This window comes from Camarhynchus parvulus, chromosome 2 (assembly GCF_901933205.1).
Source record: "Camarhynchus parvulus chromosome 2, STF_HiC, whole genome shotgun sequence".
In the NCBI taxonomy this organism is placed as follows: domain Eukaryota; kingdom Metazoa; phylum Chordata; class Aves; order Passeriformes; family Thraupidae; genus Camarhynchus; species Camarhynchus parvulus.
In genome coordinates, this window is record NC_044572.1 from 42,509,004 (window position 1) to 42,569,951 (window position 60,948).

The 60,948-nt window shown below is 44.8% G+C and overlaps 1 protein-coding gene across 5 annotated transcripts; it reads left to right on the forward strand.

The window, feature by feature from the left end:
- Positions 1-14,039: 14,039 nt before the first annotated feature.
- Positions 14,040-46,122, forward strand: POMGNT2 (protein O-linked mannose N-acetylglucosaminyltransferase 2 (beta 1,4-)). Of its 5 annotated transcripts, none has more exons than XM_030944002.1 (3): positions 14,040-14,098; positions 35,325-35,478; positions 43,805-46,122. In XM_030944002.1, the coding sequence occupies exon 3, from the start codon at positions 43,897-43,899 to the stop codon at positions 45,631-45,633; it is 1,737 nt and encodes a 578-aa protein (XP_030799862.1). In that variant the 5' UTR covers positions 14,040-14,098; positions 35,325-35,478; positions 43,805-43,896; the 3' UTR covers positions 45,634-46,122. The 5 variants fall into 5 exon arrangements, with proteins under 5 accessions (XP_030799862.1, XP_030799866.1, XP_030799863.1 ...); XM_030944003.1 differs by lacking the exon at positions 14,040-14,098 and adding an exon at positions 18,112-18,331; XM_030944006.1 differs by lacking the exon at positions 35,325-35,478 and having other exon boundaries at positions 14,081-14,098.
- The last annotated feature ends 14,826 nt before the right edge of the window (positions 46,123-60,948 follow it).

Below are 60,948 nucleotides of genomic sequence, written 5' to 3' on the forward strand. Positions count from 1 at the left end.
CTGTCAGAAATGCAGCAGTACTGGTCTTCAGCTGCTTGTCCTTAATTAACAAGTACTGGGTGTTCTCTCCGTGGCACAGCTTTCGACCATAAATCCCCCTCATCCCATCCGAGCCAGAAGGTGATCCCATGGCCGCCTGCTGCTCAGGTTCCTGTGCTAAACATCTGACGGTGATAAATAATGCACCTCAGCAGCTCAGCTGTTTACAGAGATGGCTCAGCTAAGGATGACTTCATGAAAAGATCTATGACAGCCCAGGTAGAAAAAAGAAATAGTGCAGTAGTGCTTGTGTTTAGTGCAGTTTAAGTGGAAGAATACACGGGTGCTCTGTTAAATGCTGATTAATTTATGGTGTAAGGTGACTTTGCAGTTCATGAAGGCCAAGTTGAAGACAAACTCCCCAGGTACACTGGGAGAAGAACACCCCTGCAGTCTGGCACTGTCCCTCCCCAGCTGCTCAGTCCCATGCTGTGAGGCTGTAAAACCTGTGTATGGTCTGTGTCTGCACCCGGGTGCAGGGCTTGTGCTGCCTGGACCTCTGGACCTCTGCCCAGGAGTGGCTTTAACACACCTGGAGAAGTGACTGCTCAAAAGGGATAAATTACAGCTCTTAGCTATGTACCTTGTCAAATAAAAGGCTAAATCCAGAGTTGTTTGGTCCCAGCATACTGTGCTGTAGCAGAACAATCTAAAAAGATTGTGGTGACAGGGGACACTGTCTGGCTAAGCCCCCTCTCAGCATGGGCTGGTGAGATTTACACAGGGCAGACTTACAGACTGCTGCCTGTAGCTGCATGTGTGCTGGGCGGCCCACAGCTTCCCCCACTGAACACAAGAGAGCTTTTCTATGGCACCATGTCCCACAGGCCCATGAGTCTATCTCCAGAGTGCCTGACAGCCATGGAGGGGACCAAATGGCCAAGGGGGTGATGACAGCCTCCCTTGTCCTTACATCTCCCCATGTGTCACCTTTGCACTTCTGGAGTCACCACCATGCAGTCCTTGCACCTCCCTGAGAAGAGATGTTCCAGTGGAGTCCGCCTTGAGCTCAGCCAGTCTGCAGCCAGAGCAGGGCTGTCCTCAAAGGCCACTTTGGACAGGATGGCCACACTCTCCAGTGTGGTTTGGCAAGGCCAGCAGCTGAGGGAAGGAAATGTGCGCTTGTAAAACATCATGTTTGCTTGGTAGCCACAAGCACAAAGCACCAGGTTGCATTGCTTTTCAGACAAGTGCTGTCCTTGAGAAGGTGCAGAGGCCTGGGATGAATTTTCCTGACTGAAGACAGCAAAGATATCACTTGGTTTCACAATGAGTCACTGAAACTCGAGAAAGGGAATTCACCAGGGAAATCAGAAGGAGTAATTAAGAGAACATGGTAATTAAAAATGTATCCTAAGAGATGCTGTACGTGACATCTGCAGCAGACGGAGAAGCATGCCTTTATCCACCCCAGGTTACACCAAGTCTGGGGAAAGCTGCAGCCACAAAGTCACCATGGTTACAGATGCACAAAACTCAGAGTGATGAGATGTCCTGCTCTGACACAGCCACAGTGTTCATCTTCAAGCTGCAACTATTTAAGTGACCCTGGACTGTGCATTTGAAAAAGAAAGAACCACAGAAAGTCCTGATATATTCACGAATATGAAAGTAGACAGATTAGAGATTTTAATATATGCACACTGCTCAGGGTGTGCAGAGGAATATATAATAAGTTATTGGACTGTAAATTGAGGCACTCATTATGCAGCCCTCATTCTGTGTCCAAAACTTCTGCTTAGATTTGTTTATACCACCTTCTGTCCTAGAGATGCCTGCATTTAACACACTGATGTATTATGTGTCTATTTGCATGCATGCATACTAAGATGTAGTTGTAATACATCATAAGCCCTGCGTACTAATTATCACATGCTAATGTAGCAAATTAACCATGCATTAGTTTCCATCAAAAGCAGATTTCCTTTGCATGCAAGGTGCCAGATACAACTTCATGTGGCCTGATCAGAGTGGTGCATAATAACCACTTGAATACACTTTCCATGCTATTTTGCTGACATAAATCCAGTGATAAAAGCTTAAGAAGCCACCGAGGGTTTTAACTTCACAGTGTTTACTGCACATGATAAGGAAACTGGATTTCACTGTCTGAATGTATTCCCAAGGGCAGACTAATACACAGCGGTTTTTGGGTAGTATAATAGTAAAATCTAACCTCACTTTTCAGATTTCTTAGGGTGTCTTGTGATTTTTGCAAATGCTGACAGGCTGCCACAGCAGACTTAGCAGCAAGTTACCTTGACTCCCTAAGCAAGTCTATGGGCAGCAAGAAGCTGTTTGGAAACACGGGCCGTGTTTACAGTAGGAACTAACTCACCTAAGGGTAGCATCAGAGCCAGCTCCTGTCTCTTGCCCTGAGACTCCCTGTCCAGAGGACTGTATTGACTGATCAGCAGAGAGCAAACAGCTTTTCTGTGGCTGAGGAGGCTGTTCTTCCCCCCTGGACCAGGGTACATGTGTGACAAGTATCAAATGACATGCTCATCCTTGTATTTTTTGCATGGATGTGGCTCCTAGGTTGATTTAAGACTGATGGAAGTACAGCAACTTCTACTGAGCCACAGAGTCGATGGCACCTCACAGGAATTTTACAAGAGTGCTCTTCCGAGCCAAGGCTGGCCCTCAGTGGATGTAACAGAATGGCTGGCTTTGTTCCTGGGAAGGTGAGAAAACTAAGCAGCAGTCTTTTTGCTCAAATATCTGAGCTTTATTTTCATTTTAAAAATACAAGTTTGTAACTCCTTGGTTACGGATACTCAGTATAAAATATAAAATGTTTTTCCTTTGAAGCTCAGGAAACACCTGCTCTATATAAAATAATGGAACATAAAGCAGAGCAACCCAAGTTTCAACACCAAATTTCAGTAAAGCTGTTACAAGTAGTGGTTCATAGGCAATGAAACTGCTGTCAGCACTTGGCTGTAAAGGATTATAACTGCTGGGCTGGTAAGAGGGCTCAGGCATCACAGAAACCCTAATTAGAAAGGGAGTAATTTGCCTACCTGTACATGCTTACGCCTTCAGTGATTCCACTGTCATCTCAGTTTCCCCCCAAGTGAGGTGACCATGGTCTGTATGTAATATCGACCTTTGTGTGGGTCTGCAAATCTCTTGGTGTGAGCTGTGCTCATGGTGCTCCTGCAGCTCCCAAGGAGCCCAAGCCCACAGTTCCCTTGGTCTGGATGAGACAGTTCATGGGCTTCTGTGGCAGCTGAAATGCCAAATTTTAACTTTTAGTGACTGAGGCTCCTTCCCCCTAAAATACAAGATCTTCAAACCAGCCTTTTCTCAAAATATGATTTTTTTCTGAGCAGTTATTTTCCTCTGTGCTATGCATTAATTGTCTGGACCTTCAAGCTGTCTGTCTGCTCTACTCACACACATTCTTGCTGCTTTTATCAGCCTTCCTGCCATTGCCAGCTCTCTGAGACATCTCTTTCCTCTGGAATTGTTCAAATATCAGTAGGGGGCATTATTGTCTGAGGCTGCCTGGTCTCAGAGTGCTGCCTGTGGTTCCTTATTCCATTCCTTATTCCACATGAAGACTGTCCTTGAGCAGATTGTGTGTTACTAGAGAACTAAGACCACTTTGGTGGGTAATCCTACAGGAGTTAATGGTCCTAGAACCAAAGCCAAAGCTGAAAGGCTTGGACTATCACAGTCACACATTACATCTGCTATCTGTTTGAAGAAAAGTTCTGTAGCATAAATTTGTCCATAAGAGTCCCATCAGCAGAATTAGATGTTTACAGCTCAGAGGAGTTTGCATGGACCTTCTTCACGAGGCAGAATATCACTATGTCTTGTAAAAGGAAACAGAAGAGGAATACAGTCTGAAAGTTAGATTCAAAATTGGGAACATGCCTTGAGGTTTCCACACAAAAGAGTGGTATTTTGCAGTTTTGCTTTTAGAACAGTTTATTAAAAGACCCCAGATCCCTTTCACCCCTAAATTTTCAGAATGTGTCAGCACTCCTCTGGTGAGATTTTCTTCTAATCTTTGATTTTGGAACTGGTAATATTGTCTCCAAACATGCCTACAGCAGCGCTCTGACATGAGCTTGTGCTTGTGCTCTGGATCCAATTCACTCACATACAGAGGAACCAGCAGAGGGATCTCTGTGCTGCTAACACCCTGAAAATGGGACTTAGAGAGTCTCTGTGCATACTTTGGCCTCGAGACCACTAAAGGGAGTGAATTTCAGCTCAAAATTGGACTTCATCTTCAAGCTACAATGTGATTTTCATGCCTGGGGTTTTCTTACTAAAGATTTCTATTACAGCCCTAGGACAAAAATGCTAATCCAATAGCTTTCATCTTTCCAGTGTCTCTGACCCGTCTCACTCCCCAGCCACATTCTTGAGTATGCTCTGGATTGAAGAATGTGCTGCAAGGAAGGCTGGACAGATAGCCTGGTGCTTCTTTAAACAGCTGTGTATTTAGTCAGCAGCCACTATGAAAGAGTTGGATTAATTTTTTTGTGTAGCCTTCTCTGTGGAATAGCTCCATCATTTGCCCAAAGAAAAAGCAAAAGCTCCTCCTTTCTTCTATCCCTGCTCCACTACTCAGTTGAGACCCATCAGATCTGCGCTGCACACCGTGAAAAAATGCAGAGGATTATTCTGTCCCCTGAACTGAATGTAACTGGTGATGCAGCTGCATCTGAGCTAGCACAGGAACTGCCATCAGGAGTTCCTAGCATCAGAACTACCATCTGATCCAGTGTTCTTCACAACAGAGTGCCAACACCATCTGACTTGGAAAAAGAAGCAAGAAAACTTAATAGTGCTGCTACAAAGGTTAGCTTTGGTCTGGGACCATGAGGACTGGCAGCTTCTAATTGCTTTGAATGGTGCATTGCTGGTGAATATAACTCTTGGCTGCTCCAGCTATCCATATGGCAGCAGCTTCTTTCAGACCTGTAATAAAGAAAGACAATGGTAAAGACTAGTAACTACCAGAAAGCTGCAAAGAATTCACACATTTAAATCAAGTTTAAGTGAAAGACACAATTTCCAAAGTATTGGTTTGCATATTTACTGTATTGTCTGCATCCCATACCGAGAATTACTCATTCCTGGCAGCATTTTTGCCTGTGAAACAGTATTTGCAGCTACACTTCCTAAAAAAGTCCAGCACTTTACCTTAAACAGCCCAATGCCTTTTGCCAAACTCACCTGCATGGAAATACTTTTGATGAAATGCTTGAGAAGTCACAACAGACATCAGGTCTGACTTCAGTGTAAGCATCCCTCCCCGTGACCCATCATTTTTGTGCGTGGAAAAGAAGACAAAAGCCCTTTCACCACTGGGTGCTACTCTACAAGCTAATCACCTCGCTAATGTGCAGATGTTCTTTTGATACGACCTTTTTCATACTCCACACAGCAGGCTGTTTAGGTTTTCTGTGAAGAAAATGGAAAGAGACCCAGTGGGTAACAGGAGTACTGCATGTTTGTTATTATCCACCTCACTCATCATAACACCATATGAGTCGATGTGCCTGTGATTTCTTTTTTTTTTCCAACATCTAATGCAGTCACTAGGAGCTGCCGCTGCAGTGGCACTGCCTGTGGAAAATTAAAGGATGGAGAAGCGAGGACAGATTTAAAATCTACAATTTAAATCCAAGTGGCACAAGAGTAAGAGCTTAATTTTCTCTATCATTTCAGGCGTGAAGCAGAAGGTGACCCCGTGGAAATCATTTTAATAATATAAATGAGATGGGATGTGTCATCTGTAAGGGAGTGAGCAGGGGGAAGGCAGCAGCAGCTCACAGGGGGCTGTAGCTGCAGGGAGATGGAGCAGCTTCAGATGGAGATGATTTTTCTGTCAACACAAAGCACATGAGGGGAGAGCTGGGGCACGCTCACAGACAGTGGTGCTTTGAAAGAGCAGGGAAATGATCCTGGCTGAGAGATGCTCTCTCTTGCTGTGACATGAATGGAAGGAGCCAAACTCCCTGCTCAAATACACAGGCAAATGCTATATGTTTCCCACTACAAGAAAAAGAAAAAGAAAAAGAAAAAAAAAAAAAAAAAAAAAAAAAAAAAAAAAAGAAAAAAAAAAAGAAAAGAAAAGAAAAGAAAAGAAAAGAAAAGAAAAAGAAAAAGAAAAGAAAAGAAAAGAAAAGAAAAGAAAAGAAAAGAAAAGAAAAGAAAAGAAAAGAAAAGAAAAGAAAAGAAAAAAAAAAGAAAAGAATAAGAGGGAAGGGAAGGGAAGGGAAGGGAAGGGAAGGGAAGGGAAGGGAAGGGAAGGGAAGGGAAGGGAAGGGAAGGGAAGGGGAAGGGAAGGGAAGGGAAGGGGAAGGGGAAGGGGAAGGGGAAGGGGAAAAAGAATACCTGTGTTGCAGTTCCCTGGAGAGTTCTTTTCCATCCTATGTATGAATTCTTCAGCAAACAGACAGATGCTGAATTCATGTTACATTCTTGAGGCCCTGTGTTCCCAGAGAAGTGGAGCATTATTCTTTGCCTTGGTTTCATTTAATTTGCTGTGCTAGGTAAAAATTGAGCTCATAGGAAGATACTTCCTGGGGCAGACAGAATCCAACAAGGGAGCCAGCATTATTACCTGGCCTGGCTTTCCCAATTCACTTCTGTGGTACTTAGGGCTGCTGTCAAGGAGGGCAAGGTTCTAGCTAAGTTGTGGGAAAGTTCACTGAGACCAAACATTCCCACTTCAAAACAATGCTACACAAGTATTGGTAGTTGGCATTGCGTTCTGGCTGGCCTGGAACAGGATCATCCTGAAAAGCAGGAGAACCAGTTTCCATTCTCTGTCACAGTCTGGCCCTCAGAGGAAAACACAAAGAGACCATTTGCTCTCACTGAGAAGAAAGATCTGAACCTTTTTAGGCAGGAGTCAGCTAGTCCAGACTCCTCTGCAAGTGGGAGAAGGGTGGAATGATGACCACTTTCCCAGGTGGTGGGCAGTGGGGTTTCTGGAGCAGAGGAATCACTGTAACTCATCCCCCCTCAGATTTGGAACCACAATGGTTGTGCATGCATGCAAAAACAAATTGCTGAAAATGAAAGTAATTGTCCAGAAGGAAGACTGGGGTCCAAAGCAAGGATTTCTTAGCATTAGGCTTGATGTTTCCCATTGTTTTGCAGGATGGACACAGCTCTCAAGCTGCAGTCTTGGGAGGAGGTATAATGCCTCCTTGTTTCATATCTGTGTGTCATTAAATGAAGGTGACAAAAGTTAGGCTATGCTACACTGGGGCAAAGCTGACATCTTACAAAAAGCAGATGCTTTAGAGAGCAAAAGCCTGGACTGTTCAACCATCAAGTGAAGCAGGGGTAGTTATCTTCTATGTCCAGACCTCACACTTTTCCTATGGAGGTGTAACACATAAAACTGATTCCCTTTCCTGTAAAACAACTTCCTAAAAATGGGATATGCACTGCCAAAACCTTACATGAATGAAGGGCACCATATCTCATTAGAGGTGCAGAAGGGATCCAGGGAGTGAGGATGATCTGTGGCATAAGCCATCTTAAAGCAAAAAAATCAAATTATCTCCTGTGTGACGGCTCAGTACCAATGTCAATAATCTCTCAGGATTTCAGCGGGGTGACCTGGAAGAGATGGCTGAAGAGAGGGTCCCAAAGGCCTGCTCATCTTGGTGAATTTCAGGTGTCAGTTTAAACTTCAGCATCCGAGGTAACCAGTGATAAACTAGGCATCCCAAAATATATTCTAGCCGCAAGCTACCAGATATTTTTCAGAGAGTTACAGATGGATACTTGGGAGCCACAACACACGCTTAAAAAAAAAATGGAAAGTAAATATTCTGCTAACCACAAGTTGGCAGAAAGAACTGTTAAAAATCCTGTCCCTGAAGAGCTCATGAATAAAGGAAAGAAGCTCTTTGAAAAGAGAGACAGAGCGTGTGAAAGTCGAGGTGAACCACATCTTTATTTGTTATCACCAGCCTGAAGAGTTAAACGCTCTTTTATTTTGTTACAAACACTTACATGTAGGAAAAAAGGAAACTACTCCTCTGTGAAGAATTTGTTTTGTTATTTTATTAAAGAACAAATTCTTTTTCATGTTACCCTTTGCTGGTGTTAGTTTTGTTTCTCAAACAGAAGCAGGGAAGCCCTGTGGTACTGAAATGCAGCTGATACTAGGTAGTTTTAGCAGTAACAGGTAGATGGTATTTTATTTCCTTTACAAAATCAGGTGCTTAAGGCTTTGCAAAGGCAGATCTGCAGCTTTAATGCATCCCCTTGTGACAACGGGCTGGAATCAGCCTTTATACATGCATAGTTTACAGGAAGAGGCTGAAGAAATAGATGGGGAATATTAATCAAAAACAAAAAAGGAAATTGATAAATTACACCTCATGATATACAAAAAGGAAGATAAGACCAGATGTATCAAGCCAAGTCAAAGACCAAAATTTATGTAGTCACAGTTTGATGAACACACACAGACACATTGCACATTTTCAGTCATGTCTCTTACCAACAGTAATTCTCATGGAAGCAGGACACAGCTCTCTGTTAGAGGAATTCCTGCCAGGAAGGGTGGGAAGATGAAAGAATTTGTGGTGATAAGAGGTCCTCTTTATGCAGAACAGGAGGCATGAGAGGGTAGGTGAGAGCACAAAGGGCTGGGAAAGAAAGGGGCAAGAACATCATCAAATATGGGAGTCATTCTCAATGAACAGAGATGGCAGGCACTAAAGCTGGAGGACTTGTAATGACAAGACATGGCTAGCAGGTCTCATAAACACCCTGTATGGAAGAAGAGCGATTAAATGGATCACATTCCCTCTGCATCTAGAGCCCTCTCACGCCTTGCCACAGTGGCAACAACCAGCATTGCTCCTACCACTTCCAAAAATCCATCTGGGTGGGACATTGCTCAGCGCAGAAGGGAACTGGTCCCTTACAACCTATGTAATGTTTCTCATGGATTCTGGGCCCATGCTCTCCTACCTTCTGCTGGACAGCTCTTCACATCAGCAGTCAAATACGTGACAGTGCTGTCACCTTAAACAGGCAGACTACAGAGGGAGAACACCACAGATAGCAGAGCACCATCAGTTCAGTCACTGAGTGACACAAAGTACTAAGAGTGATCAATCTTTCCTACATGGACAAGAAATGATTGATTTGAATAATCGCCCGAGAATATTCACACGACACTCAAACAGTTGCTGTCATGATTACCAATGTCTCTCTTCCTCACAGCAAGTCTATAATTGGCAGGAGTGTCTTAGATAATTTATACAGCAACAAGATTTTCACACTTTCCCAGTTTTGGATAGTTGCTAATATTTCATGAGACAGTCATTTTGTCATACAAGGGAGCTTTTGGCGCATCTGTTGATGCTGACTGCTATTGGATTTCTCCATTTTCATGTCTTTTTTATTCATTGTCATTAGTACCCACCTATTCCTTTTTTGAATTGTGGAGATTTACATTCAGTTGAATTTAGATTAGTGCAAGTCCTTTTCTATATTTAACAGAAACATCTACTTCAAGACCATAAATGAATGGATTTCCTGTTATAAGGAAAAATTCCTTATTGCTTAATAGTTTGCCAGTACCATGTTGTTAAATAAGTGAATGGCAAAATAAATCAGGTGTTTGCTTATCTAACTGTCCTGCATTCCAAACCAAGCAGACTACTCCAAAAACCAAGCAGAGGCTGTCACCACTCCAGGAGGAGCTAGGAAAGAGCTACTGTCTCCATTGCTTTGCTGTCATGCTAGTGTGGATTGCCATGTGCTGCTCACCTCTGTGCTCCATGGGATCCCACTGCTAGCAGCAGAAGCAGGGGTTGGTGCCCTGCTTGTGGGACTGGGAAGTCTTCTTGTTCTCTTAGTATCACCATGAAACCAGTGGATAGTTTTAACTGTCATCTTTAGAAGTCCTTTTTTGATCTCTCTTTGTGTAGAATAGTCATGTTTGCTCCCCTGTTTGCACTCATTTCACCTCATTTTACCTGCAACAAGAGAAACAAAACCTTAACCTTCTTTGGCAACAGCAGCAATTACCCAACCCTTGGGCTTAAGGAGAGAAACACTGGGATCAGAGCTGTGCTTTCAGAACACCCAGTGTCCTCACCACCTCACAGGCACAAATCATTTCAGTGGCAGCATTGCTCAGCAACAGATTTATTTCTTTTTTTACTCCTGCATGTGTTCGACATCAGTGTGTGAAAAATTGCTACTAGAGGGCAGATACTGATCATGATACAGCTATTACTGGCTGCCAGTAACTGCAGAGATTGGGGTCACTGCTTGCTTTTTCCAAAAGAGAGACAGTTTAATGAAATCTTGCTCTTTGGAGGCAAGAAAGCATTTATCCCTGCCAAACAAATTCATAGTCCTGAGGTAAAATGATATGAATATGTATAATTTCTTTAGTGAATTACATGAATTTGTAAGAGAGGTTTGAGGCATACAGCACTTTCAAAGTCCCTCGTTCAGCTCTCTCTGCTGCCCGCATTTAGCATATGCTGAGCGGATGTGCAGAGAGTTCCATGGTGCCTTCAGTCCCAAATGGCTTCACTGATGGTTTTGGCTGAAACAGTTTTCCTTGGCAGGATGATTAGGCAGCAGCTACTCCATGGATGTTGCTTATTACCTCTTACTCCATGGATGTTGCTTATTACCTCTTACAAGACTGGAATCACTGGTGCTCATCCAGTTTTACGTACCGGCTGGTTGGCCCACAGGCTCTGCTGGTCTGTGATTATACCACAGGCAGACTGCTACATCCCTTGGGGTTGTGTGTCCCACTAAGCCCACCAAATACATTTCACCATGCTGACATTGAAAAAAATCTAAGTGGCTAAATCCCAGCAAGATCCCAGTAGATCCTTCTCTCCGTCCTGCTGAGGAAAGGATAAGAGCACAAGTGCCCACAATTTGTGCAGCACACAGAGGCAGTGAAAAGCAAGGGAGAGCAGAGGCATTAGGCAAATGGCCAAAGAACTTGAGGTAGCTTCACACAGAGACACAAAACAAAGAAGCCAGCGGATCTAGTTGACTTCAGCTGAGCAAGGCTTGGAGTGCTGCAGTCCCATGTGTTGATGTTCATGAGCAGGCACATCAGTGACTCTGCTGGGTGGAGTCAGCTTCCAGGACCCAACCCTCTGGCATTTTATCATTCAAAGAGAGTGTACATACAGAGAGAACTATAGCACAGGTATAGAAGGTGATGTGAGGAGAGGATGTATGGGTTGGAAACATTCCAATGTTTGCTTCAGGCTGGAGATACAGTTCTGCCTATTGAACTGTAAAAGCTAAATTCTAGCTCCTAGCCGTGAGCCCATCTTCTGCCCGTGTCTGCAAAAGCTGATTTATGCCCTGAATGGTCACATCAGAAGTGATTTGGGCAATATAACTGTGTGACACTATGTTGAAGCTCAAGTTCAGGCCAGGCAGTGTCTTCTTATAAATTCCATGTTGCATCTACCAGCCTTGTGCAGATGTTTTGGGCAACCTAAACTGTCCAAAATTGCACTAGGCACCTGTGCCTGGACACCTGAAGGGGCTGTCTCTGCCATTAGCATGTTCACTGCTTCCAGTAGGTATCCCCTGTAAAACCTTGCATTAAGGAAAACACATCCCTATCCCCGTACAGACAACGTGCTTAAACAGATGTGGGTCCACAAAGTTCTTACTCCAGGAATGACCAATGAACTGTTCTGCATGAAAAGTTTATCAGATTATGCCCTTTTTCCCATTGCAGATTATTCTGAAGCAGACATAACAATAAATCACCACAACCCTATGAATATTTCATAGAAACGCATCTCAGCTTATGGGTATTCTTTTTTTCTTGAACGATTATGTCTGTGTCTTTAGCCATTCATCGTCTGCGATACGTGACTGGCCACTTGATTCAAATTACTGTAGTGTCTGGATTTTGACTGGTTCATTAAATATTTCATACAAGGAGGAAAAGCAGCACTGCAGATGACATTTACGTGAATATACAAGCAGGTATTTGTGAAATCTTAGTCAGGATTTCACAAATACTTTGGGAAGATTAATAGATATCTCTAAACATTGTTGAAATAGTGACTTTTTATTCCAGGGAAAATTCCAATGAAATAATGAAAATTATGATGATAATGATTATTTGGTACTATTGCTCTAGTTAAAGGGATGTGGGTCCAGCATTCTGAAGTATATCCAAGACTGGAGTATAACTAAGGAACTTAATGAGAAGCAGAGTAGATGGTATCTCTTGCAATGGAGCTCATTAGTGTAGTAGTTCTTGAACAAACTGAAAAACAAATCTCAAAAGCCTGACATTTGCCTTGTCAGTCCACGGGAGCTCAACACTAGCATTCACAGACACTGTAACGAAATTAAATTTTAAGTAGCAACAAGCATTCCTGAAAACCCTCAGTTCTTGTGTGTATCTCTTGTAACACAAGTTATTTCTTCAGATTATTAACTACAAAATCTGTAAGGCAGAAAAAAGAGGCTGGAGGAAGGAGCACTAAGCTTTTAGATTTGATTTCCCCCAAATGATTATCAGCTTTTCAGGAGCAAACTTTTCAATGGTTAAACTTTTATATTAAATTCCTGCATGCATGTTTAGCAGTCCTGTCACTCTGGGAGCATTTAGCTATGCATACAAACATCAGCTAATGTGAAAGATGCTACCAGACCTCTATCTGTCCTTCCCATTGAGTGAGAACTCTGTATGGGTTTGGAAATAGGAGCTCCCATGAGCCTCAGTGAAGTGGATGACAAAAGCCCCAGTGACTTTGGGAGAGGCTGGGAGCAGAGGGGCTGTTACACACACGTGCCCACCTGCTCAGGTGATCCAGCCTCCTGTTGCAGGCTCAGCATGCTCTCGGTGGTTTTTTCAAGCTGTCATGGTCTCTGGGTTGCTCTGGTGAAGCCTGACCAGAGCAAACACCACCATGTGAATGTGACCTGCCACCGCTGTCACAATTTCCCTGGTGGGAAGGAGCCTTCCTCCACTAAGGACGCTGGTGCCTGAGATCTGTCAGGTTTTCCTGGTGGATTTGGAGCCGTGTACTCATCGTAAGGATGGCTGCTCTCTGCTTTACCAGCTCTTTCTGAGTGGAAGAGTGCAAGGAGTGCGGGCAGCAAGGAAAAAGCCCGTCAGGCACGGGGCAGAGGGGGAGAAAGGGACCCAGAGGAAAAGGGGGTAGGACAGTGTGGGGAGGTAAGGGGAGGTATAGCAAAAGGGGAGGTACAGCAAAAGAGGGGAGACTTCAGTGCTCTCTACAACCACCTGAAGGGATGTTGCAGTGAGGTGGGGGCAGGTCTCTTCTGCCATGCCTAGCATGAGAGGACTAAAGGAAATGACCAGGGAGAGTCATATAAGCTATTATAAACAATTTTTTCCCTGTTAGGGTGGTCAGGCATTGGAACAGGTTGCCCAGGGGTGTGCTGAAGTCACCATCTCTGGAGGAGTTCAAGAGACACTTGGACCTGGTGCTGGGTGAAGTGGTTTAGGGGTGACAGTGGTAGTGCTCGGTGGACACTTGGACTGAATGATCTGAAAGGTCTCTCCCAGCCTTGATGATTCGATGATTCGGTGGAGGCTGAAGGAGATTTGGGAGAAAGACGAGGAGCTGAAGGTGGGCAACGCAGAGGGCTGGGAAAAGCAGAGTGTTCCAGGAAAACGACCAGCCGAAGATGAAAGGGCTGGGCGGGCCGGGAAGAGAGCCGGGAAGGGAACCCGCCGGGCTGCGGTGGGAGCACGGGGTGGGAGCTGGCACCGGGCGCAGGGTGTGCGCGGAACAGCCCCGAGCAGGGCCGGGACAAGGTGTGCGCTGAACGCGGGGCAGGAGCGGGGGCAGGGTGTGCGCAGATCGCCCAAGCAGGACGCCGGCCCTCAGGGCCCCCGAACTGCAGCCTCCACAATGCCCTTGGCCCGCACCGGGCATGCGCGGCCGCCGCCTGCCAGGCCCGCCCGCCCCGTTCCCGCCCGCCGCCGGGCGGGGACACCGTGAGCGAGGAGGCGGCCGGGGCGGCGGGGCCGGGCCGGGCCGGGCCGAGGGGCGGTCGCTGCCGCGGGCGGCAGGTGAGGCGGTGCGGGCGGGGGCCGGCCCGGGCTCCCGCAGGGGGCGGTTCGTGGGGGGTGGCGGTGGTGGCTATCGCCTTCTTCCCGAAAGGAGAAAGAGGGGGTGATGGGGGAGCGGGGCCATGTCCCTCGTGGTCGGCGGCGACCCCGCGGCGGGGAGGCGGATGAGATGAGCCCTCCCGGAGTGGGGCTGGCGCCGCGGCCGTGGGCAGCGAGAGCGCTCCGGACCGGCAGGGCAGCCCGCGGTGAGGGTGAGCGGAGCAGGCAGCTGTTCCATCCCAACTCTGATAACCTCCCCAGAGGTCAAAGGCGCTGCAGGTTTAAAGCCTACTGGGGCAGGTGAAGATGTAATTATGCTCTCCTGACAGTTTTCCTTGATGGTTGCGTGCCTTGGGACACCACCCCCCTAGCCCCCCGACAGCTGTCTTAGGCTTTGAAAGCTTAGCAATGAATTTGCGAGTTTGGCCCCAGTGGATAGGGATGCCGGGTTTATCACACCCTGCACCTTTTTAATTATTGCATGCTGACTAAGCATGGTGGAAAAGTTTCTCTTGGCTGTGTCAGCTCTGGATGCATTGCACATGCATGTTCCGAGGATGGGCTCACCCGTGTCTGCTGGGTCCCCTCGCTCCCTTCCAGCCCCCCTCAATTAACCCGGTGTTTAAATGGGCTATGAAGATAAAGGCTTCATGTTTGGAAAAATAAATAAATTGAGAGGGACAGTCTCATCTGGTGATGAGAATAAGGGCTGTATCTGAACAACTGCTCAAGCCAAGAGAACGTATCAGTGTTTTCACACCAGTGCCATAGTTGGGTAACTATTGACAAATGCTGACTGTTAAACGGTGACTGCTGACTTTGGTAATAAAACAGAAGCGGCTCCTTTTAAGAGCAATCTCAAAACGCTTGAACTGATTGATTGGCTTGTTAGCTCAAGCCTTGACTTAGCTAGGAACCAGAAGAGCTCTTATTCTCTGCAAGGACGTTCTCCCTGAAACAAATCTGACTTATGCTAAACACATCAGCTGTAAGACAGGGTGTTTATTTTGCAATGTCATTTTTAAAACCGTGGTAGATACCAAATGTGTGAACTAGATACAGGAAAGCTGCCTTGCAGCCTGCTTTTCTGCCAGAGTGCATTTTGAACGGTTTATGATTGCAAGGTGGCAGTTTTACTTGGAGTCTCACTTTTGTGTTTTAATTAGCTGTCATCGAAGCTGGAGTTCAGCTTCCAACACTTGTGAAGTGTGCCATGAACATGCACTCTAGATGCCTGGGTAATGTTTTGGAACTAGTTACTTAGAGCCCACTCTCTATTCAGCAATGTGCAAAATGGATTGACTATATGGAAATCTCTTTCCAGCTAAATTTCCAATCTCCTCAGTTGCATCTCATTGTGAACTTACTGAGGTTTGCTTCAATCATCTGGAAATTGAATATTCTCATTCCCCTTTTTCTCACCCCCTTTTTCTTAAAGGTTGTTGCTTTAAAGTGTTCATAAGTGCTGTGGTTTTAAATGGCTCCCTATGACATTAACTCACATTCAGTTGCTGCTCCTCAGAGTTTTTAATGTGTCTGGCCTGTGCTCTAACATAGCAAGGTCTTTAGGAGGTGTTTTAAAACATAGGGACCTAGAGATCTTCCACAAGTAAAACTGTCAAATGATCAGAGCCATAGATGACTTTTCTCAGCAGAAGAAACTGCTTTCTATTTAAAATGGCTTTTCCAGTCAGGGTGTATCTAGGCTATGAGGGAGTGGATTTTTCTAGGAAGTAGTGGGAGGCAGGAAGAATCATGAAAAAGAAGGTGGTGCAAAGGAGAGCATTAAACCACAGAGCCAGAACCAGATCACAGATCCTCAGCTATGCAGATAAAATTTCTTCAAGAGGACAAAGATCTTCTCACACTGTGGGACAGTATTTTCTTAAGTTGTGTTCCAGGGTGGTTGCAGAATTCAATGTTGAAGTTTACATTGAGAGGTAGAGTATGTCTGTGGGTCCACAAAGGTCAGGGAAGAGTGGGCTAGGAAGGGTCAGTGCAGTTTTGGGGAAGATGAGTGATGCTCCCCTCTTTTGCTGGCTGCCTTCCTGGGGAAGCCAGTGGCTGTCCCTAAGGGACTTGGCACCATTGGCGCAGAGTGCTGACTGAGGGTTAGTCTCGAGGTCTCTAGCTGGTCAGAGTGACCCTGAGATATGTTAGAAAGTCTCTTTTCCTAGCCTGGTGCTCAAAGAAGGAGTCAGAGCTCTTCATTTCTCGGTCTCAAGGTTGTTTATTGTTTCTTATCTATAAAACTCTTTCTCCTGTCCTGCCGAGATCCGCTCAGCAAGACAGTCAGAGGCATTCTGCCTGCCTCAGAGGCAGTGTTGTCTTTTTATACTAAAAACTACATGTACAATATTTGCAATTACTTTCCAATACCTATCACCTATGTTAGACAGTGAGCTTCTACTCTAAACCAATCTAAAAGAGCCAGATCACAGCAGAAGAGGGAGGCCAAGAAGAAGGAGAAAGGCTGGACATGCCCCAATTCCTCCATCTTGCCCCCTGAACCCCCATTCTAAAAACCTCAAAAATCTATTTTTCACCCTGTGATAAACTCACTATCATTCTACTTAAATGTTCATGGCTTGTAATTCTTCATATAAGGTTGTAATTGTTTTTTCCAAGGGCTAAATCAAAGGCACAGGGGTCTTGGGCTCTGTGCCAAAGCTCTCTGAGCCCCCTGGGCAGGGGCTCCAGTCCTCCAGGGCAGCCAGAGGAATTTCCTGCGTTCCCACAGGTTAGCATTTATTGGTGGTTCTGCTGTGCTAGATGAAGGCATGACATGAGACCCTCTTTCTTCTAAAAGGTTAGGTCTCCCCCCTTTCCTTCATCTTCTGTGGTAGAACGTGTTCCCTTCTCCATCAGCACACCACCTGCTCCGACACCACTCTGCCACCTTTCCCACACAACTGTCTCTCTCTGTCCTGGAATCCCACTGGTAGGTGTGAGGGGCTGGAAGGAAGCAGGTTTCTTTCTTTGCCTTCCAAGTATGCAGGTTCTGCCTGCTGGCAGGGCAGGGGAGAGAGGGCCACTCACACCTGGTGGTGCCAGACAGTGCCCGGCTCTGCCTGCGTTTGGCACCAGCTGTGAGCGGGCATTGAGCTCGGCACGGGGGAGGCTCAGCTGGGAGTGTTCAAAGCCAATTTCTGGACGCAGTCTGTGTATGACAAGCTTCAGTTTCATTAGCTGCCTCCCAGGAGTATCGAGCTGTGCGGCTCACCTTTGCAGAGATCAGAGTCTCCTCTGTGATGTTATTAGGTGTTTTTAAAAATAGCTTCATCAATCCACTTTAAAAGAGCTGGTCTGCTCTGATAACAGTGCCTGCTGGTGCTTTTCCAGATAAGGAACTTGTCACTTTTCCTGCTGTCATACATGCAGCTTCTGCCCTATTTAGAATACAGTATAAAAAAAGACTACAAAATAACCACCAGTCTTGAGTAAAGATTTATGTGTTTAGTTTAGTAACAACTGAACACTCCTTATTTAACTGCTTTGGACAGTATTGGTTTATGAGGAAGTTAGGATCAAGCTAAATGCAGAAGATAATAATTTCACATACCGGTGTCTTGAGGAAATCTTCATGATAATGTCTCTTACGTAACAAAATGACAACAGGCCAAAGATATCTTTTTTTTCCCCTTTCTGTCCCAATTAGAAATTCATTAGCTTTAAAAAGAATCTGAAATACTATGTTGTTCATGTATGTGTATAATCTATACAATTATGGGGAGGAACCAGATGAAAAACCAATTTGATTGGCTTGAAACCAATTTCAGTCTCTTTTAGGGGTCTGAAAAGAAGTTCCCAGCAGTATCATGAGGAAATTGCAATTGCAGGACATACCTAGTAATTCATTCTATAATGGTGTATGCAGGAGCAGTGTTTTAATTTACACATTTCTTTGATGTTTTGTGAGCAGATGGCGTTTTTAAAAAGGTCTATTAATTCTGTGGGCATTTGGTAATGTCTAATTGCTGGGGGATCAGAATAGAGTAGGAGTCAAAGTGAAGCTCCTGACTTCTCTGCTCTCAAAAGGGAGACAGCCCTCTGCAGCCTCATTTTTAAGCTACTATCCTCTTAGAAATCCTTGCTTAAGAATATTCACCAGTGCCCTCAGCATAAATTTGGAACTTGCTGATTGGTCTTCATTAATTGGACTGTTCTCCATGAACCAGACACATGTTATTACAGGTAAAAAGTACTGGGGTGGTCATTGCTTATTGTGGGACACGATGCATTGTGGATTTTCATAAGAAAGCCCTTTACTCTTTCCCTCTTTCCCTTTTTCTCACTTGTTTCATGGTTCCTTTCCTTTTATTTTTCCTTTCTCTGTTTCTGTCTCTTTCATTGCACCTTGACTTGGTTGGTGTACTTCAGGCACCTGCCTAAAGTGTTTGCTGCAAAGGACCTAAGTACCTATTTGCACTGTGACATCAAAGGATCACATTTTGAAATTACAACTTTTCCTTTGAACAAGAAGAAGAAAAGGTTCCTGGTTGCTATGGTGATGAGCACTATATAAATGCCTATAAATAAATAAAGTAAACAGCTGATTCATGGACTTTGATTTGCACTATTTTTTGCTTTTCTAATGAGATATAATTAAATATCAGAATGAGAGGAAGTGACTTTCTATTAATTTTATTAAATACATGTTATGCCTTCTCTTTTACAGTATTTCAGCTGAGAACAGTTAAATAGTAAGATGTGTATTTTTCTCTCTGTAGGAAGTTGATGGTTTGAAAAATCATAGTCTAGTATTTATAGAAAAAACTTTTAGATGCCAAAAAGCAGTCCAGTAAAAAGATGGTGTCCATTTTCAGTTTAATCAGAACATACATTTTGAGCTAAATGCCTATTTTTCTTATCTCTAAGAGACTATTAGAGCTGTTACAACATTTAAGTTCCAGTCAAAAGTGTCTATAAATGTAATTATGTTCTTCTGCAGTATTTGAAACCCCACTGGTGCACAACAACAAAACTTGAAAATGTCACTGACTTTTTCTTTTATGTCAAAATGACAAAGGCACAGTGAAAAATCATACATTCCTTGATGAAGTTCGAGGAGGAGGGGAGAATTGGCTTTTTCATGAGCTTTTTGTTCTCAGGGCTATGATGTAAAAGTAGCTTTCTCTCAGTGCTGAAGGTGATAATTGTAAAATGGATTGGATGGAGACAATAAACAGCGCACTGGAGTAATCCCACACTCAGGTGGTTCTCACTCAGGAAACAGGTGCACTTTGATTAACAGCAAAGGAGAGTCTGTAATGGAAGGAGCTGTCCTTAGGGGAAGGAAAAAAGGTTTGTGTGATATACAGAACTACTCCTTGGTTAAAGGATCAGTCTGGTTTCTTGGTGGAAACTGATTGTGCCACACTGGCCTGAAAAGAGATTAGCTCAGCCCTGAAGTGTGGAGTGCAGCTTTTGCACTGACAGGGAGTAGATCTGTTTTCTACCACAGTCACAGCTTTGTATTCAAAGCAAATGTCAGATTTCCAAAGGACTTGGAGCACTATTCTGCCCTATTAAACAATGATAAAGTAACACCACATCCTTCACTGTCTTCCTTCCCTCTGTGCATTCAGATTCATGTCTCTTTGCTTTACCAATTAAAAATATATTTGACTAAATACCTTTTACTTTCAAGCATGGGTAATTGGGAGGACAAGGACATGTGGTAGTTTTTTGCAGTTACACACAACTGCTTCTCACAGAGCAAAACATGTATCTGCACACACCCTGTAGAAGGCAGGCGCAGAACAGGAGCAAGGAATGGTGTCCCTGAGGGTCTCACTTCAGCAGTGACAGCCTGCTCCAGTTTGATTTACATTTCATAGGCCTGTCACTTTTGTCACAGCTGAGCTGCTGCTGTGGCCAGGCTGGTGGTGCTCACCTGAAGAACAGTGATAGCATCAGTGAAATAGCCATGGAGCTGCTTCTGAACGTGGAGTTTCCTGCCATGGCACTGTGCTCATCTCTCAGAGGGTGGCACAGTGTCCCAACCTGACCCTGTGCCTGCCACAGCGCTGTTTCCTGTGGGCCTGAGGCTGGAGCAGGTTGTGCCTGCTGGGATGTGATTTGTACTCCACACATATCAAAGGCAATTTTACCTGGATTGAGGGTTGGTTTGGACAGTCAGTGTTTGACCGTGTGACAGTGGACAAGGCAATCCAAGGTCTCTCCTAAAGGAGTTGCTGCAGAGGCTGATGAGGTTTGTAGGCAGCCTGAACCCAAACAGAATTCTGCTGCCTGCTGGAGCAACAAGGAGATGGGAAAGGTGGCAAACAGAGAGGCTTGAATGTGCTTCAAGTTTGCAGCTACTCCCAGGGCTAACCACATGGTTTTGGTGTTCCTGCAGACCAGGCTGGTGCTGGAGCAAGACCAGGTTCCAGAGTCATTGACAGAATTTTCTCAATTGAAAAGCAGCATTGTTAGTAGTACATACTGCCTTTAAGGGAGAGGCATCTTTATTTAGAAGTCTTCTCTTTGGAGAGGAGGATGAAATATACATATAGATATTAATGAGAGGACAAACTGTTGAGGACAAGCTGGAGCTGTTGTTTATCTCCTTTTCTGGCATAGTTAGGACAAAGGGTGAAACAGTGCATATACCAGATTTTTTTTTCAATTCCTCAGAAGCTCTGCTTATGTGTGGTTAGAATTTTTTTTTTTCTGTCAGAATTTTTTTAATAGATAGATATGATCCAGGACCATCTGGTGGAATTTGCTGTTGTCACATCTAGGTTTTCTGATGTATTGCCTGTCAAGTTATGTTGTATGTTCAGATGAATTTCTCATATGATCTGCTGACAGCTACTGACAGTCCTGAGATGGGAAGTCAGAAGCCTGGGGGGAAGAACAGAGGGGCAGAGCTAGCTTTAAAAATGTAGCTTTGATTGCTTTTGATTGGTGAGCTTTTATTTCTGGTATTTATGGGTGACTTTTTTAGTGAAGAAATGTGAATGAGTGAACTTTAAACCAAGTGCACCTAAACTACTGTAATTTTACTTGTAAGATCTTGGAAGTCTGCCTGTAGTTTGTTGTTGATTTTTTTTCTTTGACACTGGGCTCCTTAGTCCTTCTCTATCCTTAATTCTCCATCTGTAGACAATCTCACACCCTACTTAAATTACAGTCTTTTCTTCCTCCTTTACTCCTCAATCCTTATCCAGTCCCTTTTTAGAAAGACCCCAAAATATTTTTGTATTTGTTAGGATACCATTAAGAATCCTAATGATCATAATATGCCAATCCTAAATCCTAATACCACAATAGTTCTGTAGTAAAATGAACTTAGATTTTTGACAAATTCATATTAACCTTTGCAGACAGATCACATGTATAAAAGCAATAAGCAACTCTGAAATAACTACAGTAATTATTTTCTTCCTGGCATAATACCCAAATAATTAATTAAAGTAAATGGTTTTTGATGTAGAGATCCACAGTGCAATTGCACTTCCTCACACACTGAAGAAAATAATGCTCTACTTTGTAAACCAGAATCTAAATAAGCCAAAAGCACTTCAGTTTTGTTCTTCATTTTTTTTTGCCATAATTTGAAACTCCAAGTAGCAATTATAGGCTGGTGACAAGATAAATTTCACAACCTGTTGTCATTCATCATTTTTCAATTGGCTAGATCAGAAAATAAGTGATTTGTGTTTGAACTTTAAAGGTTTTTAGTTTATATAGACTGGTAGAAAGCATAGTTACAGGTATTTCTGAGTGGGTTGGGAGGAAGCCTGTTTGTGGGCAGAGGCGGGATTGCCCTGCAAAGGCACATCCAGGTGTGGCTCTGAACACAGACTCACCCCTTTCTCTCTCAAAGCTCTCCTGGTTATACCGGGCCTCGAAGTTGGAAGTCACCCTTGAAAAGGAAAAAGCTTTCTTCCATGGGAATCTGGATCTCAAGATGACTGTCCTCAGGGGACCCTTGCTGAGGAAGAAGCTGGAAAGCATTTACTTGCCTCTGGTCACTCCTGTGAGTCCTTGATGCTACTTCCCGGACTGGGGACTGCGAGTGCCCTTCTGTGGCAGTCGAGAGAGAGAGCATATTAAGCTGACCAGGCCTGTAGAACCTGAATATGGGGACCACTGTTGTGTACTGCAGTCTTGTTCCATACTTTTAAAGTATCAGATAAGGAGACTTGGAAATGATCCCGCTCCTGTGATAGGGGAGAGATTGAATATGCAAGGGTCAATGTAAAGATGCAGCAGCTCTCCATGGTGGTCGTGATCTGTGTTGGATGGAGCACTATTCTCATATGCTCAAGCATCAGCTTAGCTATTTTCAGAAGAAGTGGACTTTGAAGGAAACCCCATAGATGGAATATGGCCAAATCCTCTGCCTGTAACATGTTTGATAGCACTGCAGGGTGGCAAAGCTGGTCTTCAGTCCTTAAATGCATTAAATTAACTCCAGGCAGGCTTGCTGAGGGAAGGGTAATGAAGCGAGTCCAAAATGGGCTGTGCGCGCTCGAGCACATGCACTGGGCTTAATGCTCTAGGCAGCGCTGCCACAGACACGTGGCTCTGGAGCAGCCAGGTCAGGGAGCACACTGGGCTGTTTGTTAAATGGATTGCAGACCACAGGTGCAGCCAAAATCACTTAGCCAGGCATCAAAGAGAAAAAGGCAGGAGGGAGAGCAATCCCATCAGGAGAAACTTGTGAGAGGAGCTGGATGCAGTCTGGCATAATGCTGGCTTGTGGAGGATGTGTTCCAGTCAGCACCCTCTCAGGACCTGCCTAGCCCACTGTAGGAAAAATTTCAGCTTCTGAAAATTGAGATGAGAATCTCAACACATGGATTGTGTAGTTTCAGGTAGAGGCAGCATCTGAACAGGTCTGCAGTGTGACTGACGTCGTGCAGTCTTCTTTTTTACTTCATAGGATGAAGAGCTGGGAGGGTGGAGATTATTTGAAGCACCTGGATAGAGGCAGAGCATAGTTTTTCAGAGTTCTTTGCCTGGAGGAGTACACAGCCCATTATAATTCAGAAACATGTTAAAAAATAGGGAGCTGTTGTCTTTAAAAGTCAGTGAGCACCCAAGTCTGTCTGTTTAAAATCTTGCAATATGTCTAAAATGAACCAAGAAAGTGTGTACAAAAACTAAGCCCTTCATAACTTAGAATAATGTGTACTTTCCACATTTAGGCTGAAATACCTGGAGCTGCACATGGATTTATCCTTGTCAATTCTTCTGAAATCACATTTAATAGAGATGTTCTTTTCAGATATGATCTGTAAACAGATTATTTTGTTTGTTTCTTTTGCAGTTAATCTTGCTTCCCCCACTTTTTTTTTTTCCTTCTCCAAGCCTTTTCTTCCTTCTTTGGATTTAAACCTGATGATGTTGTGCTACAGTTAAATTATCAGAGAGGGAGAGTGATATCAGTGTCCTCCACCTTGTAGTAAAAAAATCTATATTTTTGTTTTCTGCAGTGTATTGAGAGCAAGATAAACGAGCAGGGTGTTGCCATCCTTTATCACAGTCAGAATGATAAATGCCATGTCCTGGAAAGCTTAAGGATGTGTAAGAATGCAAATCCTTGGCCCACAAGGAGATGTGTTTGAAAGTGCAGATCCAGCCAGGAGTTAAGCACATCCTTAAATCTAAGCAGAAGCATTGCTTGCATTGGGTGTATATATCTGGCACCACGCTGTGTGGGGTAAGCAAAGCTCATTCTGTGAGAGGAGATTTGACTTGTTTTAGTGGCTTGAAGTGGGATAAGATGAGCCTTTTGCTGTCCCCTTGAAGAGCAGTCTGAGGGTAGTGCAGGTTTAGCTGTTCTGTGTTACTGTCACACAACAGTGTGAACTGATGTAATGGAAATGCTGACTGTTTGGTACCTTACAGTGCATCCATCCCTCCACTTCTCCTCACTTTTCACCCTCTGCCCGTATCTGCTAACCATGAGCAGAGAGCCTTGTTTGTAGCAGGTGATACAGCACCTCAGCACCTCAGCTTACAAAGTGGAAGCACTAGAAGGGACTGAGGATGTTACATGGGAGTGCAGGACTTTTCCTCCCTAGCAAACAGGGAAATATGTAGAAATTTTCAATAATTCCCAACTCAGCCAGGAAGGCCAGTGGCTTCCTGGGGGACATCAGGGACAGCATCACCAGCCGGGCAAGGGAGGGGACTGTCCTGCTCTGCTCTGCTCTGCCCTGGGTTGGTCTCACCTCAAGTGCTGGGGGCAGTTTTGGGAGCCACAATGTAAAGACGACATTTAACTACTAGAGAGTGTCCAGAGGAGGGCAACAAGGATGGTGAAGAGTCTGGAGAGGAAGTCTGATAATGATTGGCTGAGGTCACTGGAGCCTGGAGGAGACTGAGGGGAGACCTCATTGTGGTCTTCAGCATCCTCATGAGGGGAAAGGAGGGGCAGGTACTGATCTCTTCACTCTCATGACCAGTGAGAGGACCGGAGGAAATGGCATGAAGCTGAGCCAGAGAATGTTTCGTTTGGATATCAGGAAAAAGTTTTTCACCCAGTGGTTGAACACTGGAAGAGGCTCCCCAGGGAAGTGGTCACAGCACCAAGCCTGACAGAGTTCAAGAAGCATTTGGACAATGCTCTGGGACATGTGGTGATTCTTGAGATGTTCTGCATGGGACCAGGAGTTGGACTCAATCCTGATGGATCCCTTCCAACTTAGCATATTCTATGATCTTTTCTCTATCTGGTTCTTTTTCTGGTTGTCCTTTAGTGGAAGTGCTCTCTGTTTTCTTTCCTCCCCTGTAGTTAATTTTCCTGTCATGTTTCTTGCTTCTTTTTATTTGATGTCTTGTGTGCTTTCTGAGGATGCAGTGTATTCTCTGCTCTGGTTGCTGTCCACATATTCCTGGTAATGTGAAGTCATCTATGTCTTTCCTCATGGATTTGAACTAGTTTTTTAACTGGGGGGTGATATATCATTTTTGTGTACAAATGGAAATGTTTTTATTTGGGGTTTTTTTTGTACTGAATTGGATGCCATCCCTCTTGCATCCTTGAGACTCTAAAAGAGAGATGGAGGCTGAGTTTTCCTGATGCACTGATTTTACAGCATCAGTTTCACTGAATTACCACCAGCTGATCCAACAGCATTGCAGCTGGCACTGACATTCCCACATTCTTCTCCCCTGTTTTAAGTGATTTTGTTTACTTCATACAGTGCAATGAGGTCTCAAGCTCATGACTGGAAATTTCTTGGTGTTTTATTGATAAATACAGATAAAAAAGATAATCTTCCTGTCTGGTCTTTTTCTGTTTTTTTTTTTTCCCTCTAGTGCAGTCTTTGAAGGTTGCACCTTCTTGTGTTGTACATCCTTTGTCCAAGTGTGGGTTTTTTTGTTGTCTATTCCCCTCCTACTCGTTTCTTCTCTTCCTTCCCTTTATTTTAGTCCTAGGTTTTCTTTATTCTTTTGGGTTGTTTTGTTTAGGTTTGAGAAGAGACGCACCTGAGTTTAAGTATAGTTGGCTATTTGGAGTTAACTTGGAAGTTTTCCTTACAACTGCCAAGTAAGCAAAGAGCTCAGTAATTTGCCCCTTCATCTCTTCAAGCTTTTTCCAGTGTCAACGGAGAAGTTTCACAAACTTTTGCCATCCTGCCTCTAGCTTTCATTGCCTTTTGACCATCTTGTGCTCCAAAGCTTGCTTTGGCATACCTGTGAGAGGCTGTGCCGCACAATTCTCGCATCCAAACCAACTGATGTTTCCCTTTTCCATTGTAAAGTGTTTCACCTTTTCCTTTCAAAACACACATGCAAGTGTTCTCCTCTCCTCTGGCCTTTGACTCTGCCTTATAAAACTGCAGCAGAGATCTAGGTACTCACTGGCAGCTGGACTTCTCTGCTCAGTTGCATCCAGGAGCTCCTTCTTCAGCTGCTAGATGTTCTGAAGGCCACATGTGTATAAAAAGGGGACAAGGGCTCATTTTGATTTTAAATAAGGATTTCTTGGTTCTTGTGTGGAGGTGGCATATATGGAGCTTGGGATTAAAGATGAGAGGAATAATAGTTTATTTGATAGCAGAAGGGGTTTCTCGTATTTATGAAAAAATGGCTTTTGTACCACGCAGCTTACTTGCCAAAGTTCAGCTGAGAAAATGTTATTCTCAGTGAAAACAGATCATGTGTTTTCAGTTGCAAAGATTTCTTTGTATATGGTGTTAATTGCCTTTCCATATTTTTACTGTTTTATCTTAACAATTTGATTATACATGTGTTTTTGCTCTCGAGAGACAGTGGGCGTGATACAATCTCTGTTTTAAACTGTTATCTTGTAATTAGCAGGGAAAGATGTCTCTAAAGTCTGATCTGCTGGCTTCTTTGCTGCTCAAGAAGCAAAGAACAGCTGAATTATGGGATTTGAGTCCTTGACTGGAAGTCCTTGTTGTGTAAATTTGGCATAGGCTACTTCTGTTTCAGAGAACTAACTCTTTCTTCAGCTCAGATTTGTGTATTAGGACCATGCTTTAATGACATCAAGAAATTGTGATGGGTTTCCTGGTTATGCTTTATGTACCCCTTGTATGAAGAGGGCTTGCACACAGATCTTTCTTATGCATCTAGTTATGTTCTCTGATAGTAAACCATACAGGCTTTTAAAGATCCTTCTTGTGAAGTCTTATAGCTTATACTGAAAAGTAATCTTTGCTCTCCCTTCTCAGAGCTTCTAAACCAGAATGGGATGTTTCTGCTACAGTCTTCTCAAAGCTATGCTGTGAGTTTTTTAATGTCTTTTGGTACTAAAAATTCACCCATTCTATTTTAGGGATCAATTTTGTATACTCTTCACTGAATAACGCTCTTGGCAGTTCAGTTCTCTTCACTGGTGTACTAATGTGAATGTTTTGTTCTAGGAGTGGTACTCAGCTGAGAATTTAGACCTTGGTTTCTTTAAGCTCAGAGACTCATCTGCAGTTTTAAGCTGGATGTGACTTTTGAATCACAGGTGACCAATGAAATATTTAAGCACAGTCTATGTAATATACCTTGGAAATGCTTTGAAAGAATTTGAAATCAGCTGTCTCTGTGCCTTCTTCTGTCCCAGGAAAAAAACTCTTCTGAGTTTGTGTGTAGGGACTGCACTCCCCCTGTGCAGTCAGTGGTTCCCTGGATTTGGTGGGTTTTGCATGTGCTTCTGACAAGCAGACAGTCAGACGTAGTTACAGAGTGACCGCAGTCCATCACACAGAACACTTACTGCTACGCCTTTGATGCATTGGAAATGAGTGATTTGTGAATTGCTTCGTGTCTTACTTTGCTGTTGTTTTCCCCTCTCCCAGCTGGCCACATGTAATGTAAATTGAGTGGGATGGTGGTGGATTGTGAATTGAAATCCCTTTGCACTGGAAAATTAGTTTCCCTGAGCAGATGAGGCTTTCATCTGTAGTTATGTGGACAAAAAGCTCTCTCCAGAAAGGTGTGTGACAGCACTTTCATGACCTCTTTTTTTGCACTGACTCAACCATATCATAAACTCACTTTTGTGAGCCAGACCAGACTCTGGCTGTTCCTGCTGTTGTCATTTATTTCAATTTTAATTTCAGTGTATTCCTGCTTACCTTTCACAACAGCTAGGATGAGTGGTGGGAGGGAAGAGGAGGAGCAGTGGAAAATAAAAAGGTTCACAAAGATTAATTTGCTGTGTAATTTTCTCCTTTAGAAGGAGGGAGAGACACACCTGGGAAAATAGGCTATCAGACCTCTAAGCACACAGATGAAATACTGCCCTTTCTAGCAGACACTGTGGTGTTGCACTGAGGCGGTTCACTTACTCAGCACTAAAACTATACGACCAGATTCATTTTGAGGAGGCATGATGTGCTTTTCTCTGTGTGTCTGCATTTTTACTGCCTTTAGCTAAGTTAGGACCCTTGGTGCTTATCACTTTTTAATGATTTGTTCTTACCTCTGCTCCTTGCTTCTGGCTGTTTGTTCTTTACTACTTAGGTTGTTATTAATGTTCATGTAGAGACCTGAGAGTTAATAGAAAATGAAGATTGGAGTTGCTCTCACCTTCCCTTCTCCTGTAAGGTTGCCTGGGACAGTTCCACAGACATTTATATAAGGCTTTGCAGCATCTCGGCTTCTGACCCTGTTATGGTTGTGTCAAAGTATAAAGCTAAAGTTAGGAAGCCAGCAGCTCATCTTTGGATTTATAAAATCATTGATTAATCATCTTTTAATGTGGATATAAATATAGAAGAAATACTTAGGTAGTCTCTGTCTTAATTGTAATATTTTATATTAATTTTGCAATAGTCATACATATGTATTATATACAAATATCTATATATACTTACCACAGAGGTCACAAGGCAAGCTATTATACACAAAGTTCTCTAGTCCTTGTTTAATTTATGTGCATGTATTGTCCCACTGGAACACAGGACTCTTGTGTGCATGCTTATTTTTAAGCATTAAGTATATTAAAAGAGGGGTTTTATTTCAGTGTATTTTGGGATTTAGTTTGGTTCATCACCTCGATGGTAAAGAAATGGTGGTTGTTTTGTGTAATTTTAAGTCACTCAGCACAATGGTTGTTTCCTAGTCAGGCCTCAGTCCCTGACTTCTGTGCTTTCTCATTTTACATACTTGCTGCAATAACACAGGTGCAGATCTGGGTCTTCATAGTTGCAAGAGAAGCTTTTTGTGCTGTAGCTTTAATCCCTTTGCCTGGAAGGAAGGGTTGGCTACCTCAGCAGATTGTTCCTCTGTCACCCTCCAGGTTAGAATTTAAGCACCTCATTCTGCCACAGAAGGGGGGAAGCAGGATGAGCCAAGGCAGGAAGGTTCTAAATGTCCTCTGTCTCTGCTGTCTCTCTCCACACTTGGGATAGGATTCACTGCCTATGGCCAATACATTTGTATATTTTAGTCTTGTCTTTAAGGTCACCAGACCTTCCTCTTTGAGGCTGCAGGGTGTGGCAGCACTTATGTCCTTACTGTGGCTCATCTTGGGGATGCTTCGCTGCTGAGAGGGTTCAGCCCTTCTCCAGCCCTCCCTGTGCTTGGTGGCTTCTCTGGGGATGGCTGCATCAATGCCAGCAGAAGCCTAGAGATGGAAAAGCACATCCTGATGTAGGAAGCTGTCTGGAGAGCCCTTGATGTCTTGAAATACTCTGAAAAGTAGCAGAAAGACCACTCTATTCTTGGCTTTGCAAATACCAGCACATGGATCCAGAGCTGTACAAAATGAATGAGGGCAGATGTTTTTAACTGGAGCTGCCTTGAACAGCAGTTGCTTTATTGGGCTGATGTTGCTTCTCTCTCAGTAACAGTCAGGTTACACTTCAGTTACTTGAACAGATTCTCATTGCCAAAGACTTGACTCAGCATTTGATGTAACAGAGGCAGCAGATACTGCTGGAAGGAAGGAAGGAAGGAAGGAAGGAAGGAAGGAAGGAAGGAAGGAAGGAAGGAAGGAAGGAAGGAAGGAAGGAAGGAAGGAAGGAAGGAAGGAAGGAAGGAAGGAAGGAAGGAAGGAAGGAAGGAAGGAAGGAAGGAAGGAAGGAAGGAAGGAAGGAAGGAAGGAAGGAAGGAAGGAAGGAAGGAAGGAAGGAAAGGGAGAAGGAAGGAAGGAGGGAGGGAAGGAGGGAGGAAGGGAGGGAGGGAGGGAGGGAGGAAGGAAGGAAGGAAGGAGGGAGGAAGGAAGGAAGGAAGGAAGGAAGGAAAGGAAGGAAACGAAGGAAGGAAGGAAACGAAGGAAGGAAGGAAACGAACAGAAATGAGCTGCTGTGGCAGGGTTGGATGAGGAATCTCCCATCATGGAAGGGCCACAGATGAACAGCAACTGTGTCAGTGGTTTTGCAGGTGTTCCTCTTTCAACAGGTACTTCCTGCTTTTTCTCTGAAACTTTCACCTTCTTGTGTGTATTGAATGTCATATTTTCTATTTATAGGGGTGTTAAAAACTCCACACAAGTGGGTCACAAGGAGGACTTGTAGGGAAATAATACTTTGATTTATTGGTGGAACAAATGGGGGAAAAAATTAACCACCTTGGTTTTTATTACTATTCAGATAAATACAACAGCAAGTCGAATACAAAAATTTCCCATCAAGTCAGGCTTGGACTTCATCCTCTTGCTGCTGTGCCCTTGATAAATATGCCTAAATTCAGTAGTCTTTCCATGAATTTTCAAGCTGCTGAGGGCATGAAGAGGCTCTTCTTAGGTATTGAACTGTAAATGGTTCCATATGACACCTGGAGGAGTTGAAATGGGCTTTTACAATTAATTCAGTGTATTCATCACACTTCCCCTGTTGTGTGCAGCGGTTCATGTTGAAGCTGAGAAAGATGATTCGTTTACTTTCTTCTCCCTCCTGTCAGTAGCAGCAGTAGCCCTCAGAGCAACAGTAAATGCCTGGCCTGCAGACATGTGTTGATACTTCTCTTCTGGGCCCTCTGATGATACTGTAATCAGATGAGGGACAAGGTAAGAATTTTTTTCCCTGGGGGAAATCAGGCTGAGATTTTTATCAAAACCCAGTTGTTAGGATATTTTTTAATTGGCCGGCAGATATTTTTCATTTGTATGGCTTATGGTGTCAGGCAACACAGGTTTGATTTTTTTTACCTCCTGTATAGGTTATTTTATGATTTGTGAGACCAAATGCTCTGTTCTGAAATTTCATGTGACTGTCAGCACCCCTGGGATATGCCCCCCACTCAAAACATGGATGTTTTGTGCTCCCTTAGGATGAGTCCAACAGGTTACACTAGAGGGAGGTTATCCTGTGATACTGTGCTCCTACCTGTTAATATTACACTGCTGACCTAGGAGTAGGGTTGGGTTGTATGCTGGCTGCATCCTTTAAAATGTGAGGAGGATGTGTTTTACAGCAGTGGCTGAAGGGGGCGTTGGAGGCAAAACAATCAGTTTGCAATTATGGGACTCAAAATGGCAGTAAACCTTTTTATTTCCCCTGATTTGATTTAGATTCTCCTTTAGCTTGGCTCTGAACTATTTTCCTGTCAAGCTGCTGTTCTAGCTACTTCCAGGCATTTGTCAGAGACTGGCTAATTGAAGCACATGCTCCAGCTTGGATCGAAACTGCTGCTTTGATCCACACTGTAGATGCTGTTACTGCTTCCTTGTGGAGTTCTTTCCATGAAGTACTAGGACTTTGGTTTGTAGGTTTGGATTCTCAAGGTTTTAAGAAAGCACAGAGTCTCCGAACATAGAACAAGTGGAAGGTTAGAACAAAGGCAGCTTCAGGCAACAGTCCTATGATAGAATATTCTGAGTTGGAAGGCACCCATGAAGACCATCCAAGTCCTGGGCCTTGATCCTTGAAGCCCTCCTGTAATTCTGCTTGTGAACCAAGATGTCCTCATCAGTTCTGGAACAGCTGCAGCCCACTTGCAAAGCAGGTGCATAATCCAGTGAAGGCAGTTAAATTCTTGGACATCTTAAGCCCTGTCCTTTGGATACTTCCACACAGTTGATATGTGTTCACCCCTATAGATCTAAGTGCCTCTTGATGTTTTGTATTTTTGTTATGTCTCTTCCATAACTTGGCACCCCTGTTATGTTCACATTCAGGGTTGTTTTTTTTCAATAGCTGTATTTTGCTGTGATATTAACATCTTAATTTCCTAAGATATCTGTGAGACTTGCTGGTTATGACTACCCTGTTTGTCTCAATAGACAGGAGAAGAGGCTCTCTTCCTTTTCCTCCAAAATTCCCAGGACAAGTCATTCTGACATGGCCTTCAACTTGAAGCGAAGTTGTGGGTCCAGGAGGGGTTTCCCAGCTGTGCAGGAGGCTGCTGGACCTTCTGCACAGCAAGTGCAGTGGGAATAGAAGATGAGAGGAAGGTGTGTGGGGAGCAGAGTGTGTCAGGCTTGTGGCTACTCCTCCAGCAGCTCTTTGAGAGCAACAGTGACAGGAATAAGTGGTAACTTATTCCTCTCTGTCCTTTTCCATGTTTACTCTGTCACCTGTGGTCTTAGAGGCCCCAGCTTCTGTCTTGAGCCCTGGAGCCCATGAATCCAACCTTGGAATACACAAGAGGTTTTGATTGTTGGTAGTTTTTTGACAGGAAGCTACTCCCATGTTAATGGATATTGGTGTGGTGCATCCCACCCAGATCCCATTGACAGGCTCAGTCTTTTTGTCTGTAAAATGGGAGATGTGTGTCTTCAGGTGAGGTTGTGGCTGAATATTGAAGTGTCATCTGAGAGAGGGCAGATGATCTTTCTGCTGCCTGGGCAAAACCAGTTAACAAATAACAACTGTGGGCAGCACCAGGGTGAGGCTGTACCCAGGGCTCTCACAGGCAATGTTTTACCCTTGGTTTCTCATGTCAGTCTTGCTGAACATCATTGACTTACCAAACTGCTCTTATGAGCATGAATTATCTCAGATTCCCTTGCAGACACACTGGCACTAATTACGTTTGCAGGTGCACAGTTGGCAAAGCTGTAGGAGAGGGAATTGATTTATCTCTGTCACCCTGCTGACCTGTCATTACTGATGGCCAAATGGGAACTTGAAAGAGCACAAGTGGCACCTAACTTGAATCAGAACAGCTACCAAAGCCATCTCCTGCCTTGGGAACTGGCAGGTGACTCTCCCACACCTTTCTTCCCCACATACACTGCATACAGCTGCAGGAGCAGGCCAGTGTGTCCCTGCAATGCTGCTAGGGTGGTTCCTAGTAGGGGTGGAGGGGTTTATTAGACTGAGTAGTTTGGCATATGACAAGTTCAGATAGCAGGCAAGTATGTGTTTTATATGTATTAAACATGCTTACATCTGCAGAAGAGAATAAATATCTATGAATTTGTCTGGTTGATGTCAAGACATGTAACCTCTGTGTGTGTGTGTGTGTATGTATGTGTGTATAAAATATGTTTGATCATACTTCAACCTTTTTAAACCTAATGTTTATGTAAAACTTGCACCCTACATCTCTTAAGTCTGGGATCATGTCATTCTTGAAGCACTTGAGCAAATGGTGGTTTGGCCTCTGAGGTATTCTTCAGAAAAATACCTTTTCCCATGTCAAAGTATCTTCTTTTTTAGGAATTTTCAATATTTGGCTGAAGTCCTGGTCCTTTTGGCATGAGTTTTAATTTTAGCTTCTACAGAATCAAAATGTCATCCTCTCTGTGTGAAGTCCCAATCTTGGTGTCCAGAAACCAAATGCTTCCTTTGTGTCCTTTTTGTATTTGTCAGTACAAAGACTTTTTTTGTTAGTTCAAGCATAATTTTTTTTTTTGTGCTCTCAAACTGAAATGCACTTTTGGTTCAAAAGCACTGCAAGAGGAACAATTTCTTATAGAGAGTCCTTCTGGGACTATAAATAATAAGTGCTGTGACTCAGAGTGATGCAGGCACCCCTGCAACATATATGGGCACTGAAAAGATTCAGTAAATAATGATTTACCTGCTCTTTGTCAGCCCTAAACCAAGAGGGATCTATTCAGACTTTCTTGCTAGCTTGATGAGTTTTGTTTGTGCTGTACTGCTTTTTAGGAGTTCTAAAATGTGGTGCTGTTTTTGAAGGCTGCAACTTTATGAGGGGTATTAAATATTCATACAATTCTTAGTTCTGAGCCAAGATCTCCTATTCAAACTTTACCAGCTTGTAGTAGGTGCTGACTGTGAAGAGCTTGGGACTGCCACTCTTAGTGCCTTATGGTGGAGTAGTAATAGACATTATTTCACAGTTGCTGGAATTATTAGATTATGGTTCCTCTCCCACCCCTTGAGGATGGAGTTTTGTACTTTGTGGTGTGGCAGATTGACAAACAGGACCCTCTTCAGAACTGAGGTTAAACTCTCTAACTCTATGCATTGTGATAAATTGTACCTAAGAAATCCATTAATATAACTCATTCCAGGGGTAGAGAATAAATTTATTCATAAAAGACCAGTCTGTATATGTTGTCCTTTCTTCTCCAGTAAAATAAAAGCTTGTCTAAGAGAGAGAGACCAACATGGTGTGTGGGGGTTATCAGGGTTCCTGCTGATAAAGTCGCTAGCCAAGATCTGCGGGGTCAGTGGAAAGGCTCCCGTTAGCATCAGTGGGAGGTAGGTCACGCTGTGGAGCTTTCTGAAGTGCAGAAAGCACAAAGTTAAGATGTGTTTTCTCAAGTGAAGTCAGCTCCAAATCTAACTCCACTCTTAGAGTTACGAAATTCAGAGAAAAAATATCAGACTTGCTCTGCACAAGGCAACATCTTTGTATTCAGAGGCACAAAGGGACAATGGGATGGTCTTAAAAAGTGAAGGGTGACTTTGGATTTCCTTAGTCCCAATAGGACAGGCTGAGGGCACTGGATGGGCTCGCTTCTCTTTGCTCTTTTCTGTTATTTATTACCCCCAGGCAGATGTGACTGAGCAGTGTCTCTCTGAGATCCTCTCAGGACAGGCATATGCTCTTGCTGTAGTTTGAAGTGCACCTTGAGCATGTGGGAGGAGGTGTTAGAGAACTTTTCTTCTTTTTCATCCGTCTTATTTTACCAGTTAGGTCTCAAAGGGAAAATCCTCACAGGCAGATATTGAACAAGATGTGTCCTGCATGTATGCTATCAATAGGTTTGCAGAGCCTCCTGTGTTTGCTTGTGGTCTGCCTGCAGGAGTGTCCCTGCAGGGCTGGGGTCTCACTCCTGTGTTTAATGGTGTGACTTCATGCCATGAGCCTTTTGGAGGGCTATGATCTGCATGTGGATCCCATTGTGGGATAAGAAATGGAAGTGTTCCCAGTCAGTTCTATCTGGTTTGCCATCTTCATGAAGCTGCTCAGCCCCCACAGGTTCAAGCTCTGCTGTGAAGGTTTGTGTAAGGCACTCACCTCCGTGAGCTTGTGTGCATTAGGAGGTTCTCTTATAAGCTCCTGGATAATTTCTGTGCCTTTGTGCTCAGGAATTACTTGTTTCCACCATAAAAAATAACTTTAGTATGAAAATACTATTCCCTGGATCTCTGAAGGAGGGCAATCACAGCCCTGTTCAATTCTAAGCCATTTGCTGACCGTCACAGCTGGGAAATTGCTTTCCTGGTGCCAAGGGAATTACTAGAAAGCACGACGAAATGCTTTCACGTCTTCAAGCAAGGGGCAATTTTTCCTTTCTCTCCTATTGTTTTCTTCTTTTGTGTGAAGTGTTCGGAGTGGCAGTGGCGTTAATGATCCTCAAAAGCAGGATTTCTAAAATGCATGTGTCCCCTCTCCCCAGAGCAGCTTGCCGCCCGTCTCCCAAGACACGCTCAGCTCCGTGGAACAGCGCGATGGTGTTTGTTTCAGTGTGGCCGCCCGTCGGGGATTTGCAGGAATACTGCAGCAAATCATCCTGCATGCAAGGCTGACCTCTGGGAGGCTAACAAATTGAGGTGAGCCAGCTGGAGCGATAGGACACTGCCGGCACACAGAGCATGCTCAGACCTGGGGGAGAAAGGTAGCTCGGGCTGCCGATGGTGCGCGGGTCACGGTGCCGACGGCTCTTAGGTGGGATTTTTGCTTTTTCTTTGTGGTGGTGAGGAAAGAAGAGGACTGGAGAGTGCTCGTTCCCCTGCAAAGCGTAGCTTTAAGGTGTCTTCTTTTTTCTTTCTCCTGTGAAAGAGAGGCACCGGATAGCATTTCCTGTTATTTAGCATCACCAGGTATGCATGCATGTGCTGAAACGCTGATCTGCCAGTGACAGTACTTCCAAGACTGAAAAGGTTGCAGATGCTCTGAATTACTGTATTTCTTTGCTGGGTGTCATTGTAACTGTGCTGTGTTTGCTGTGCTGATCACATACGGCTCTGAATTCAGTTCTGTTGGCAGTCCTGGTTGCAGTGTACTGAGGAGAGGGGGGAGGTTGGCATGTTTTCCATGGTATCTCCTCGCTCCCCCCTCATGCAAGTTCACACTGAATCCCTCCTCTGTGTGTGGGAAGGGAGTCAGTAGCTAATTTGTAATCCCACATCTTTGTAGTCCCTCTTTGTTTGACTGGGGGTTTGCTTTATCATTTTTAAACAAAAGTCTCACGGGGAAAACATCTCTGATATGGACTAAATCCTATAGGTTTGCAGAAATGTATTTCTTGCCCGACACGTGCTGCTATGGGATTACTTTTTTTTTTTTTTTTTTTACCTTCCCTTAAAAACATGCTAATGTGGAGCTTGTGGTAACCAAGGAGGGATTGTCACTGTTCTTATTGGCTGTGCTGTGCTCCGAACAATTTTGGCTCCTGCTTAGGATTTGCAGCACCCAGGAGTGGTCCTGGGCACCGTGCTGTTGGAAAGCGGGGAGAGCTCAGGCTGTGGGTGCTGCTAAGCACAGTCCCAGTTCCCAAATAACACAGCTACTCTGCCTGCTGGACAGCACAGAATGAAAGGACAGATAAAATACAGAGAGTAACAAATGGCAGCTAAAGCCCAGAGGCACAGTTGGAGTGGCTGAAGATTGTCTTCTTCAGTACTTTGGGATTTCACATCATATTCTTTTTCATTCAGTTTTGCAGCATTGGTAAATTTTCCCTTCAGCCAACCCCACTCCGCCTTTGCTTTAGGCGGACCACTGAAGTAAGGTAAACCTGCTGCTCTCTTGACACTTTTTGTTCTGACAGAGGTATCTTGTTTACAGACTAAAAGCAAGAGACCAGGCCAAAGGAGAGATTTTTTTACTCAAGTGACAGGGCTGTTAATGACAATGTAACCAGATAGGTTTCAGTGGGATACTCGGGTCAACAGAGATCAACTGGAATGAACTCTGCCTGTTAAGCTTTCGCCTCTGTCTAGCCATGGTTATTTTGAGTAGCTTGGGTTTTCATCTTTAGGCTTGGGACTCTCAGAAGGTGAACAAGACTTGAGGGACTGAGAGAAATACCTTTTTTTTTTTCTTTTTCTTCACATTTTTAGCTCATTTTCCTTACATATCTCGCCTCAAGCTTGTTTATCAAAAATGCATCTTTTTTAGGGCAATTTTCTTGAGATTTGGGATTTTGTATGGGGAAAGAATTTCATAGTCCATTGTGGATGGAGAACTTGGAAATGCAGATCTTAAAAACCCAAGAAGTACTTTTTTTTTAGATTAATACTTTTAGCTCAGCTTTGTGGCTTGTTTCTATGCATTGACTGCTTAGTGTTGGAATTTCTTTTAACCTGTTATTTTGTAGGTCAAGACAGGAGTATCAGCAAATATTAAATTAATGGCTGCTAGTCGTTGGGAAAGTCAGGTTAGATCTCTTCCTGTCCCAGCTCTCACAGACTTGGAATTTAAATGGAAGCAAACTTAGGTTTTCTATCCATGAGTGCAGCTGGGAGGTGTCCTGTAGCCACCAGTCTTCTCCTGTTCATATGGAAGGTACTTTTGCAGTAGGGACTATTGCACAGAGCCTCAGTCTCCTTGGTTGTAGTCTTGTATAGAAAGATTTACAGTTTTGCTTTCTATTCTTCACTTACATTGAACCATAAAAACTGAAGATGGACCTAATTTTGATTGCAACTATCTATAGATAAGGTTTTTATAAGATGGGTTTTTAAAATATATTGTTATATTTTGATTTTTTTTCTGAACAAAGTTCTATTTTTAAAATTCTTCGTGAGACTACATAGTCAAGATATTCTTGTTTTTCATGTCCCCTCTTTGTATCAGGCTTCAATAATGATATTTTTATCTTTAACTGCTGGGCTTACTCCTTCTACAAGAATCTGCTCTTTTCCTGTTTAAAAAGTCAGCACTTCTACAGTTGGCTGCTTTTTACAAAGAAAATGTTCCAGTATATCAATCATTCAGTGTACCATCCTTTCTTTAATGTGCTATGTACTGTGAAAGATATATGTATCTCATTAAATAAATAGAGTGAATAAGATGATAACAGCTTTTTGGGCTGTGGGGATTGACTTGCTTGTAGTTCTGTGGGAATCTGTGACAGAGATGAGAATAAAGGCAAATTCTTGGCTGCCGAATCCCAACTCCCCCTCTTTCCAATTGGGAAAGTTGCCTTCTAGCAACTTGTGCTTTGAGCCTAAATGAAGTAGGTATTTAAAACTGCATGTGTTGCATACACTGAATCCTTAGCTAAGCCTCTTCCATCAGGGATGGGAGAAAGAACAGAAGACATTTTGCAGGGGGAGTGCAAAATGCCATGTTTGCATGCTTTTCTTTTCCTGTACTGGTCCTGGAAAGCCAGTCTAGCAAGAGATTGATCCAGGGGTAGGGAGAGCTGATGGGGAAAATGTCCTCGAGGAGGGAATATCTGCACCTGCCCTCCCACTGTGTTACCCTAACAAGAAGCCCATTTCCTGCAACTCTGCCCTGACTCCTTTGCTATCCTGTGGCATGAGCAGCCCCAGTCCACTTCCAGTTGTGTTGCATTTCTGGGAACTGTGGAGATGGTTCTGTTTGGACACCCTGCCACCACTGGCAGGCTGTGCACAGGAGCTGGGCCAAAGCCAAGTTGGCCTTCATGAGGAAGCATTTCCTCTGTGCACAGAGGGGTGATGCTCTCTGGAAATGTGTCTCCTTCATGCTTTTTGGTTTTCCATTTGATGAGGCTTTTTAGCCTGCTGTAGCTATGGGAAGCTGAACATTGGCCTGGAAAATGTTGGGCAGTTGGTAACAAAAGTTCATCAAAGCCTAAAGAGACAAACCCAGCACTTCTCATTTTGTTAATACCTGCAGGAATCGGTGACCTCTCTTCAGGTGTGCTGGTTACCCTGTTCACCCTTGTTCTCCCTAATCAAGCTCTTGGCTTTTTCCCTTTGGGGGTCTTAGTAATGTATGCTTGTCTTTTTTGTAGTTGGGATTTTTTAAATGTGGATTTTGTAGCTTTTCTCCCTATTTCTTACCTAGATTGCAATTTTTAAAATGGAGAGGAGATTTGGAACACTGTCCATCATATTAATAGCTTTAGTGATTCATCCTACTGTAGCTTCACAATTAAAAAAAGAACAACAGAATTCATCTCCTAAATGAATCCAAACAGTTCTTCATGCCAACTGCCTATTAGTGGAAATTCCTCTCTCATCCCACCCACTCTGATCTCCTAGGCATGTTAACAGGAGATGGAGAACAGTGTCTCCATCTATGCTTCCTGTGTCCTTCCCACTTCCTGAGGATGTTTAATACATCAGATAACCTGTAGCTAACAGGCAGAAGGTGCTGCTGTGTCCAAACTTGCATGAGAGTGTTATGGATCTGCAAGACACTGGAGGGCTCTGCCAGAAGTGCCTGCTGAGCAAACCAGATGAATATTCCTGAAGACTTTACCTGCTCACCAGCAGCCAGTGCTAGTTAGAGGAGAAGTAGCTGAGCTGTGAGAATGAAACTGTGATGCTTTTGCTAAGTGAATGGGGGTGGAGGAAGAAAATGGGGTAAGCTTTTCATGCCTGTGAACTCTTGGAAAAAGAGTAAAGATGAGCTGACCAAAAATAGAGTGCCTCCCACAGGCTCTTAGCTGCTGGAGCAGCATCCATTGTGGCTGAGCTGCAAGCCTCAGGATGTGCTCTTAATTCCACTGCACAGTCTGGAGCTGCCCCCACACCGGTGCTTTTGTTGAACTCCCCTTGTCTGGCTCTAAGACTGCTGCCTCCTGCTCTGTCAGCATCACTGCCAGAGAAATCTGCCTCTTCTACCTGCCTCTCTCACTCTTGCTGCTCCCCTGCAGCCCACTCCTCTCAGAGTCCTCAGTGGCACGTCCCATGCACTCCTGTAGGACACCATTGCCCTCTGGCAGCCTGGCAGCGAGAAGCTCTGTGCAGCTTTTACATGCATGTCTCTTCTGCCTTGGCTCTGCTCTATCACTTGCTGTGTCTCCTGGTGCTGGAGGATGGTGCTTTAGCATTTCAAAGCAGAGAGTGAAAAAATGTCAGTCCAATCGATTTCTTTGGTAACTGGGGCATATTCCTCATGTGGAGCAGAGCCCTGGGTATCCCAGTGTCACTGGGAAGCAATAGGGTGGATGAATGTGGTAGGGATGGGAAGGAGGGAGTCTCTGGGCAGCTTGGGGGGGGTGACTGGCCTAGGGACTGCCCTCTGTGTAGAAAGAAGCAGCACAGAGCACTCTGCTCTTAAGAAAAGTAGCAGTGTGTCTGGCCTGCCACTTTTGCAAGTGCCTTTCAGTTCTTAGGATGTTCTCTGATGACACCGTGGGAGTGGCAGCTCTAGACCCATTTAGTGAGGGAGATTTAGTAATGAAAGTTTCTTTTATTGTGAAGCAGCTCTCTTCAGGTAGAAAACTAAATGCTTTCACCTTTTTCAGTGTTACCTTCTGCCTCCTGGGAAAGTTTCTTATCCCAGGTCTATTGCTGCTGACAGCACTTTATGACTGATCTCAGCTTGGGGTACTGAGGAACCAGGGGACATGCAGAGTGGTTGCTTGCTTTTAGTCCCTCGGTGCAGCCTCTCTTGGGTATGTAAAAGCAAACAGTGTTTGTTACTATTTATGCTCTGTCATTCCCTGAGGGACCAAAATTATAGTTCCTGAAGGTCTGTTTTCACTGAAGGTGTCAGATTGAAAAAAAAGTGGATGATAAAATGTGGGAAAACAGGCAAAGAATTAAGACAGTTCTCTGAGTACCTGTGAAATTCTTTCATTTCTGCCTGCAACACCCCTTCCTGTCCACATCCCGTTGTTCACTTCCATCAAAAGCAGCTTTCTCCCAGGCAGCATGAACCAGGATTTAGGAACTGGCAACGAGGACCAGAAATGAAGATGGATTACTTTAGCACTGCTAACATTTAACATATATTCCTGACACCTGGTTAGCTAAAGCACATACACCACTTCAGCTCAGTGCAGGGGAGTGAAAGAGCTGCAAGAGAGAGGAGGTAGAAGAGGGTCTTGCAGGTGATTTTTGCTAAAAAGCTGAGTTCATTCCTAGCCACTTACCAGGTATGGCCGTGGCAGAGTCTGAAATGAAAATTGCTAACCTCTGAACATTGGCTGCATCCATCAGGCTGCATCTCTGAAGTGCCTCATATGCCCCTCCCTTGGGCCTGGAGGGGAGAGAACAAATCACTCAGGGGTGAAACATTTGAACAGGCCGTTTTCAAGGAGACCTGTTTGGCTCAAGGGGTTTTAATGGTCAGCAGAGCTCCCCACCACCAAAATGCCCATAAAATGCAGGTGGCATCAGTGGTGTTTTTATGGACTGTGGGCTTCTCATGGCTTTGAAACGCCCACACATACACACTCACCTTGCCATAATGGAGTAATAAAGAAGCCATGTGGTTTTCCTTCCTCTGCCAAGTTGTTGCAACTTGCATTGACTCCGTTGAACTTGTATGTGCTTTGTTCTTCTGACCCACAGAAGTTAAATTTCATAATGCCTGCGGGCTGGCCTTCCTTTAAGAGTGTGCTTGCAGGAGAGTACTTGCTTGTTAAAGGTCTCCTCCATGAACTGATTATCAAGCTGTGCTTACAAAATGAGAGGTTTGTAGTGGAGAGGTTATGTACAGAATTGGGTGATACCATTAGACATTTTTCAAAGACAGTGAAGAAGTAAAATAAAGCTTTGAAAGTTGGTACCAATAAAATAATTCAGGATCTGTCTGCATCAAAATTTTCTCTTCCTGAAAACTGATTTGATTGCATTAGCAAAACCCGAGTGATGTACTGCTGTCCCCAGTGGGTTTCTATTCCAGGCTGTCCATGGAATAGCCATGATTGAGAGTTGCACAGCCATGAGGAGCAGCAGTCACCCCTGTTGACAGAGGAGGCAGATTGAGATGTGATGTGACAGCCATCATTTTTCTGTGCAGGCTATCTGTGGCACCTGGGACGAGACCCAGTTTAAATTGCTGTGGTGGAAACAAAGGCTAAGTGTTAGAAAAGAGTTCATCACAGTCCTTCATGCCTCTCTCAACAGAGGCTGGCTGAAGAGATGAATGAGTACTAAGAATGAGATGGAGAAGCATCTTTGGGGTATGGTTTATGGAGAATTGATCCTACCCTGATAATCAGATGACCACTCTAGGTCCCTTTCCCTTTTCCCATGGTTGAAATCAAAACAACACATTTTTAATTTGCTGCTTGCTTTTAGGGAGTTTCTAAATGAAGCAGGTTTTCAGACCATTTGCCAAAGGAGGTGAACTTCATTTCTCTTTCATTTGAGTAGCTAGAGATGGAAGTGAATTTGTTGCTCAGATCCCCACAGATCACCTCTTGAGTTTGTGTGGCTCACCGCTAGCACTCATTTCTTTTGCATTATTCGGACTCTCAGTACCTTCAGTTCTTCCTAAGATAGATTCCCCCAGGCTGTTGGGATCTCATGAGGTATAGGAATCCCTTCATTGAGCTCCATGATTCTCCATTCAATTCCAAGTTGCAGGATCAAGCTTTTAAGTTGCAGTAGCTCTTTTCAAAGTAACTCCTTTGGCAGTAGAGGAGGTGTTTGCTTTGGTCCCAAGTATGTCTGGCTAACTTCCTCCACATTGCCATATAAGAAGTGTCTCTTGGTTAAAATGCTAAAGGATGCTTGGGATGTCAGAACATGTGCTTGAGACATTTCTTTTTTTCGGTCACGGTAAACTTGCACCAAAAGAAATTGAAAATTGCTAGCTTTAAAAATGGCAGCTAGAAACAATCTAGTGAGGTAAATAGTAATCAGAAATTTCTCTTTCTGAAGGTCCCCATGAGTCATGGATGCAATTATTTACAGCCTGGCTAGCAGTGAATCTTGATGCATAATGAAAATTGAAGCCCATAAATTCTGTAGGTGAATCAATATCTCAATTGAAGTTCACAGTTGAAGTTATAATCAATACTCTGGTATAAGCCAGTAGTGTTTCTGCATAGAAGGAAAATAGTGGCAGGCTCTAACAGAAAAAGAATCAGGGAGGCTTTGGAGCAGCACAGAAAAGGTTCTCAGGTTGGAATGGGAAAATGCCAGCAGTGAAACCCTTCAAGTGCATTAGCTTATCATTTGTATAAGGGCTGACTGTGCTGTGCAAGCCAGACTCTCACTAAATGAAGGTCTGATTGCTTTAATGACACATCAGTTCTTCTCACAAAGAGCAGAGCTCTCCTCTCTTCCATGCCAATATTTCTTTTGGAAGACGATGGCAGTTCCTAGCCTTTGATCCTGGATTGCAGCCAGAGCAACACCCCAGTGACTCGGGATTCTCCCTCAGGGCAGTCCATAGACCTGCGAGTCCTTCCCCCACCCCTGGATAAAATGAAATTGAATGTGATGTTCACTAGTTCACATTGCACACTGGAGTGTAGCAAAATCTGTGCTGGCAGTACTCCTGGAGCTATTGCTACAGTGAAGGTGAGGGCACCCTGAGTGCTCTCAGCCGTGCAGAGCGGGAGGAGGAGCTGGGGCTGAGTGCTCTGCAGGTGATTGCACTGCTCTGTTTCCTCTCACTGTGGGAGTGGTCTGCAAAAGGCAGAGTGATCCAGAGTCACAGAGAATGTACTTTTCTTTCTAGCAGATCTTCATAGAGCTCATCCTTAGTCTTTTACATTCTCTTCTTCAAAAGCATAGAAATGAAAATGAGAGAGGAGCCTTCCTCCCAGTAGAGCAGCTCCCAGTTCTATTTGCTTTATATTTTTTTACAATTCTGGGGAGAGCTTTGTCACTTTTTTCTTCTTTCCCCTCATTCCCTGGAAGGGGAAAAAATTACTGAAAGAAGCCTAAACTCTCTTGAATAGTCCATAAAATATGATTTGTGGTGGAGCTGTAAACCTGATGTTTAAAGGTTCCTCTCGTGTTTTATTTTCCACAGGTCTTTGCCCTCACCATGTCCAAGAGTGTTAATGATGTGTTCCCTCTCCATTGCATTCCCCACCTGCCATCCTGCTAGGATCTGAGTACAGAATGAACATAGCAGCTGTGTTCAATGCCCTGCTCGTGTCCATCCTCGCTGCCGTGCTGTGGAAGTACATCAAACTGTGCGATCATGCCGCCATGGTGGAGGAGGAGCTGGTCCTCATGCGCCAGTCTCAGGAGCTTTCTGAGGCTCAGGTTGACTACCATGCAGCTCTGCAGGCCCTGGTGGAGAACGGTACCAGGATGGTGTGCACTGGCAGGATGCACACCGACCGCATCTGCCGCTTCGAGTCCCTCTGCTACTCCACCGAGGCTGAGGAGTTTGTCTACTTCCACAGCAATTCCTCCGTCATGCTGCCCAACCTGGGCTCCCGGAGGTTCCAGCCGGCTCTGCTCGACCTCTCCTCTGTGGAAGACCACAACACCCAGTACTTCAACTTTGTGGAGCTGCCAGCTGCTGCGCTGAAGTTTATGCCAAAGCCGGTCTTCGTTCCTGATGTGGCACTGATTGCCAACAGGTTCAACCCAGACAACCTGATGCACGTCTTTCATGACGACCTCCTCCCCATCTATTACACCATGCAGCAATTCTCCGATTTGGATCTGGAGGCACGACTCTTCTTCATGGAAGGGTGGAGTGAAGGTGTTCACTTTGACCTCTACAAGTTACTGAGTAACAAGCAGCCGCTCCTCAGGGAGGAGCTTAAATCCCTGGGCAGGCTCCTCTGCTTTACCAAATCCTATGTGGGACTATCCAAAATCACCACCTGGTACCAGTACGGATTTGTCCAGCCACAAGGGCCAAAGGCTAACATCTTGGTTTCTGGTAATGAGATCAGGCAGTTCACCAAATTCATGATGCAGAAACTGAACATCAGCTTGGAGGAAAGCTCCAGTGAGGAGTACATCGTAGTGTTCAGTCGGACAATCAACAGACTTATCCTAAATGAGGCAGAACTAATCCTGGCTCTTGCTCAGGAGTTTCAGATGAAAACCATTTCCGTCTCTCTGGAGGAGCATTCGTTTTCTGACATTGTCCGGTTGATCAGCAATGCATCCATGCTGGTCAGCATGCATGGGGCCCAATTAGTCATGTCGCTCTTCCTGCCAAGAGGGGCCACCGTGGTGGAGCTCTTCCCATATGCTATCAACCCCGAGCACTACACCCCCTACAAAACCCTGGCAACCCTTCCTGGCATGGACCTGCACTACATTGCCTGGCAGAACACGGCCAGGGAAGACACCGTGACCTACCCAGACAGACCCTGGGATCAGGGTGGGATCGCTCACCTGGACAAGGCTGAGCAGGAGCGCATCATTAAGAGCACGGAGGTGCCGCAGCACCTCTGCTGCCGCAACCCCGAGTGGCTGTTCCGTGCCTACCAGGACACAAAGGTCAACATCCCGTCTCTCATACACGTCATTAGGCAGACTGTGAAGTCCAAGCCCGGACCCAGGAAGCAGAAGTGGTCTGGTAGCCTCTACCCTGGCAAAGTGAGGGATGCCAAGTGCCAGGCCTCTGTCCAGGGCACGAGTGAAGCTAAACTTGCTGTGTCCTGGCAGATCCCCTGGAATCTGAGGTATCTCAAGGTCAGAGAAGTAAAATACGAAGTGTGGATACAAGAGCAAGGGGAAAACACTTACATGCCTTATATATTGTCCCATCAGAATCACACCTTCTCAGAAAACATTAAGCCCTTCACGATATACCTGGTGTGGATACGCTGCATCTTCAACAAAAACCTTCTGGGACCTTTTGCAGATGTGCTCTTGTGTAGTACATAACCCACTGCACTACCTGTACAGCTCTAACCTGCTCTCCACTCCATCTGTGGTTTAAAACTTCTCGTCTTGTAGTTTGTAGAGGGCTGAAGAGGACTAGACTGTACCAGTGCCTAAGTGTCCATTTTATTGCGCTGCACATGTATTCTTACAATGGTATTTATTTCCAGTGAGTGTTTGGGAAAAAAAAAAAAAAAAAGAGAAACCTGTGTTCTTCAGAGTAACTTCCAGAGGTTAAATTACATGCTGAATACATGTAATTGAAAACAGAATGGAAGTGAATTGTGTGTACCTTGGTCGTGATTTAAATTTGTTCCTGTTGTGTGGTGACTATTTAAGCACAGCGTTAAAGCGCAGTTAATTCCATGGCTAAGTGGGCAATTCTCATCTGCTTTTTCACTGTGAGTTTTATTTTTCCGTAACTCTTGACTGTAACTTTGAGTTCAAGATTTTGTACGAGAGCCTTCATTAAACTGCTATAAACCTCCTCAATACTTTTTTGCCTTTTATTATTTGTCAGAAGCATTACTGTGATAGATTTGTCCATTGCTGTGATAAAATGTGCATCTGTAGCTTCCTCTGTTTGTATTTTGACTGAAGAGAATGACTACAGACTACAGCTTCATGTTTAAAATCAGATTTTAATCCACCCCTATTGCAAAAGGTTGTAGTAACAGGTAAGAGGTAGAAGGGATGGAGTAGATGAAATAATTTACTGTGTTTTAAGAGTTTTCATTTTGTGAGTTACATACAGGTGTGTGAGAAAGGAGTGGGGTGATTTGGGAGAGCTGATAGGGAAGAGATTGCATTTGTAGCAATCTGCTCAAGAAAATCCTTTTTTTTTTCTTTTGTGTGTGTTTAATCAGAATAATCAGTTGATAATAGCTACTGATAGGTACATGCTTTGCTGGGGAATAGGCAGGTGGTGGCAAGGGGAAGCTTTCTGCGCACAGGTGTTCCTGGATGTTGGTGGAAGGAAGCAGAGTCAGGCAGGAAACAGGTGGGTGTGCCAGGGAATTGGGCTGGCCACAGAACGTGGCAGGGATCAGGCTGATGACACTCACGCCTCTGTTACTCCGGGGGCGGAGTAGTTTAGTTTAGACTTAAATTTGTTTTCCCTGAGATCAGAATCTGGCTTCATGGCACGGTAAGACACTGACTACTTTGGACCTGATCTTGCTCACATCTGCTTTAGCTGGAGACCCTAAATGGCACTGTCTTTGAAAAATGGCTCTGAGTCACAAGTGCAGTTCTTGAGGAGGGGAAAAGGAAAGGGGCAGGAGTGTGAGATGTTTCCCTGACAGATATTAGCATCCTCTATAGTTTATAACCAGTGTTGAAGCAAAAAGAAAAGTGCTTTCTTCTCCTTTCCCTCCCAGTCCACACCTTCCTCCCAAGGTCTGGATGAACATTTGAAGAATAGGATAAATGTCTTGCTTTCTGGGTTGATAGATGAGCATCTCAAGGCAGGATTATAAATATGGGTTCTAAAGAGAGGGGGACTACAAATGGATGTATAAATTTGGACAAGAAACAGAAGGATTGAAAAATGAGCAAAACACAGCACAACATCGGACCTTTGGGCAAGTGCCGCTTCTGTAAATTCATTTTCATTATGTCTTGCTTTGTTTTCAAACATGTTTATGATTTAATGGAGGGGAAGAAACAGAACATGAGTCCCAAAGTCTGCATTTGCTTTGCAATTGTAACCTTGTCAACTAATGGTTTTTGCCTTGATATTTTAAAGGGGCACAGGAATATTCCCATTGTTGTTTTCTTGGGAGAAAATGGGCTTCTTGCTGAAGTGAGTGTTTGAGCTGTGCCCCAAAGTCTCCATGTGGCTGCACATTCCACACCATATATGTCAGAGCTGAGGTGAGAGAGATTTCCTAAAAGCTGGCAGTGAAAGCAAGCTGCTCAGGGAAGCATCCAGGACCTGTGGCTCCCCAGGAACTTGCTGGCAGATGAGCTCCCATTCACAAAAGGGTTTTGCAGCAGTCCTGCATCCCCACATCCATTCAAACTGAAGCCCTGTGGCCAGTGGCCATCCTGCTGGCTCTTGCAAAGGTGGTATTGTTGGTATCCTATGGTAGTGAATGAGTCTGCAGACATCTGAAATCTGGTCAGCATTCATTTTGTATCAGCTCTCAAAAATAATTTTCTTTGAGTGTGTGTTCTCCTAACCATTGTTCATCCTCAGCAGGATATTGATCTGCTTGTTGCCTTCCTGCCTGCTTTTCTCTGTGCCTTTTGTAGTAATCCTATGCCTGTAATTTATAGATCATCCCATTTCACTTAAAATTAGTTCCATATGATTGCAGATTTTATAACATTTGCAGATTGGTTACAGCCCATTAACTATTTTCTTCTCATATCCTAATGACTAATCAACAAAATTGGCTACAGAGCAATGAAGTATCATATATGTGGGTTTCTGTGCTCTTTACTCTGGCATGAAACAATCTCTTGTGTTCAGAGAGAGACTCATTTTTTCCAGAGGATAATCAAATGTGCTTTCCAAAAATGTGCATTCAGGTTCTGTCTTCCTCATCAGTGTTGTGAGTACTTTATGAGGTGGAGAAAAAAAAAAGAAGGGCTTTTTTCTTTTCAAATTCTCAAATAGCTGAAGTTGTGCTGGTGATGTTGCCATTTGCCTCCAACACCTGTCCAGTGTGAAAGTGTCTGTGCTGGCACCTCACTGCTGTACCTGAATTTCTCCTCTGCCAGAGCACACAGCAGTGAGAGCCCCTGGTGCAGCCTGTGGCTGTCATAAATTGGGCACTGTAATGTTATGCTGATTTATACTACCTCAAGAACTGCTCTGGAGTGCTGGCATCCTTCCAGAGTAAATTTTCTTTCTTTTAATAACTTTGCCATCAGTGCTTTGCAGACCCATTCCATTTCTTAGACCCAGACCTCCCCTGTCCCATGGGCTCTTTGTTTCCCTTGCTCCTTTCTGTCAATGCCACTTCTTGATGGATCAGAAGGAATGTTTGCCTGGCATCATTTAAAGTTCTGTCCTATAGTGAATGCAGACTCTGTGCACAGGGGCTGAGGCTGCATCTCTCTTGTGTGCAGGAAGGCAGGACTGGAGCTGGATTAGTCTGTTTTTTTCATTGTGTGAGTATGTGGGGCTCCTTTTGACAAGTTGCTTTGTGCAAGAGACTTGGAACTTCTACTGCTGCACCATTTGTTTCTGCTCCCAAAGGGAATACATTATGCTCTCCAGTGCTGTCTGTCCACGCTGTCCTGGAAGAAGAGCTGGGATTAAATAGTAGATTAAAATTGAATTGTGGCTGGGATTAAATCCTGAACCCTTTGGGGGCAGTGCAGGATGCTGATCTTGAACTCGCTGCTGCTGGCCTTGTCCATGCTTGCAGAGATGGAACATCCAGGAGGGTTTCCTCTGGCTGCAGTTTCATATCTCCTTCTAAACAGCCCAAGTGCAAGCACCAGCCAGTGGCTGTGGGAGGGCTCTTACTGACGTGTGAGGATGGAGAGGAGCTGAATGGAGGGCTTGGACCTGTAAGGTGTTGGAGCAGGAGCTGCAGGTTGCTGGTAATGCCTCCGTGGGCTGGTTGCAGCACAGGTTGGTCACCCAGGGTGGGTTTTACAGCTCCAGAAGGTGACTGGAGATAGTTAATCAAAATACTTGGGTCTGCAGAGTTCAAACTGAGATGTTTCTGTCTCCTTCCTCTCCCCTCCCCTGATTCTTTTCTGACAGATCCTTTTCTTAAGGAAATTGTAACTTAAGAGCAATAACTTGGGACTTTGCAAAGTACCTTTCTTGGCTTTATCACCTCAATCTCTAAGAGCTAAATACATTATTCAAGGTAAATGTATGACAGGATTATTTGTTAAAACTGTCTGTTGATTTTTAAAATTTTTATTCTTTCTTCCATTTCAAGCCACTTTTTGCTTCCATCTCTTAGGGCTTTGCATGTCCAGCACTCCATGGGTGTCTTTTGTCCCAAGACACCAACACCTCACAGGACCCAAATTAAGTGAAGACACTCAGGATATTATTAATTTCAACACCCTGTAGGCTGTTGGTGTAGATGGCTCTGGGACAGAGGCACATTTGCTGCAGGGGGACTGGCAAGGGCCCTGACACAAGCCTTGAGCCTCCTCAGGGCAGGGGTTGGTCCACAGCAAGGAGGTTGTTGCTCTCTGGGACCCCTGGGTGAAAGGAGCCCTATAAGCACACCATCATTTAATTTGCATTGAACAAAACAGTGACTTCAGCATCTTTATTGCTGTATCTCTTCTGCTGAGCTGTATAAATAGCAGACTTATTTCTGTCATATTTTTGCTTCTGCTGTCTGTGCTGGTGTAAGGTAGGATTGGTTTAGTGGATAAAAGAGCACTTAATTTTCCCCTGCTGGACTTGGGGTAGGCACACTCTTGGAATGGCTTTCAGTGTGATGACTGACAGTCCATCTGTGCTGTGGGTGGTATGAGAAGCATCACCATCTGCACGTGTGTGAGGCACATCACCGTCCTTATGTAAGAGCAGTCACCTCCCCCAGCGTGTCCCTCCTGAGGGGCTTCCAGCCAAACCCTCTGCTGGCATGGGGCTGGCTGCAGCACAGAGAGCCATGCTGAATTTACACTGATTGAGGGCCTAGCCCTGCTTGTCACCCTCTCAAGTCATCCCTTCAGAACGTGCTGATTACTAAATTAATTGTTGGCACATTCAAACAGATGCATGGAATAGCCTCCTGTTTGCTCTGAATAACTTGGCAACCATCTCCACCTTTAAATGCTGCTTAGTCCTGCCACTTTCCAACGTGCTGCCTTTAAAATTTCATTGAGTTTGCCTTTGTTGGGTGTGCATTCAAACAGCTCGCTCCAATTGCCTGATTTCCCTTTGGGTTAGCCGTGTCCCTGGATGCATAATGCAGCATCCACGACAGATCCACTCAGGGTAACATCTCTGTTCCCTGCCCTAGGGACTCCCTGCTCCTTTGTCTCTCCTTGCTTTAGTGTTATCCTGGCCTCTAGCAATAGCCAGCCAGCCTGTGGGTGAGGTGATGGAGGAGGGACAGTCTGCAGGCATTCCAAGCCCAGACGCATTGCTGTTTTCCCACTGTGGGTTTCCAGCAGTGTTGTCCTGTGGATGTTGCTAGCAGTGTGATGCTTTTGTGATGAGTCAATTCCTCCTGCTTCTTCAGTCCACCCAGCAAAAACCTGCCAGGGCCCTGTGGCTGTCCACAAATAGGTACTGGGGCAGCAGCTGCTCTCTGGGCTCCCATGGATCTCCTGCTTTGGGGTGATTTCACCCCAACCAGAGCTGGGTACTGCCTTTCCCCACCTGCCAGCCCCAGGGGCCAGGTCTGCTTGTGGGGTGTGACAGACCTGGGTGAGGAGACACAGCCTCAGGCTGCAGCTCAAGCTGCCTAGAGGGGTACAGGCACTGGTGGCCATCTGGCTGAGGTTTTCATGAAATGTGTGTGGTTTTTCGTGGGATTCTCACTCCAAGAAACATGGAGGAGAGGGAGGTGGCATGTGGGGGAGCAATCTGGAGTGAATTACTGGAAGATCTCTGTTTTTTAGGTGAGACATCAGTGGAGGACTGTAGATCAAAGCCTTTTGTTTTGCTGTTTGTACAAGTCCTCATCCCAATCCTGCTCCTCTGTTTCGAGGATTTATATCATTCTCCATTACTTTATCCTTTTTATTTGCTCTTCTCTAGATTCCGTCTTCTGTTTTGCCATTAGAAGATGAAAAATTTGAGCTGGGTTTATGCAGGGGGAGAGCTCCATGAGCAAACACCTATGTGTGTGCAGCTGTGGCTGGGAAGGCCCTGGCGGCAGCAGTGCTTCTGCAGGACAATGGAAGATGAGTGCTACCCTCCATCTTTCATAAGCATTCTTTTTCATCTCTCTCTCCGACAGACAAAGGTGCTTTCCTCCACACATTAATACTTGTCAGTTTAAGAGCCAGACAGCTGTGAAAAATCTCTTTCCTTTCTTCTTCCTCCAAATTCCTTCCTCAGGATGGTGATGGTGCTTCAGAGGAGCAATTAGAAATGCTGTTTGCTTAGAGGGAAGAATGGGATTCAGTTGTCTGGGAGTGAGAGCTTTGGATGCTTTGGGTTCTTGCTCTTTTCCCACCTCTCACTTGCCAAATTTTGGGCAGGGGGTGACTCTGTAGAACATCCTCTGGTTATTGCTGATGCCTGGAAGGTGCTTGTCCTTGGAGAAGGTGGAAAAAGAGACATTGCTGCTGCAGCTCCAAAGGGCCAAACACCACAGTTGCATGTCCCAACTGCTTTTGTGAGAAACATTTTGTTTCTCTGACAACTTTTTTCTTCCTCCACAAAAAAAAAAACCCAACCAAACCAAACCAAGCAAAACAAAATAGCAAAATTCTATTAGGGAGAATTTTTGATGAAATATGTAAATTCCAGAGCTATCTTTCCACTCAAAACTGGTTTTGACACAATTTTCAACAATTGATTAGGGTCTGGCGGGGGAGGTTCTGATTAGACAGTGGTTTATTTACGCCATTTTCCTTCTCCCACGCTAGAGGAAGGGCTGGGAAATTGGTGGGGCTGACCTGATAGTGCCTGTCTGCAGTGCAGAATTTGCAGTGGAAGTCTCAGGGCAGCCTTTTCCTCCCAAAAATTGTGCTGCAAAGCTGGTAGGCAGGAAGAAAACTACCAAAGAGCAATTAGCTTCATTCTCTACATTGCACGTTTGCCTTCTAGGTGTCATCACCTTTCTGAGCAAGGACCTAATCTGAGTGTTCTCCTCAGGAAAAAAAAATCCAACAACTTAAGTCTCACAGCCCATGTTTGGGAAAACTCTGACCAGCAGAGGACACTTCCTGTAGCAGTGGTGTAGGGAAGGGGGGCAGGTGTGTAACACCAGGCTGTGATGGACACAGCTGCTGATGTGGTTTTTCCCGAGGTGAGCACCACTGCTCTTACCCTGCTCCTGCTGAGTTAATCCTTATCCCATGAAAAGCAAGAGCATATTGGTGGCCACTTTGATGCATCCTCACCAATAGCTCAGATGAGGGCCACCTAGGTAAGCACCACACATAAATAAGCTGCACAGTTCCAGGCAAGGGTTTTGGCTCTGCTTTCTCAGCTCTGTTTCAAAGCAGTAGCATTTCAGGGGAAGCCAAGACCCACAAAATGACCCATGTGGAGCAGTAGTACACCTCGGTTTGGGCTGCTCCAGGCCAGACAAGCCATTTGCCTGGAAACTCTCTCTGCTTGGTGGAATTAAAGAGTACCTTACAGCCAATCCCACATGATCTGTAGGAAGATCAGATCCCCATTATCTCAGGTTTCTGTGGTTGAGATGACCCCCGAGGTAGTAGAAAGTCTTTTTTTTCCCACAACCAGTCCCACAACCAAAGAAGTCAAGATTTGTCAGTTCTGCTTTTCAAGGTTGTTTATTTTTTTTCTTATCTATTACATTCTTTCTCTGACCTGCTGAAATCTGTCCAGCAGGTTGGCTTGTGGCACAGCGACTGCCCTTGGGGTGGTGTTATCTTTTTATACTACAAACTACATGTATTTTATTTACAATAATTTTCCAATACCTATCACCCATGTTAGACAGTTTGTCTCTACTCTAAACCAACCAAAAAATGTCAGCATCCCAGCAGATGGAGGTCAAGAAGAAGGAGAAGAAAGACAGGACATGCCCAGATTCCTCCATCTTGCCTCTTGAGCCCCCATTCTAAAACCCCAAAATTCTACTTTTTTCACCCTGTGACAAATTCACTGTCATTCTATTCAAACTCTCGTGGCTTGTAAATCTTCACACAAAGTTGGTAATTGTTTCCATGGATTAAAATCAAAGGCACAGGTGTCTTTGACTCCATGCTAGGGTCTCTGAGCCCCCTGCCAGGGTCTCGAATCACCCAGGGCAGCCAGAGGAATGTCCTGGGTCCCAACACTATTAGGTGATCAACAGCTTCAGGAGCCAGCAAACATGCCTGAACACAGCCAGGTGCAGTCAGTGCATCCAGCTGCAGCTGCATGGAGCTTTTCCCTTTGGATCCCTGTTCTGCTCTGATAGCTTTTCTCATACCCTTTGCCTTCATGCAAACAACCACATGGGTTGCAGCGGAATAAACAAAAATCAAGTCCTTGAATGTCATGGCTTCCCAGGAAAGGGACCAACGTGGAGCTCCATGTGCAGCACTGCAGGCACAACCTCCTTTGCTGGGGCTCTGCCCTAGTGGGGGCTGCAGCCACCTGCACTGCCTTGGGAGCCTGCCTGCCTTTGCATGGATATACAGCAGCAGGGGAAGTCTGGCTGTCACTGTAAAAGGGATCCATTTATTGTTTAACTCTGAAGCTGCCTGACTCACAGGGGAACCTGTTCCTCTCCACAGAATCTAAACAGACTGGAAATGCATGCTTTTAGACTGGAGTGTTTTGAAACGCATTAAAAATGCAAACTATCCATAAATGCGAACTGATGCAAATTATCCATAAATGCAAACTGATTGCAAACCTGCAGCTTGAAGCAGAGGCAACAAGAAGCATAACCCCAGTGCAATTTATTTTAAAATGTTTTGTCTGTTTCCATTTACAGCATTTAAATAACCACACTGGTGCCTCTACGCCTACCTGCTGTGCACCTGCTGCTACCCCAGCCCCGCTGTCCAGCTGCCAAGAGCTCCAAATATTTCAGACCTCGAAGTAGAGTGTTAATTTTGAACATGCTGCCTACTGGAAGCCATGGTCCTACAGCACACCAAGCGATGAGGCTCTGGACTGCTTTACTGAGCTTGATTTAGTTGCTTGAGACCAGACATCACCAAGACCAAGTTGCCATTGTTCACTTGGAGGTGTGGCTCGGGGTAAATAATTTCCCAGTTTAGCTAAGAAGGCAGCTCCAACTCTGCCAGAGTAGGATCCCACATGTGATGGCAGGCTTCAAAAGAAAATGCTGCTGACAGTGGGCTCACTCTATTTTCCCATTATCCAAGCTGCATCCATGGTGACACCAGGGTGATGCTCCAGGGCTGAGGCTGGGAAAGAGCAAGGGGGTTGGCACATGGTGGTGGTTTTCATCTGGTGTCCCCTGCCAAGCCCACCAGGTCACCCTGTCCCTGAGCTGTGGGCCATTTTCTCCTCAGTTAACTCACTCCGACAGTTCCAGCTGGTCCCAAGCCATCCTAATTAATGCCACATTTTCCCCATTTTTCTCTGGCTCTCAAACACGTGCCCAGGCTCCTGCCAGCTCCCATCAGCCACTCCCCTGTTGCCAGCAGAGTAGCAGCAAGCCAGAGAAGGGACCAAGTGGGCTTGCACCAGTGGTGCAAGGCCAGGCTTTGCCAGGTCTGGATGGGACTGGTGCGTCACTTCCCACCTCAGAAGTTTGCTCTTGGACTCTTTGCAAGAGTGGGATTAAAGCCTCTCTGCATTTGGTGGCAGGTTCCCTGTCCTCTTCCACTGTTTCCTGGCCAAGTCAAAGAACCATGGAGAACCTGTGGGTGTGCTGGCATTGCTTTCCATCATTTATCAGAGTTGTTTCAAGCTCTCTACCCAGAGAGAGGACCTCTGCCATGCAAGAGGGTTGTCTCAGTGCAGCCACCTGCGTTCCCCTTTATTCTCCAAATTTACTTTCTTCCCTCCCATCCTCAGAGACAGTACAATGAATAAAAAAAGACACCTGATGAAGGGTTTTCTTTGAGGAGACTGCAAAAAAAATTGTGGAGCATAACTGGTTTTGCTCTGTTTTGCTAAAATGAAGATAAAAGTCTGTCCAAACTCATTCCACACCTGGAGTTGAGAGCTGCTCGAGGACTTCTCTGCAGGCATTCAAAGACCTGATTTATGACTACCAGATTTTAGGTGAAATATTTTGTTCTACCTGATAGCAAAAGTGAAAGATTAAGCCCTTCAAACTCTGTCTCTTCCCAGGCACATTGAGGAAATGGACATATTCCTCTCACGTTTGGGGCTGACATTTCAACGTCGAGTTCACTGCTTGGGTTTAAGGATTTCTTTGGCATCTGGGTGGGATTTTATTGGGGTTGAAAGACAGAGCTTGTGGTGTTTTATTAGCTGTTTCTTTACCTATGAAGGAAACATCTATCGTTTATTAGTTTAAGAGAAGTACAAATGGTACATTGAGCTCTTGTTAACTTCCCCCAGTGCTCCAACACAATGGCGACTTAATCTCAGTGTAGGGTGCTCTCTGCAGCTGGAGAAGATTCCAAAACCATGGGGAAAAACACCATGCAAACCTCCATCCCCTTGGGCAGGAGAAGCCTGTGACAGAGATGTTGCAGAGGGACTGTGGACACTGGTGGTGGGATCTTGCAGAGTGTCAAGTAATTTTGACTAATAGCTGAATATGTTAAAAAAAATAAAGTCTGTATCTCCTCGTGGATAATTCACAAGCAGTAAATCAAACATTGTTTTGCTGGGAACATCTTGCCTTGAACTTTTTGCCACATGTATTCTGTGTATGTTGCCACCTGGAAGCTTAGTTGTGTTCATGTGTTTGGTGCCAACATCTCTATAAAATCCAAGGAAAATAAGAGCTCTCTGTGAAGAGCCAGAGAGCTTTTAAAAGAGGAATGCTTTACAGAGGAACAAAATACAGCATTGGAAAGACATCCAGCAGTTACTTCTTCTCTCAGGCTAGTTATAGTTTAAAATTTATTTGTTATGGGAATAGTGAAGTTGGACCCCAGCTATTAATCCAAACCAGAGGGAGAGTGTTCAGCTGAGAAATATTTTCCTACCTGCCAAACTTCCCCCAACATGTAGAAAATCTGTTTCCCTGCTCGTGCAGTTGAGTTTAGCTGTATTTGTGTCTAAAGGGACCTATGATTTTTTAATTTCTCAGCGGGATTTAATATTCAAATTCTCTTCCTTTGCAGAGGAAGAAAGAAAGGAGAAATCATGGTGCTTGTGAGAAGGACCACAAGTGCAGGATCTCTTGGGGGGACGTAGCACAGAGTCAGCCTTGGTGAGGGCTCCCTGGGCTCCAGGGAGGTGATGAACCACCAGCAAGGTGGAGGTTCCAACATCCTCCAGACAACACAGTCTCACCTGGAAATAGGTGTGATCCCTCAGTCCCAGCATCCTCATGACTGAGACTGGGCTGAGCATCTGGGTCAGGAATAAGGATTTGGAGGGAAAATTAGGGAATAGGAAGACAACAGGACTTGAATCCTTTTGCCAAAGGATTTTCATTTATTTGATTCACCTGGAAAAGCTGCAGCAGGCTCATTAGAAACCAGCTCAAGAATTGGTTTAATCTGCAGTCTCCTTTGCTCTTCTGGAAAGGGGCTGTTCCACCTCCTCCCCACTCCAGCCTAGTTCCCCAAACACTACCTACACAACAGAGATGGGGGTGGTTTTTAATGTTTAAGTTAACTGTTTTTAAAATATTTATTCATTACATGTCTGTTGGTGCCTCATTAGGGTGTTGGCTGAATGAATTATTTAATCTTTAATGAAAAAAGATGGGGAATATTTTCTCTTCCTATCTAAGTGCTGATTAAAATGAATCCCAGCACTGGGTGGGGGGAGGCTTATGCAGTGGAGCCTGGGCTCTCCCCATTAGCTGGGTACCACACTTCCCCTTATTAGCCCATTTTTGCAAATAAGCTTTGATGCCCTTAGTTCCAGAATTTGCTCATCAGACACCTCATGCCAGCCTCATGCCCAAACCTTTAGAGACCTCCAGCCAAAGCACCTCCATGGAGATTTCACACAGAGCAACTCCCTGAGTGTGTGTAAGGGGCAGGAAGGTGGGGGACCAGGGGGCATTTCCTTTACTGATTCCCCAGTAAATGGTTTCCACACAAGCCATGCTGCCTTTGTGCCCTCACCCCGTCCAGTTCATCAATGTGTGGCCCAGCTGCAATCTCCACTGCACTGCAGAGGTGGGGAAAAAGATTTTGCACAAAATGAACGATGGCTGCCCCAACTCGTGTGAACCAAGGATGCAGGTTTGCTTCTGCCTCATGTCAGAAGATCCTGACAGGAGGCACCTTTCTTCTCCTGCACTCTTGCAAGAGCTTAAACTCTAATGGCATCACATTCAAAAAATTAATGGTGGCATCATTATAACCATTAGATTTGGGGTTTGATGGGCTGACAGGACTTGACTCGTCCCAGGATATGACTGCTGTAACCATCCTCGTGTGATATGGTGATGCACAGCCTGGGAGGATGCACTTCTTCTGTGCAAAATGGCAGAGGTGAGTGACCTGGGACAGCTATGAGGAGCCATCCTGCCTGGCAAATCTCCTTTTTGAGGATGGAGGAGAAGGGGCAGAGATTTGTTTCAAAGCTTCCAGCAGGTAATACTGGGCTCCGTCTGCTCTGGCCCTGCGAGTTCCTCAGGGTCAAAATTTGGCAATGCCAACCAATAAATAACCATGTTTTTAGAGGCTTTGCTAAGTTCTTTTTTGTAAAATAAGTCCACAGAGGCTGTGCACAAAAGAGCTGTATCTCCCCAAGGACAGGCTGTGATCAGCCTTGCCATTTGTGCTCAGAGACTATTGCCTTTTTAATAAACCAACATGATTTTATGGTATTGTTTCCATACAAGGAAGAAGAAAACAAATTATTGATTCTTTACTCACAAAGAGGTTGCTTTGCAGCCTCCCTGTAATACCTGCAATGATTTTGCAATATATAATGATTTGAAAAAGGGACAAGGACAGTTCACCTATGCTTGTGACCATCCTCAGCAGTGCACTTTTATTGTTGTAGGAACACACGGTTTGCCTTACAGACCTGTGTAAGGGCTGTACAAGACCAGACAGAGTCAGATCTTGTGCCATTTCCCTCCCTGGCTCTCTCCCCCACTGCCCACTGCAACCTAGTGCAGCAGCCCTTGGAACAAACATGTTATCCACCAGGCAAGCTGGGAATCAGGCACTGCTGGAGGAGACAGCAACTCCAACACCAGCACCTCTGCAATCTGTGCCTTCAGTTTTCATGGAGCAAAACTTGGAGGTGCCTCCCTTGGTCCTGAATCATTGGTGTCCTTCATTTTGGGAGCCTCTGTGCCCACTCTGGATGCAGATATGCTGCAGATCAGCGTGCTGGGGAGGGAGGTCAGCTGGGAGGTGAGAAACAGACCTGCGCTTACCTGATCAATTCAGGCATGGCCTAAGCTATTTTCCACCCACAGCCAGGAAATCTGTGAGAGGGGAAGAAATTGGATTTCAGCCTCCCTGGTATGAAGCTGGAGCCCTAATCACTAACCTATCTCAGAAATGTAAATTTTGCAGAGTAACTCCTGCAGACCTGGTTTGCAGCGCTCAGCTGGAGACAGAGCTCTCCCTGAGATGATTAAAATCTGATTTACAAGGCACGGTGGACAGATGGCATCTGTTTTCTGCAGTCAGTGGTCCCTACAGAATAAAAAGAGGCAAACTTCAAGGCCATAGCTCTGCAAAGACAGAGAAATTATTGTCCATATCCATGCGGGTGCCTGCACTGACACATCTGCTCCCACCAAGCCAGCAAGGTACCTGCTTACCCTCCTTCTCCTGCCTCTCAGCAGCCAAATGTTCCCTATTTCCAAGCCTTTCCCTGCCCCACATCCCCTGGAGCTACTGTGAGGGCAAGCCAGGAGGTGGGCAAAAGCAATTACAACAGAGGACAGCGCCTGGCTGCTTCGTGGAGTGTACAAGAGGCAGCTCCAGCAGGCAGGGGCAGGGAAGGGATAATGCTGCAGGCAAAGGAGGTAGCATCTACCTAGAGCAATCAAAATGCCTCGGGAAGATGAGATCTTTTAGAAAGGTGAGTGATGCAAAAGCATCCCCAGGAGGGAGAAGCAGGGAAGCACTGAGCAGGTTTTCCCTCTGCACAGCCTGGGGCCAGGCTGGAATGGAGCCCCAGGATGTGAAGCCGCATTGCCCACCCAGGGGCTGTCACCACAGAAGCACGGCTGTGCCTTTTTGGAGCTTTTTTTCCCCACCTCTTGAACTGTGATCAGGCTTGAGAAGGCTATGCCCAGCTGAAGTAGAGACGCCTCCCACATGTTGGTTGTTTCCTGTTTCTGGAAGAGGAGTAAAACTAAAGGCAAGGAAGAGGCTGCAGCTGATTTGATGCCCCTGCACTGGCACTTAACCCTCCAGTTAAGCTCCTCAGCAAATTGCTCTGGCCTTTGGTGGAAGCCTTTGATCTCTGCCCTCTTAGCTCACAATTTTGACTCAAATGGGCAGGATGAACTCTTCCTGAACACCTAATTATGGCTCTTCCCATGTGATGCAATGTTTCATGCTCAGACAGTAAAGTGTCTGACCTAACCTGTCCATTCTGTGCATAGATGTTGTGCCACCTCTCCCCCACACTCCAAATCAAGTAAAACCATGCTGAATTGCCTTAAATTTAATATAATCACCAATTCCCTGCTTCCAGACTATTTACTGTTGGCAAGGAGCAGAGCTGGCAAGACCCTGGTGAACTGAACAAAAGCTATTAAAAAAGATTTGTCCCAGTTGTGGCAAATCTCAGCCTCCTGGTATCTTGTTGGCACCTAGATGTGCTTCCTAGAAGCCCAAATCTGCAGCTCAGCTTAGCAGATCCCTTTCCCCCCCCAAGATTTAACTCAGAGGAGTCAAGAACTTGTTTCAGGGAAGGTCAAGGCAATAAACCTCCAATTGTTTATGTACATAAAGAGCCCTGGGATGTAACACGCTTTGCTTACTCCAAGCTTTCCCAGATGCCCAGAATGGGAAATTAAAAAAACAAATGCATGCAAAAATACAGCAACATTTACAGTGTAGCCTGCACCACTCTATCCACTCACCTCATCCTCAATAAAAGGACATCCCTGCTTAGATATAACTAAACATTAAATCCAAGGGAGGAAAATTCACTCAAAAAGCAGGACTGGAAGAGGTGGTACCACAGCTGCTCAAGCAGAGAGCCTGACCAGCAGCACCATCGAGTCAGCATCTCTAGTGATGCTGGGTGTGGCCCAAGGGAATAAAAACTGCCTCAGCTCAGAGGAGGAGGAAATGTGAGGCAGGTCCTTCAGTCAGGAGTGAAGCAAAAACCCAGGGAAATTCCCATGGTGATAGTCTGGGGGTAGAAAACTACTCCTGTCTGGGAGAGGCTGTTCCATCTTTGGCTTGCCTTGCTTACAAACCAGTGGATTCCAAAGCCCCAGAGCATGGTTGGATTTGTGTTATCTGCCACTTGGATGCACACAGCTCTAGGAGATGTATCCTTTTAAAATCCATCCCAGGGACAGCTGCAGGGCCCATTCAAAATATCCTGAACTTTATGAGCTCTCTGGAACAGAGACAATCCTACCAAAGCAGCAGCTATCCAAAATATCTCTAGGGAAAAACTCCTGGACTTGA

Coding starts and splice junctions, on each gene's coding strand:
- POMGNT2 (XM_030944002.1), top strand. CDS start 43,897: ATGAACATAGCAGCTGTGTTCAATGCCCTGCTCGTGTCCATCCTCGCT.